Genomic DNA, 72,089 nt, shown 5'->3' on the forward strand with positions numbered 1-72,089 from the left:
GCATTTGTATGTAAAAATTGGTTTAGAAAGATTCAAGAGGATCATTGCTTGTATAGTCAAAAAATTAGTGATTTTTTATTACTCATTCTCACCTTACATGTAGATGAAATGGTAATTTCAGAAAAGTCCATAGAGGAGATTACAAAATTGAAGCATGTGTTGAGCAAAAACATTGCTATGAAGGATTTGGGAGAAGCAAATCATTTTCTTGGAATGTGTATCAAGAGAGCTGACAAAAAGGGTATTCTTGAGTTGTCTCTGGAATCTAATATCCACAAGGTCTTGTAGCATTTTAGTATGCAAGGAGGAAGGCAATGAGTACCCCACTATTCATCATATTGAAACTAAGCAAGGAAGATTCTTCCAAGTTTGATGTTGAGAGAGCCAAAATGGAAAGTACATACAGTCTCATGTATGCTATGGTAGCTATGAGACCAGACATCCCATTTGTAGTGGGAGTGGTTAGTCAGTATATGGTTGATCCTAGCAAGCAGCATTGGATAGCTATGAAACATATCCTCAGGGTTCAACGATGCATCCTTTGTTGGTTACACGAATGTGGATTATGAGGGTTGCAAAGATAACAAGATGTCTACATCTTCATTTTTCTTGAAGAGCCATTCTTGGAGTTCATCTCTCTAGGATTGTATGCATTCTTTCACTTCAAATTCTGAGTATGTTGTAGTGTCAGATGCTAGCAAGGAAGCTATGTGGTTGGCATGTATAGTGGGAGATGTAGACATTCAATAGGTTCTAGTTTTGCATTGTGGTAGTCAGAGTGCCATTTCTTTGGCAAGGAATCCCATGTTTCACTCCAAGTCAAAGTACATTGAGGTGAGGTATCATCTCATTTGGGATGCATTGATGGATAAGTGGTTGGAGCTTATCAAGGTCCATACTAATGACAAGCTAGCGGATATCATTATGAAGATCCTAGCTACATATAGGTCTTCAAATTGCATCAAGTTAATGGGTGTAGGATGGACACGATTGTATAAGGGTGAAGCTTCTTTTGTGCTTTTCACAATTGTTCCCTACACCACTAACACTAACATTAATTCGTTTAATCCCCTTCTCTTATCATGCAATAAGGCACCAAGCACACTCTCTCTTAGCTTTGATGCATTACTCAAAGAATGTGAATGTTCCATCCCTGAGCTCTTTGGCTCAATATCTTACCTAGGAGACTCAATTAGTCTCTCCAAACTAACACTCGCTCCTCCTCTCGTTGAGACTTTGTCTAGTCACTTTGGACTGACACTCCACTCCAACAAGGGGCATAGCTACTATGAAACAAGAGTAAAATCATGTACATCACATCATGTTTCAATGAAAGACGGGTCATGATCACCGGGTCATGATCACATAAACATCATATACACTCCAAGAAATCATTCTTTAAGATCATGAAACTCATCTTGTTGATGGATGTAGCATGTGACTCAACACATTCACCTTCACGTTGTATTTTCCATGCTAGTAATGAAGTTGAAGGTCAAACTCCTATAGGATCTCCACCCACTAAGCTTGTAGTGTCCAAAATAATTGTTAGACATTATCTTGGGACCATTTTGTTCCCTGTAAAAATATTTTTTTTCCATAGAGTTGATCAAACAACTCATCCATACAAGACTTAGGGTATTTGTTCTTGATTTTCACTTGGTCAATAGCCATATAATCCATGCACATCCGGATGGACCCGTCTTTCTTCTTTACCAAAAGAATGGATGCTACCCATGGCAAAGAACTGGATCATATACACATATACACTTCAAGTGATCATTCTTAAAGATAATGAAACTCAGTGTTGGGGTTAAGGCCTATGTGCCTTGACCGGTCGCCCAGGTCATGGGCGCCCGCCCACTGTTACCCTATACTTATAGTGAGTATATTGTATAGGGGGAGCTGCCACTTCACAGTCTCCCCACCCACATTGTGTGTGTGTCTCCTTCTCTCTCTCGCACTCTCCGTCTGTGGTGCTCCCCGATCCCCTTCAATTGGTATCAGAGCTATGGTGACCGCGGAGAGCACGACGGCTTTGAGAGCTTCGAGGCGATAGCTCGCTCGCTCTCGACGGTAGAGAGATTAAGAAAGCTTGGAAGCTTTGTGAGAATGCAATGGGAGCTTGTGAGCTCAGTTGAGAGTGATGTATGCTCTTGTGGAAGCTCAGAAAGGAGTGCGGAAGATTGTGTGTAAGTGAAGGTGCTGTCCTAAAACTGTGTGCGCAGCAGCACTGTTTTCAGATTCGTTTTTCTCCTTGTAGAATGCATATCTGATAATTTTGTCTTTCCCTCCCATTCGTTTCGACGTGGTCTACAACTTTGCAGAAGAAACTTTTTGCAAATTCCTCACCGTTTTGCTGATATTCAGCTCAGACTGATGTATACAGAAATTCCAGATTTTTTGTTGTCGCATTGTGTGCGAGTTTGATGCACTTTTGGAAGCACGGGAGATGCTTGAAGTTGAGTGCATAAATTCTGAGCTGAAGATGCAATTGCAGCTTGTGTTAAGCTTGTGGTTTGAGGGTTTTTTGGTAGACTTGGGCAACGAAGTACGGAGGCGTTTACACACCACCGAAGCGGTCTCTTGAGAGATGCAGGTTTTTGGAGCACACAGGTGGAGCTTCTTTCACTGGTTTTCACAAAATACTTTGGCAGTGATTTTGTGCTTGGATTCATGGTCTTTGCGGATGGTTTGCATATGGTTATGGCGCATGGTTGATGCCCATTATACATGCATTTTGGCGAGCACTTTCAAGTGCCGGTGAGCTCTCTTGAGAGCATTGTTTTCGCATTGATCAAGTTTTCGGATTGCAAATCTTTTGGCGCTTGCTTATGCACGGTCACTCCGTTGATGTACGTTGAGTGCGGATTGCCATTGTATGTGAAAATGTGGAGCCATTTTAGCATTTCTACTCATTGGCATTGAGTAGTGTTATGGTTTATGGTAGAGATTGTACTTGAGTTTTTGCTCACTTTTCAGGGGAAATTCTGTCCGATTTTTCCCAGATTCTCGCCATAGTTTGTGATCGAGTGTTTACTCTCACTTTGACAGGTTTTGTCAGTTTGGACACAGTTTTGTGTTTTTTGTATCCACTCTCGCAAGAGTGAGGAGTTGTGTATCTTTCTTTGCTTGAGACAGTGGTTTGCTCTCGGGTGGGAGAGTCTTGTGATCTCGAGCATTGTTTGCCATAGTTTTGCAGAGCTTATGCATGTATGTTGAGTGTAGTTTGATGCGCATTGATTGTTCATTGTATTGAGCTTGCAGGACAATGGTTATTTTGTGTTGATAGCCATTGTGCGTCAAAACTCTGGCGAAATTTTCCCAGGAGTTTTATGTGTATCATTTATGCGATCTAGGTAGAGATTGCAGGTTGCACTCAGCATTTGCGTGCGGTGTTCTCTGCAGGTGGGAGATTTGTGCGTGTGTATGCATCGATACCGCATAGTGTGGGCTTGGTGATTAGCTCACAGATTGCAATGTGATACTAGAGCATGCGAGGCTTGTATTGACATTGCGGGAGCTCTATTTTGGAGTGTGTCTCACAAGTTTTACATTGTGTTTCTGGCCATATTTGTAGACAATTTCCAGGTGTTGTTGGTGAGGTGGTTTTGCTTTCTAGTTTGCTACATTGTGCTTATGGCAGAGACAGGTGATCGGTCAGATTGTGACCTCTCATAGATGCGCGTGTTTGATGGGTTAGACTTTGCGGCATGAAGAGAGTGTATGCTTGATGCATTGACACAGCGAGGGTTGCATCGACCATTGAGTGGTGATGTAGGTAGACCTTCAAACATGTCTGACGATCAGTGGCAGGAGCTAGAGGAGATGGCACTATCTACGCTCTCTTTGCACCTTGTGGAATCTGTATATGCTCTTGTTATGTATGAGGCTACTTCGAGAGCACTTTGGCGCAGATTACATGATATGTATGATAGATCTGAGTCATCAAGGACTCCTGTGAGACATGTACATTCACGAGTATGCCGACAGGTGATATGTTGGTATTGTGGTCATTCTGGACACGTTAGACGGCGTTGTTTTCGTCGTATGCAACATCGTAGGAGACATGGCAGTCTCAGAGATGTATGTAGTGATGCCATGGACTCAGTTGCTTTGACAGTTGAGGCACATGTAGTGTCGGAGTATACTAGTGACGGGGATGTCACTTTTAGCTCGAGCTATGCACGAGATGCTATACATGTGGATAGTGCACTCCCTTCGCAGTGGTTGCTAGACGCAGATGCTATGTTTCATGTCACGCCGCATCGTGCATGGTTTTGTAGCTATTCTAGCGGGATGCTTGGCGGTGTACGTTTGACCGATGGATCGGTGCATGCGATAGCAGGTGCAGGAGATGTGAGACTGTCATTACCGAGTGGTGCATCTTACTTGTTAGGACATGTGCGCTATGTACCAGATTTGACAGTGAGTTTGATCTCGATTGGTCAGCTTAGAGATTGTGGATGTCAGATTTCGCTATGAGAGCGAGATTTTGTGATGCATTTGGGTTCGCTAGTGATTGCGAGAGGTGCCAGGAGTGGTACAGGTTACCCATTGCATGTGGATCACGCGAGAGACGGTGTTGTCTCTAAGATCATGCAACCAGGTAGAGAGCGAGAGAGCAGGCGAGTCTCTTTTGCTTGTGGGTTGCAAGATGCTTTGCATGGAGTGGAGAGCAGTGACCTTGTTGTGCAGGTTTCGTCTACGGATGCACAGGTAGAGCGGGATAGCTCTAGTGAGTCACAGCAGGATGAGTCATTAGAGGTGATGACAGAGATGACTCACATGGATGCTGAGATGTCGGCTATTGTGGAGTCATTTCTTGATATGCTTATGCCAGAGCTTGATGCAGATTCAGGATAGATGGATACTCTTGGTACACATGTGATATGTGGTGGGCACGAGGAGTCGCTCCAGAGCTCGGAGTCAGAGTGCCATGGTCTCTATGATAGGGGACAGGATTGCCATGAGTTGAGTTCTGAGTTGGAGGTGGCAGAGGTTGCCAGGGTTGCATCAACGTTCGGTGTCCTCATGTACGAGATGCTGATCTCGGAGATTTACAGGTATTGGACCGATACTTGCAGGAGTTCATGAGCTCTTGTAGACTATTTGCAGAGCTTGGAGCTAGCTCTGTGTGGCTTCCGCAGCGGGATGTTTGTCTATCAGTAGAGCCGGATGCACTAGCTCATCGAGAGTCAGTGGGCATAGGTTGAGAGAATATCTCACCTTCTATTAGTTGTACACTAGTAGATCTTGCTTAAAGGCACATTGGCCTTTAAGTGGGAGGTTGTTGGGGTTAAGGCCTATGTGCCTTGACCGGTTGCCCAGGTCATGGGCGCCCGCCCACTGTTACCCTATACTTATAGTGAGTATACTGTATAGGGGGAGCTGCCACTTCACAGTCTCCCCACCCACATTGTGTGTGTCTCCTTCTCTCTCTCTCACTCTCCGTCTGTGGTGCTCCCCAATCCCCTTCACTCAGCTTGTTGATGGTTGTAGCATGTGACTCAACACATCCACCTGCATGTTGTATTTTCCATGTAACAAAGTTGAAGGTCAAACTCCTATAGGATCTCCAACCACTAAGCTTGTAATGTCCAAAATACTTGTTAAACATTATCTTGGGACCATTTTGTTCCCTAATCTTGACTTGATGATACCCTGATCTCAAGTCAATTCTATAAAAAAATATTTCCATACAAGGCTTAGGGTTTTTTTTTTTTAATTGTCACTTGGTCAATATCCATATAATACATGCACATCTGCATGGACCCATCTTTCTTCTTTACCAAAAGAATGGAAGATGCCCATGGCAAAGGACTGGGTCGTATAAACCCTTTCTTCATAAAATTTTCCAATTGCAACTCCACTTCATGTGCTTGCTTATTGGTTTGGACCCTGGTAGCAGCTCAATGCTATGGTCCACCTCATGAGATTGGGGGAAACCATTTGGCAAATCATTGGAAAATACATCCAAAAATCCCTCAACAAGAGGTATTTTCATATTTCAACTTTTTATCCCTATCTCATCTTGGACTGTTTATTGTTAATTTGCATGCATACCAAATAGGGTTCTCAAACAATGGGTCTCATCCTAACCACTTTTTTAATTTACAAAAACACTATTCAAGCAAGTTTCATCTACAAGAACTAAATGGAAGATAAGGTAACAATCATATGCTTGATGAATGTTTCCTTTGTCAAACCCATAACACAACTCAATTGAGGAGATCAATGGGGTTGTAGGGACATTATGGCCTTCTTGTAGTTTAATGAATTTTCCTTCGTGTTCAAACTCTAGTGTACTGTGCAAAATAGCTATGAATCAAAGAGGGGCCTGAGCTAAACAACCATTCCCTACCCAAATGTACATCTACTCTAGCTAATATCACTAGGAGTCTTTGATAACTTCAACATTTTTACTAATGAGTAGTTTAGAAACATAAACATTGTGACTCTACAACCACAAATCCTGTCAAGCTCATGTGGTCCCACCATGGGAGGCTGCCACATAGACTATGCCACAATGTAGGTGTGTGAGCTATCCATGTGATCCACATTTACCTCCTTGAAATCTGAAGAGCAAAGAGACAACCCCTTGATAGTATGCATTTATAGAGAGCATTTTTCCTCCTACTTGGCCTCGCTAGGCCCACTACCTAGCACTACCTTTGAACACTTAAACTTTGTGTGCCCTACCTCATTGCAGTTAAAGCATCAATTTTCCTTTTGCACATTTTCATGTTATTATTGTTTTATGGTTTTATGATGGATTTTCTCTCTTGATAGGTGTGGTTTCTTTGACCACCTCCCACCTTGGCCTCTATCTACACTCATGTCTCTCCCATTCTAAAACTTTATCTTTTAAATCCATACCCTTTTTTGTTTTTCTTGTATGGTGTAAACCACTATGATGCTTGATGTCATCATACATTTGTTCATAGAACATAGCCTTAGCAAAATCCTTTCCTAGGAGCTCTACATACTCAAGGTAATCATTCATGAGGCATCTTTTAAAGCCTCTGAGAAATTGGAAATAATCTATTGTCTTTAACTTGAGTATAATCTTTTAGTAATCTAAGATATAATATGTCAGCGATTTGCCTACCATGAAGCAAGTATCCCATTGATGCCATGATATCTCTAGGTCATTGGCAGGTAAAAACTCCCATCAGAGCATCATTTCAAAGTGGGTCCAAGTGGTGGGATGAAAAATCAAACTCATCCACCACTTGTACGCTTTTCCTACCAAAGACAAGCTAGTCTCTACGGGCCTAACAACCTCTCAAAGATGCCGTAAAGCATGTAAGCCCGACCATTTGGCCAAAAAATTGTTGACCATAGATTTCTTTCTCTCCTTCTCCTCACCGCTATAAGTAGGTAGCTTTAAATTCTTATGGAAGTTGGAGCAGGTTACTACTTACTAGGCTGCAATCATTGCAGCCTACAGCTTGAGAATTGGAGATTCTACATTGCCTTGAGGCCAAACTGGCCTTGAACCTTGCAATCTCATGTCATGGGTAATGGCCACTCCTAAATCATCTAATCATGTAGAAATGTAACCTAGCAAGGTAGTAATGTCATTTTGCCTCCCCAACACCAAAAATACACTCATGAGCTATTTTAGAGATTCCTCAATCGCATATACCTTGTAGTCCCCTATGTCATCCTCGTTCTTGCCCATCTCGAAAACATCCTCGCATATACCTTGTAGCCTCATATGTGATCCTCGTTCTTGCCCATCTCGGAAACATTGGGTCCATGTTATCTTTACAGCCCATTCCCACATTCTTGAGCATTATGACTCAAGTCAAACAAGCTTAAGAAATAGTGATACCTACATACACGTATGTAGGATCTCCAAATGTTGATGGGGTCTTTCAAGCGACTCTAGGTGCCCGCCAATGATAGTCAAAGCCTGATGCATATGGCCGGCAAGTTTAGGAGGTGTGAGGCTAGCTATGGACGAGAATAGCCCAATTTAAGATTGATTAATTTTTATAAAAATTATCAAAAAGCATATGAGAATTTCACCCCACTCTCCTTATAGAGAGCATTTCCAGCATAATAGTTGATTTTGAATGTCGACATTGACTACCGGCAATATTTTTCTTCTATGGCGATATAAATTACCTTTGCATTGGTGACAATTTACTTGTATGTAAGAGCTTGTGCATGGATCTATGCCGACACAACCAAAGTGCATGGGAGCATACACTTGAAAACCCAAAGATTGTTTGTAATAATGTGAGCCCTTTGTGAGCAAAGAATACAAATTTTTCTCTTTGTTCAAAGCTCTAGAGCAACTTATTTTCTTCCTTGTGTGTGTGTGTGTGTGTGTGTGTGTGTGTGTGTGTGTGTGTGTGTGTGTTGTTGAAAATGTTGGAAGCAAAATGGAGATGGAGTAGACAGCGGATGAGCTGGGAGTAGTAGGAGCATTATGTGTGTATGCTCATATGGATAGATTATACAAAATGTGTGTACATAGTAGAGTCACTTGCGTATAAGTGACTAAGTAATCACCCACAAGACCAAGGGAAAGCACAACCAAGCCTTCTTCTCAAGCATTATAGGCAGTTATGTCTAGACAAGCCTTAAGTCAAGCCGACTAAAGTTTTTAGCTAGAAGTGAGTCCTAATTTAACAAAGGTAAACCAATATTGTGTGTGTATATGTGTGAAGGATGAAGAAATCATAGCCAAGTTTAAAGACCAAGTGTGTGTGTGTGTGTGTGTGTGTGTGTGTGTGTGTGTGTGTGTGTGTGTGTGTGTGTGTGTGTGTGTGTGTGTGTGTGTGTGTGTGTGTGTGTGTGTGTGTGTGCACGCGCGTGCATGCCCACCCTTACCCAGGCATCATACTCAATGTTAAGGCAATAGGCCCATCGAGTATGGGCCTACTGCCTCATCAAGTTGATGAGAGTAAAACAGTTAAGTGTGAAGTTTGAAAGAGATGTACCACATCAAAAGTCCATGAAGAAAGTGAAGCAAGTCTTATCAACACTATATTTAATAATGTCTTCAGAGAACATTGTATTCCATTAGGATTTTTTAGGCTTTATCAGCCAATAGAAATTAGTGTGGATGTCATTTGTAATCTTTAGTGGATGTTTTCCATGATTTTTGCATGTTTTTTAGGGTCATGGATAATCCTCATGTGAGAAATCCGTTTAAAGGTGATATGTTCCTGAAACACAAGAATTGACTTAATTAAGGATGGTTGAGTAAATTTGGATTGACTTGTAACCTAAAACTGGCATAGCCAAAAGACTACAATAGTCGTGAGCAGTAACCCAGTCTATAGTCAAAGAAAGATCACCTAACACCTGTCAACCTAAAAAGGAATCATAGGCAATGGGTCAATCAAAGCCTATACACAAAAAATAATCTAAAGCTAGCATCCCGGTTCACCCAGTTACCTGGGAGGGCCTTGTGTTTAGGACGTGTGTGTTGTTGTATTAAACTTAATACATATACACAAAAGAGCGTAATGTTCAAAAAACTCCCAGCATCAAATTAAAGAGGACAAATTCAAGTTCAACCAATGCATATCCATCTAGTAACTAGCAAGCTCATCAATCGGTTGTCAAATACCCAGTAAGAAAAAACTATCAAAATCTAGATGACATCCATATCCATAAAATTTGGGATGTAAAAGCAACATGCACATGGCTTTAAAGATCAGCCGAACCATCAATAGGCTAGTGCCATTCATGAAAACTCAATCCTCAAGGATCAGCAGAACCAGTAATATGCTAGTACCATCTAGTCAAACAATAAGAGGACATGAATCCAAGATAGTAGGGAAGTAGAGGATCCCCATCTTTTTTTGTGCCCAAGATTTCCTATCCCGGCTATCTATCATATCTTACTAGAGTCAAAACCACCAAACCTTTAATGCATTTCATGTTAGTTAGGCAAGGACCAACAACTATCATGCAAGGAGATACATGCAAGCCAGCTAATGAGGAAAACATGATAAACAATACCATGTCTATCAAGAACCAGCAACAACCAAAGTTAGAATAGCCATAGTATGATCACTAAAATGAAGCCAACAAAAAAGTTCCATTAATGCACAACAAAAAGTAATATCGCGGTATCCTGCTAGTAAAGGCACAAATAGAGCTAGCTGCCTTATACAAGCCATCCTAAATTATTTTTTTCTAAGTAGCATACTATAAGAACAACCAACCAACTGAAATGAGAGTTCAAATATCAGAACCAGACCAGCATGAAAATATCCAAATCCAGAATCAATTAGGTTCATCAACAGGTGAAACCCACGTTAATAATCATAGAAACCAAAATAAGCCTTGCCTTCTTGGTAATTTCTTTCCAAACTTACAAGTAATGAGATTAAGGTACTCAATTATTAAGATCAGTAATAAAGAGGAGAGGCACTCAAAATTATCAATTTGAAGATCGTACTTCACTGAACTAGAAAACATTGGACCACTTGTGGATAATGAGTAATTAGGTACAATGGCAACTGGCAACCATCTTTTTTTCCAAAATCAAGCAAAATAACTAGTTTTGGTTGAGAAATATGCGGGTTGACAAGGCATTGTCAACTGTTTTCATATTCACCAAATGAGGAGAACTACTTTAGAATTGCCACATGAATATTATCTACCATAGTTCTCCATAAGCTCAAGTCCTTTTCTGATTTTCCCAGTTAAGAAGTAGCCAAGAAGTACAGGGTTATAATGAGGTAGCAAAGCATCCCATGCCTAGATCAGTAACTTTTCCTCAATTGCATTGATAAGTGAGTTAAAAATATGCCTAGAATAATCCCAAATAAGTGCCCAAATAGATTGATCCAACAAAATGAGACATTTTTTTATAGGACCAAAGTTATAAAGAATCATTAACAAGAGACCAAAAAAGACTTGGGTTGAGGAAGTATTCTCAACAAGTTCCATCTTCATGGACAAATATTTTGAACTTTCACTTCGCAACATCAACACCATCCATATCAAGTTTGTGTGTTTTTAGTGGGAATCCATATATCAAAGTAGAGACTACTGCCAAAAAAAGGTACAAAATTTAATATGCAAGACACTTAAGAGGATAATCCTTTCATTAGTTCTATGATCCTTCCATTAGCCACATTAACCAACAAAACAGCAGTCATCAGAAGCTTGTCCAATCCTTTTTCTTGGCTTAGATGAACCAATCTATCCCTCCTTGTTTTTTTGTTTTTAACATTTTAGTAAATCATATGAGCCAAGTATTCCAAAAAAACAAATTTATAAGCTAACATGGAAAAATGAGACCAATACAATATTCAATCCTTCCTTTTTGTCAAGTGTAGGATATTTATGTCAAAGTGAGATAATAGAGAACTATGAAGCAACAACATTCTCAAGAAGTTGGGAAGTAGAATCATGCAGACCAATGCTCCTTTCTACACACACACTCTCTCTCTCTCTCAAGAAACCTATTAAAACCCCAATCTATGTGAGGGAAGAAGGATCCCTTACCTGTATTTATAAAGGTGGAAGGTAGGAGATTATAGGAGGCACGTCCACCACCATTGCACACCAATATCCATGCCAAGCTTTCATTATGCGTTGAGGAGATACATCAAACATCGGGACAAGGGAGGTCTATCAACGCATCAAAAGGGTAGGAGTCTTGGTCAGTAGTAGGACACCAATGGAGAAAAACAAGATTATACTGCTTCACAGAGGGGATATTGTCCGGCAAAGGGGAACAATAGGATGAGGAAGATTGTCGAGAGCGTGAGAGAAAGGGAGTGCAGACCCGCGATCTCAACAAGGAAGAGGGAGCCATAAGTTGAAAGCAGTAAACACCACCAACCCCATGTGAAGAAAATAGGGGAACTTGATCACACCTCCCCATCATTTAATAAAACATAAGCAAAATGATGCATTTAGTATAAGCTCCTTAAAGGAAATTTCATGGTATCAACTCATAGCAGTTAACCACAAGACAATAAAACCATCAATTGAGGACATTATAACCATCTAGGAAAGTGTAAGGTAAAGCTTTAAGTTGATCATCCTCAAGATAACATAAACATCAGCTGCATCAAGCAAAGCATAAGCTAGATTCTCCTATTGAGGAGAGTGCAAGGTAGATATACATGGTAATCACCCACAAGACTAAGGGAAAGCACAACCAAGCCTTCTTCTCAAGCATTATAGGCAATTATGTCCAGGCAAGCCTCAAGTCAAGCGGGGTAAAGATTTAGCCAGCAAGTGAGTCCTAGTTTAACAAAGGTAAACCAACATAGTGTGTGTATGTGTGTGAAGGATGAAGCAATCATAGCCAAGTATAGTGACCAAGCGTGTGTGTGTGTGTGTGTGTGTGTGTGTGTGTGTGTGTATAGCTGCTTTACTTATATAATAAAACATAAATGAACTTTTTAGTTTGAAAGACAGATGGCTTTAGACAAGTGACAATGACCAATACAAAAACAACTCAGTCTTAAAATTATTTTTGTACATTGCTATAAGAATGAGGTCTCATTCTAGTGTAGAAGTACAGTAGCTGATCTAAAATGTGTGTTCCAAGAAGTGATAAGAGCTTGGAATGTCAAGGACGACATTTTCTTTAAGCCAAAAAAAGCCCCAAGAAATGATAAGAGTCATCACCTGCATCCATTCAAACAAGAACATATATGTTAGCCTTGAATGTGTTTTACATGTGTCAATGGACTATGTCAATTGTTATCCATGTCCAACTTAGAACTTTGTTGACTTAAAACTAATGTCCAAAGTGCTCAAGTAATCCAAAGTTTTTTTTAATTCATTTTAATGTTTGTAAAAAAGCATTTTTTCCTTTAATTTATGGAAATAATTATATATATGGTTTCTATAGAGCCCCAATATTTATAAGTCCTTACATAGATATTGTCATACATATCATTTTGATCAGAGGGCCACCACTCCTTCTGATCCAAGTGTCTTAATACCCATATCGGTTCAAAATTCAGCCCTTCAATCACTTTGCCAAAAAATTGTCAAGCTCTTTCTTTACTCAGTCGAGCAACTCATCCAAACCTTTCAAGTGCAGTAAACCTTTTCTTGCTTTCATTCATAAAGTCATAAGGCAACTTAAAGAGACCTAATCTTCGGCATCAGATACTACCCATCAAAAATACCTTTGCTTGGTTTAGTCATCAAACTTAGCCTAAGTAAATCAAGCAAAAACTGAACTTTACAACCCCAATTGGGTAAGAGGTATCCCATCATACCTTAGATTGTATCAATACTTGTTATACCTAACGTGAAGAGATTTTACTTCATCCAGTCTACTCAGCCATAAAATTATAGTAAAAGGCCGACCTCTAGTAAGCCATATAATGCAAAAAAGTGGCATCTTTATTTTGCAAGCAGCTCAACAGTTAACTCAATAACAGATGCCATCCAAAATATGTAATTAATAGAACAACATATTCCCACAACCCCAAACCATACACCAGAGATCAAATGTATGACCCCCCTTGGGGCGAGGAGCATCAACACTTCTCATGCAATAGTGCATCGCAGTCCCTGCAAATGTCAAGGGTATACTATACCAACCCTCGACCCCACTCCCCTTTTCTTTATATATATAAAAATTTGTCAGTGCAATATTAATACAATATAGTATTCAAATCAATCTTGTAGTATTACAACAGAAGTTTGCTTAATAGAAAAAAACAAATCGATGCAAGCTTTACATGCACATCTACTGTTCATGGTAAAAAAACCATCAATCCAAAACCTGCCATCAATATTTTTTGTCATCAATCAGTATAACATACCCAGGAGTACTAAATAACAACTCACAAAACACTTAGTAGGTGCAAAATAATGTAAAAAATGCAGTAGAAGAACCCAATCTATCTTGGTTGAATATCAACCTATGAAGCCTCTTTAGGTTCAACCAACACCATAGCTACATACTAAGCAAATGTTCAAGCCCTCAACAAAACTCTCTTTCTCATATACACACAAACCGCAAGGGCCAAGGCTAAGCGAGGGGCATAGACCAACCCTCACCTGGTTTTAAATACCCATTCAATAAATGTTCCGAGGAGCCACAATCTTGGCGATTCTCCTTTGATCTGTTATCATCACGAGGTATACGCTATCCAACGGCAACCACCATGGTTAATCCAGTGGGGGAGGGGGGGTGGGTTTGGTGTGTGTTTTTTCGAAAAGAGATTACACACAGTCAGAGTGCAAAATGAATACAGCAACTGATTAAGGGGTAGAGAGTGAGGTATAGAGTGGGGAGTGATGCCAAAGTAAACACGGCATGCTTGTCATAATAATCCCAAGTAGGGGACTTATTGCCAAGAGTAAAAGAGTCATGCTTCCACATGGGGGGGAGTTCCTGTGTGGATTAAACCCCAAAGGCAGATGTCTATTGAAGGAGTGTATCCCATACGTAGGGTGGGAAAAACAAAAAATTGCCACTTGATGCCAAGGGGAGGCCTTGGAATATTTTGTCTAGTCTTATAGTTGTATCAATACACTTGTGTGTGTGTGTGTGTGTGTGTGTGTGTGTGTGTGTGTGTGTGTGTGTTGTTGTTGTTGTTGAGAATGTTGTAAGCAAGATGGAGATGGAGTAGACAATGGATGAGCTAGGAGCAAAAGAGAATGAACTTATGTGTGTATGCTCATATAGATAGATTATACAAAATGTGTGTACATAGTAGAGTCACTTGTGTATAAGTGACTAAGCAATTGAGAGGCTAAGAGGCTAACTGGTAGATCACTAGATGAGTAGGGACAAAAACTGATAGGGAAAAAGTGCCCCTACATTTGCTCATGGAACACCAGCACTAGGATAGTATGCCAAATGTTTGTTTCTTGCTACAATGCTCTCTTGCACATAATGATAGTGCACCTCTATATGCTTTGTCCGACCATGAAAAAGAGGTTTTGTGCCATCGCAATCGTTGCTTACTATCTGTGAAAACTCTAGTAGCACCATCCTGAGGCATCAAGAGATCGCCCAACAAGTTACGTGTCCAAACATAGCCCATAATTGTTGTGAAAGCTGCCCTATATTCAACCTCACATGTAGATGTCACCACAATGGATTGTTACTTGCTAAACAAGCATAGGGAGGTCAAAAATTCCAGTAAATAATCCCAAAGCTACCCCTACTTCTCTAGTATGCTAGAAAAACTAATCATTAGGTCATTACAACAGCCAATCAGGTGGGCGTGTTAAGAAGTAACAAAAGGCATTAGTATTATGCCCCATACCAAAAAGTGACACACCAAAAAGGATTAGAGAACTTAAATTCTTAGATTATGCCATAGCTAAAAGTAAATACGAATAAAACTCAGAGCAAGCAGCCCCAAGTTTATGTCCAAAAAGTACTATAGTAACCAACCATTTCAGGAAGAAATAGGCAGTTCTAAGTCAAGAGAGACCCCATAGCTTTACTCATACCCCAAAATTCAAAAGGAGAGACTAGAAAATCTTTCGTTTTAATTAAAAAAGGGCCAAAAAGAAAAACCGAAGGCAGCCCTATCTTCTCATAACAACCCAAGTTTTTTGGATCGGATGGCATTTCCCATAGTTTTTTGGCTATCAACAAAATCCCATGTCTATACTTTTCAAAAGAGAACCAAATCCCAAGTTTTCATAGTAAATCACAAAGTCTTGGTATGGTAAAGGATTTCAAGGGCATGGCATGAAGAAGAAGAATAGGGGAGGATGTTATACAAGTACCATCTCTCATGTCAATAGCCAGGGCTAGGGAATTAGATCAAAGTCCCACCATGTAATAGAGGTCAAGCATGTTAGAATTCATCAACATTGGAAGGACCATCATCAAGATAGTCATTTCATCCAAGCAACCAAACCCATTTTTTATCACATCTCCAATTCCTGAGATAATATAGGACCAAAAATGCTAACACCTTAGGTCAAAGTCCATCAATAATGAAGTCCTTCTCAAGTCTTTTAAAAAACTTGTACGCTAATCACAAGAAGTTTTAAAAAACTTCTCACAATATTTCCCACATTGTGACTTACCTCAACATCATTGGCTTCTGTGAGGGAGGCATTGCATACCTAGCTAGGTACGATTGGGGTCAGGGGACCGCCGGCCCCCCCACGGGGCCGGCGGTCCCCTGACCCCAATCGTACCTAGCTAGGTATGTGGTGCCTCTCGAGCAGAAGCTCATGATGTTATGTATTGTATGAAAAACATAGAAAAAGACTCAGTTTTCCTACATTAGAAAATGTTAAAATCTTCTTGTGAATCAAAGGGTTCATCATAAAAACAACACATCCATAAACCAAAAGAGTCCTTTATTAAGTGCACTAGCTTAGAGAATAGATCAAAAGAATCTTGACAAGCTTAGGAGATCCTAAAAAAAGCAACCCATTGTGCTCTGCCAAGGGGTCCAAATCCAAGTTAGACCTAGAATGTAGCTATCAATTCTAAGAAATCTAATCAATCCCATGTTTTTTTTGGCCTCTTCAGTAACATTTTTGTGGCCATGAAGTATTTATGACTATCATTTTTTATTTTAAAAAACATAAGAACCCTAAGATCAGGTTTAATATTTTACAAAAAAATGTGGTTTAAAGGAAGCTCACCGTCTTATATTAGTACAAAAATTATAACCAGATAATATGTCCTTCGAATTATTAAGTGCTTCTATCAATATTTCCAAAATCTTTGTTTTCCAATGAAAAGAACCGGCAAGAAAAGATCAAAGGTTAAGACCAAATTTAGCCAAACCTATTCCTATTACATTCTCAAAATAGAAGAAGGTTAACTTGGGAGGAAGCAACATCCTCATTAATATCCATTTTCCAATAAAATCAGCAAGGAACCAAATTTTCACAATCTCCCTCAAGTGCAAGTGAAACAACTAGACACACACTCTCTTTAAGTACACAAGTTCAAAAATAGTGAATCAGCAGATGCAAGAACCCAAGGTTGAATGAGGGAAACTCCCTCACCTTTGTTTATAGAGAGAGAGGGGGGTTGAAGACTATAGATTGGACATCCACCACCTCTCCATGTCGCGACCATCATGTCCAATACAATCCAACAAGACCTATGTGAGTAGTCCCATAGTATGACATGGTACAATAGCTCCATAATTCCCCTCATATGATAAGTAAAACACCAAGAGAGAAAAGTATCATATCTCAAGCAGTGTTAGAAAAAAACCGGGGTACAATGTATTTTAGCCCTATCGCATGTGGAATCTCATTTCAGCCAGCCATTTCTTTTCAAACAGTTACCGGCTAAAATCATAAAATCCCAGTTAGAGTTTGAGCTTACCTTGAAGAAAACTGGCAAATTTACACAAGTTTTAGTGTAAATACCAGCAAAAGCTTCAAATTTTGACCTAAAAACCGGTAGAATTTCAAGTTTGCCCTTATTTTCTTCGGTTAGGGAAAACGTATTTTTCTAGCCCTGATCTCAAGGGATGAGGGACAGGGTACTCGCCGGAGGGGAAAAGGAGGGTGGGTAGTTAATGCCCCTCCCAAAACTCCTATTCACTTAAACGATCATGCTTAGATATGGGTTGTTCCCACCAAAGCTCCCAAACCCACTAGGGGAAAGCAAAGTCAACATCCAAGGTACCATTCCCACAAGGGGAAGGTAATTCCATCAAGGTTCAACACCCTGCACAAGATCAAGGCAAGTAATATACATTCCATTAAGATCAAAGCGATCCATAAGGGAGGGTTCTCCCCAAAACATTAGAGGGATACGAAACTGCCAGGAAAGGCTTCCATCAAATTGGGTTTCCACGAGGACCAAATCAAGAGTAAATTTGAAGAGTAATCTTACCAAAGGAACTACACTAACAACGTGTGTGTGTGTGTGTGTGTGTGTGTGTGTGTGTGTGTGTGTGCACGTGTGTATAAGGGGTATGAGCCTCCCGAAGACCGGCCACGGGAGGGGACCCCCCACCTAGGCACGTTAGCCTCACTCCACGCACTCGCGCACCGTGGGGACTCGACGCAAGGTTCCCCGGGGCACGCTATGACCCGTCGGCGGTGCGGCGGAGCCTGAGGCTACGTGGGGCTAGGGACCCGAGACGCGAGACGCGCGAAGACCCGCGAAACACAAACGGCCGTCGACCCATGGAACGCAACCACGCCCGAGCCGGTCCCGTCCGAGCCGGGCCCCCGAGAACGCAACTTGACCCGAGCCGGTGCCGTCCGAGCCGGGCCCTCCTGAGCCGGTGCCGTCCGTGCCAGGACCCCTTGAAGCAACACCTTGGTCCCTTGGCTGCGCGCGGGTATAAATCCCCGCCGGGCCCTTGAAGGTAGAAGTCCCTCGGCCGCGTGCGGGTAAGAATCCCCGACGGGCCCCTTGAAGACAGTCCCCTCGGCCGCGTGCGGGTAAGAATCCCCGACGGGCCCCTTGAAGACAGAAGTCCCTCGGCCGCGTGCGGGTAAGAATCCCCGACGGGCCCCTTGAAGACAGTCCCCTCGGCCGCGTGCGGGTAAGAATCCCCGACGGGCCCCTTGAAGACAGAAGTCCCCTCGGCTGCGTGCGGGTAAGAATCCCCGCCGGGCCCCCTCCCCGACGCGCCCAGAAAGCTGGGGCGTCACAGTGTGTCTGTGCACGCGTGCATGTCGCTCTACTCATTTGCGCCTCGGGTTTTCTTTTGTAAGTCTTTTAAAGATAATGATAGTCTTTTTAGTGTGAGGGTGTCTATAGCCTTTTAAAATTCCATTGCCATGTTTATATAGCATTAGAGCTGTACTTTGTGTATTTTGATGTGTGTGTCTCTCTAGGCACAATCAACTTACAACCAACGAGAAATCTGTTCATAGCCAAACTCTCCTCCGTTGAAAATCACATAAAGACGTCTATATCGGCATTGCATCTTTGCATGAGACTGCATCCACATTATCATCTATAGGGACATGCCGCAGCTCTTTAGACCATGTTGCGGATCTCAAGTTTGTGGGGAGCAAGAGAAGACGCCAACGACGTGGCTTTCAATCTTGAAGATGGGTCTACAGAAGACGGCAACTTGAGACCGAGCTATAATCAATTTCTAAGGTTGATCAAAGTGACCCACCATCTGTGATGCACCATTTGAGACCATCTTAACAAAGAAGCAAAAATAACTGAAGATTTTTAATCCAATGTTGTCGTCACAAGGTCCAAAGTATGGATTCCAATCTTGTCAAGAAACGTACCATATTGATTTCCAAGGATCCAAGGTACGAGCTATGGAGGAGATTGTTAAGGGAGATTGTTAGGAAAATAAAGTATTATCCACCCTTAAAGCATGCATAACAGGAGCCATGCCTTTAACCGAAGCTCTATTGCATGAGGCATCCATGAGCAATAAGCTCTTATAAAACCATGTGAGAAGGACCTTTTATATTAGATACCTGTGTTTTAAGTAATGTCAATCTTTGGTGTTTTATCATTTGACTTTCTTGTGCTCTCTCACCCTCCTGTTCTCGTCAGCTTCATTGATTAGGCCTGCATGTCGTCACATAAACCAACAATAAGGAGATTATTTAACAATTCCCTTACAATGAACGGGTGGTTAAGGATAATGTCGAGGCAAAAACAATTCCTTCCACTGCTTCTATGGGCGTTTCCACTTCTTCTCAAAAAGATAAGGGGAAAGAAGAAGAAGAAGAAGATAAGTTTGACATCGTAGGAAGCTATCCCAAGAGACCTCAAAGATCTATCCGACGAGAAACAAGAATGACGAATTCCAAAGAAGGCTGTAATGCCTCGTCGACAATCTATCTTGTCAGAGAGAGTTCTATTAAGGTCCTGTGGAGGCCAGAGTCAATCCTAAAAGATACATTTTTTTGTCAAAATCCACTTTAGGTATCGAGCCAAAGATATAAATCCAGTCAACAGGCAAGATCAGTTTCCATCTAAAAAATGGATGGCAATTTCTATCATCAAACTTCTTGCAATCATGCCATAAGTTTCCAATCAAATGAATCAGAATTGAAGTCTGGTGCACAACCCATTCCAGGTTACAACCCCTAGTAAATATGTCGAGCACTGCACTGTCCATATTGCACAGTGTGTAACATCGTGTCTTTTTGCTTGAAAAGCCCAAAAAGAAACAAGGTGAAGGGTCATAATGGCCTAAAGAGGACGAGCATAGAGAGAAGAGAGAGAGAGAGAGAGAGAGAGAGAGAGAGAGCCCACTGCTCAACCATCAAAAGTTTGCCATGTGGCACTAGTCGACACATTTTATCCAACGGTTTACAGTCGCTCCCATGAGTTTCATGCTTTACTAACGCCTTATGTAGGCCAAAAAGTTGATACAATTAACAAATTCCCTGAGGCCATGATATGGCACTGTTATTTGAGAGAGGCTTTTTGCTCATGAAGTTGAACCTTCATTGGACCTTCATGACTGAAAGACTAACACCGCTAGTTTGGAGTGTCTATGAAAAGTGACAAAATCCCGGGATTATTGACCAGATTTTTAGGTGTTAAAAATCAGTTGGCAAAAAATGTAATCCCTCACTTGGGCTTCATTGTGACTACTAAGCTTTTCCCCTCAAATTTGGCACCAGAGACCTTTCCTCGCAAACTCGGTGGCAATTGTACCACACGCCTCTGGTCTCCCACCTCAATCAGTAAAGCTGAGCCTCCTCTCCACTGCAAAAGATAAACAGGAAGAATTTTGTTGTGATTGATTGGACCAAAATTGTGGTGCATGGAAAAAAATGCCAACCCCCAACCACAAAGTTCAAAAGAAAAACAATTAAGTGGGTGACAAAGAAGATTCTTAAGCATCCGATGACGGAAATGAGGCACAATAATGAGTAAATATGACATAAAGCAATTACACAGTAAAATCAACTTTGATTCTTTGTTTTTACGCCCTCGCTCTCTCTCTCTCTCTCTCTCTAAGTTCGGGGTGGATGCTTGACATCAAGAAATGGTTTGGAAGATGGGATGCATGTCACTTGGTCAAGGATGCGTCGATCGACTCCCAAGTTAATGAGGCCTTCTTACAACGCCAATGTATCATGGCTTGGGAGAAATCCGCAGGTTCTCGCTTCAGTCATTACACCACACACATTGCCCCAAACTACAAATTTCTCTTCTTCTCCGAGCGCGGTAACCGAACCCATCCCTACATCCTTGAGCCCATCCCATTGAGTGCAATCCGCACCATTGCCTCCATTCGTCTTAGCTCCCATTCTCTACGCTGCGAGACAGGACGTTGGGGCACTGGCGAGGAGTCTCATCGACTTTGCACGTTATGCCCTCGTCAAGTGCGAGAGAGTGAGTACCACACACTACTTGAGTGCTCAGCTTTTGACCACATTAGGTCCTCTTTTCCCCATATATTCAGCCATGAGCTCTCCCTACATACCTTCCTCTCCCAACCACGATGTGGACTCTCTATTGCGACGCTTATTTCAGCCATTTTTGAGCATCGAGAGTCACTTATGACCTCCACTCACACCACGTGACATGTTCATTTGGTCCCATAGGTCATATTTGACCTCCGAGGACGATAATAGAACTCTCTCTCTCTCTCTCTCTCTCTCTCTCTCTCTCTCTCTCTCTCTCTCTCTCTCTAAGCAACTACCGGACTATAATGATTGGGTCTCTTATGGCAAAGTTGTTTGGGTGCATAATGGAGATGAAATTGAGTGATTGGGCTGAAGAGAATGACAAGCGTGCAAAGGGACAAGCGGGTTTTCGTCGATGCCATAGCACCATTGATCATCTTGTCACTCTTCGTGTTCTCATGGAGGAAAGTCGGTTGAAAGGCAAGCGATTGTATTGTTGTTTTGTGGACTTTAAGAAAGCCTTTGATATGATTCCACGTAACAATTTGTGGAGAAGGATGGAAGAACTCCAAGTTCCAAGTGAGTTTATGCTTGCGGTTTCTCGAATCTATGAGAAGGTGATTTGTCAATTGCGCATGGGAAGAGAAATTTCAGAAATTTTTGTAAGCACTATTGGGGTTAAACAAGGATGTCCATTGTCACCAACTCTCTTTGGTCTATGCATCGATCAATTGGAACAAATGGTACTTGACTTTATGCAAGAAGAAGGCATTGAAGAGGTCACTATTTGCAATGCGGTAATCATGCTTTTGTTGTATGCGGATGATGTAGTGCTTCTAGCACACACTTTAGAAGATGCACAAAAGCTTATGGTTGTCCTTGAGAACTTTTGCTTGCATAGTGGGCTGATTGTAAATGAATCCAAAACAAAGGTTATGCTTGTGAAAACCAATCATAAGGAGAAGCCATGCATTGTGTACAACAACGAGACACTTGAAGTTGTTGAGAGCTTTAAGTACCTTGGCCTTGAGGTTCCATCCAATCACAAGTGGCATGAATGTGCTATGCGTCGTTTGGAAGCGGGAAAGAGAGCATATTATGCATTTGAGAACATGTGTAATGCGGGAAACATCAAGTGTTGGGTTCTCAAGAAGTATCTTTTTGATGCATTGGTGACACCGGTTCTTCTTTATGGAGTTGAAGTGTGGGGCGGGAGCATCTCAAAGTCTACTTGGAAAGAGTTTGAGAATGTCCAAAAGCGTTTTCTTACAAACTTTCTCCAAGTTAAGACACAAACACCATATATGCTCCTACTTCTTGAGTCGGGATCTCTTCCAATTGAGGTTATGGGCATGGAAAGGGTTGTGGAGTACATGATAAAGATGCGTCAAAACCCCTCACATCGACTTCCTACAATTGCATGGGAAGCAAGCAAAAAAGTTCAAAAGACGCATAAAAGCAAGATCTTGAGCACGGGATGGATGCAAGACATAAAGAAGTGGTTTGGGAGATGGGATGCATTACACTTGCTACATGATGCTTCAATTGACTCTCAAGTGAATGAAGCTTTCTACAACGCCAATGTATTACGGCTTGGGAGAAATCTGGTGGGTCACGCTTCATACATTACACCACCTATATTGCCCCCAACTACAAAACCATGTTCTTCGCTGAGAGAGGAAACCGTACTCACACTTACATGCTTGAGCCTATTCCCTTGTCCGCGATACGCACTATCGCAGCAATTCGGCTTAGCTCCCATTTGAACATTTCCTTCGATGCGAGATAGGGCGTTGGGGCAATGGAGAAGAGTCAAATCGATTGTGCACATTATGCTCACTGCAAGTTCGAGAGTCTGAGTACCACACACTACTAGAGTGCTCAGCTTTTGATCACATCCGAACTTGCTTCTCTCACATTTTCAGCCATAACTTAGACCTACACACTTTCCTCTCCCAGCCAAAGTGTGGGCTCTCCATTGCGACTCTCATCACTACAATTTTGGAGCATCGAGAGTCACTCATTAGCCATACACATACTACATCACATGTAACTTTGGTCCCATAGGTCATATTTGACCTCCGAGGACGATAATAAAATCTATCTATCTATCTCTCTCTCTCTGGATGGAGATGCATGGAGAGGCCTCTGGTCTCTATGATTGCTCGGATGATTCAGGCTAAGACATCAGTACTGCATGAGATTATCCGAGCCGAGCCCCCCCCCCCCCCCCCCCCGGTGGTGGAGGCATTGACTAGATCAATATAATTTATACATGGTTTATGGGATCTCCCCAGGGACAGATACACTCGGCTTGTCCTGGAGTCATCTCGACAACTAGCGCTACAAGGCGATGCAGCATGTTGGTATGGACAGATGACAGCGTGGTTTCAATCACATGGTTTCAACATGGATGGATTGTGGCTTGCCTCCGTTTCAATACTCCCTAGATGCACCCTCCTTGCCTCTCACACGGACAGAGATCACCAGACTCATATGCCAAGATCTGATTCAACTAGATACCAGGAGTACATGGATACAACCGACACAGGAGTTGGACACGAAGATGGACTTCTACAGAGAGCATCTTCTCCAACTCACGGAGGACGGTTTTGTGACTAGGCCTGCATACATGGATACGCACTTATCTCATGGGATACGATGCGCTATTGGGCAGATATGCACATCCTCACATCAGCTCCAGATCGAGACTGGCCAATTCCGAGGGGTGCCAGTAGGGGCCAGGATATGTCACCTATGTAACTTAGAGCCAGAGACAGAGCTGCACTACACATGTCATTGCCCGGCGTACTATGAGATACACGGCCGCTTCCACTGCCTGTTCAGAGAAGGTTTCGGATCAAAGATGTCTCGGATTTTTCCTGATAGAGCTGCGCAGACTTAGGGAGAGCTTGTTGAGGACATCAGGGGAAAGGCAATCTCAAAGACGAATCACAAATTTCTTTACACCAGCTAGGGGAGAGCTAGAGGAGCAGTTATTGCAGTAGATCTCAGAGCCCACCCACACTAGAGGTACGTTGCTTGACCGAGCCACTGAGCTAGGCAGATCCAGACGCCCGCGCCCTCGGGGGATCTCCCACCATCAACGAAGGCTGTAGCAACAGAAGATACAGATCACTTTAGCTCGACATGCAAGACGGCCAAGCAGAGTACTGACCATGGAGGAGGTTGATGAGATCGACAGCGAGACCGATGAGAGATTTCATTTGAACCTACCAACCTCCCCCCCCCCATATCTCGTCTCAATTCCGAATCAGCTTCAGATTCATTTCCTTTTTCCTTAGTGTTTTTTAGTGTTAGTTCTTTGTGATTTCCGTACTCAGACATGATATTAAATTCACCAATTGTAACTTTTTGGTCTCATAAGTCATTTTGGCCTTTCGAAGACGTTAATATAACATTTCATCTCTCTCTCTCTCTCTCTCTCTCTCTCTCTCTCTCTCTCTCTCTCTCTCTCTCTCTCTCTCTCTCTCTCTCTCTCTCTCTCTCTCTCACACACACACACACACACACACACACACATAGTATTTCATTTTGTCATCTTGTTACTCTAACTTTGTATCAAATCCACCACATTGTAACTTTCTGGTCTCATAGGTCACTTTGGCCTCTTGAAGACGTTAATATAACATTTCATTTCATTTCATCTCTCTCTCTCTCTCTCTCTCTCTCTCTCTCTCTCTCTCTCTCTCTCTCTCTCTCTCTCTCTCTCTCTCTCTCTCTCTCTCTCTCTCTCTCTCTCTCTCTCTCTCTCTCTCTCTCTCTCTCTCTCTCTCTCTCTCTCTCTCTCTCTCTACCACTCTCCAGAGTCATGCGGTACGAGGATCAGAGATGCTTGGGTCTGTTTTTGTTGGAGCTGCGCAGACACAGAGAGAGCCTGATGAGAGGAGAGGCCAGGCAGTCTCAGAGACAAATCACAGACTTCTTTAGAGCAGACACTGGACACCCGGAGGAGCTACTACCACAGGAGAGCTCGCCGCCTCACACCAGAGGCACACTGACCAATCGAGCGACCGAGCTAGGGAGATCCAGACGCCCACGACTGCGGAGGACTACATAGCATCAACGGAGGCTGCATCAGAGGATTCGGATCACTTTGGCCCGACATGCACAACGCCCGGTCAGGCTATTGACCATGGAGGAGATTGATGAGATCCGCCAGCGACAGATGCTGGATCTTTTGTGATCTGTGATTTAGCTATCCCACCTAGCTGCTTAGATCACACCTAGCTGTTTCGGTTTCCATAGCATTTTATTTTGTCATTTTTGTTACTCTGACAGTGTATCAGATCCACCACATTGTAACTTTCTGGTCTCATAGGTCATTCTGGCCTTCTAAAGACGTTAATATAACATTTCATTTCATTTCTCTCTCTCTTCTCGTTTTTCTCCAAGAAATTTTCTCTCCCCTATTTTTGGAAGCCAATCACTTTCTGTCACATGGCATAGCTCACCTTTCTTCATCGTCAAAATCAGTATTAGACAATCAAGGTAAAAACTGTTCCACATTTTTTTTTTAAATGATCAAGGAAGATGCTTTCATGTGAGGCTTGAGCTTGAGGTGGTTTCAAAAAACTAAAAACTTGCAAGGTGCCAAGGTGACAATGCATGGAAAAGAGAGAAGAAAAGAAGTTTAGCATCGTAGGAACAACCCCAAGAGACCTCATGGATCTATACGGCAAGTCTTGAATTCAAGACCTGTTAATCAAAAGGGGATTCTGAGAAAAAGCAAGGGGGGGAACAGACACTTAAATAAGGGGCAAACCTGTGATAATTTTATTTCTGATTTTTCGAAGCCCGGAAGGAAAAAGGTAACTGTCTGCCTTTTCACGTTGTACTCAACAGGTGTGGGTATGTCACCAAAATTGTCCTTCTGCAGAAGGGTTTTTACATTTGCACTCAAGTTGGAGATGGCTTGTGACCAATTGGTACCTTTGGTAAGAGGCACTGAGGGCAGGCTCGCAACAACAAGGGGAGCAAACACCTCTCTGTGTGCCTGCATCTGCTCGTTATGCATTCCGTCCTCTGCATAGAAGGCACCCGTCACACGTGCCCCAGCTTGCGTTGCACAGCCCCAATAACGCATTGCAGCATTGACCGATAACTCATTACTTGGATCCATCACTAGAAAGCAAGAAAACCTTTTGGAATCTGCAAATGCTTGAGAGATTCTCTGCACAAATTGAAGGTAGGAAATATTTAAAAGGAGGATAAAAGAAAAGTAAACCTTTTGGAATCTTCAAATGCTTGAGAGATTCTCTGCACAAAATTAACGCAAAGAGATAATCAAAAGGAGAATACACAACACAAGGACCCTTGAAAGCCAATTTCTCACCTCAAGGACTTTGTCAGCCCCATCCCACAACTCGGCAATACTTCTGCCAGGTGTCTCACTGCCACTATCTTGCATTGCAGATGTCTCCAAAAGGCGGAGAATCGATGGAGATGTAACCCTGCCTGTATCTGTTTTCTCAGCTAAATCTCGTGCACGCTGCAAATACCATCTACTCCCGAGTTTAAAATTTTCAAAACTTTACTTTCCAAGCAAAATGACATTCAGAGAACAGGAAGTGAGATTTCAAAGCTTTTATTAAATACCATGATTTCTCTACCATCTACCAAATTGAGAATCAGCATAAAGGAAATAAATGTTCAGAGCTCTGTTGAACACCTAGATTTCTCTGCTGCCCCTAATAGTCGTAGAGTTTCCTCACTGCTTAAGCCATCATACACGACCACATCATAAGTTTGATCAGCCTTTTGGCCTTTTAAAATATCTCCTGCAAATCCAATCAGCCTTTCCATAGCTCCAAGAGCCAGAACTGCATCCATACCGGGAAGAACGCTAAGCTCCTCCCCTACAACCTGCATTCCAGGAAACAATCACCAAAGCCAGACCTTGGATGTCCTTGAAAAGGAAATCTACGAAAACAGCTTTAAAAAAACATTCTGCTCCTCATTTTTCCATGGACACTTATTTTAACCTCATCTAATGCTCCTTGTGAAAAATTGAGTTTAGCATCAGCCTTCTTTAGCTGTACCAATGGGTCGAGCAGCAGCTGCAAAGAAAAACATTTTACAAGTCAACAAGAAGTAAACAACAAAAGGACATAAAGAAATGGAAAAGTGCAAAAACCTTTGTCGACTCCAATCGAACAACATCAAGGGCACCATCACAAAATGTCTTTGGAGAACTTGCAATTTTGCCACCCATTAAGTAATCCACAGTGGGCTCTTGCGACTGGACAACTAGACAAGTGCGAAGACCTGAAGTCGCATAGTGCTGCAAGTTTGCAGTTTTTCAGATATATCAAAACGTGATCACATAAACCCAAACTAATTGAAAAAAGCAGGGCCACAAAAAGCACAGCTATACAACCAAAACACGTGCACAAAATACACAGTGGAAATTTCAAACCAGCTGTGTCCTCCAGTTCATCCCTCTTTTCAAGTTATTAATTTGTTCTTGCAAACAGCTTGAATCTCATTTGTGCCTTCAACTTGCTCACGACTTGATCGAGGCCTAATCTAGGCGAATAACAAAGGACGACCGCCACAACATGAGGCGTATGCTACTTTTCTTTTTGGTCACTGATTCTTTACTTTACCAATGTAAAGAGAGAGGATCAACGATCATAACATAAGCTAGAATCATGTGTTACTACGAAAACGATGTCACTGTAAAGCTAATTGTGGGAGCCCATTACGCTCAAAGTACCTACATAAGCCAGCAACCATGTCTTATTAGCAATGTACTCATACTACTGATTATCCCCCTGTGAACTAGCCCTTGGTTGTGGTCGGGACTCTAGGCATGAGTGGATAATCCCTTCATTGTGAAAAAATGGGGGCTAACTAGCACCAAGGACAAAGTAGATGAGGAATTAGTGGATGAACCACCCAAGTTGGACAAACAAAACGTTGTGCTCACGCGTGTTAACGAGACAAAACGGATCAATACAGACAACACTTAGGTGGGGCTGTATAAATCCAATAATGGAGAACAAACACTCTATTAAAGATGTGATGAACCCCACATTGAGGAGCTGACACGCCACAAGAGACTATATGTTTTTACACACACAGAGGGGAGAAATATCCAAGTGGTCATGATGGATAAGCATGGTCGTAAATACTCTCCTATAGACCGTAAGGAGTTAGAACGGTATACATACTTTGATGGTACATGTGTGGTGGACAAAAGGTGCCACTGCATGGATGATAGCTACACTAAATTGCTAATTTTGTGGTGTTTTTGCACATTAACGTGGGTTTGCTCATAAAATGACCGACTCTCTTTTAAATCTTGAAAGAAAAAGGCCATTACATTGTTATTTGGTCATGGGTTTGCTAGAATTCATCAAGTGGGAAAGAGACGTTATATATGATTCGTAAAGTACGAAGTCATCTCTGATAATAACTCCAAACCCAACCCAAATCCATATAGAACTTGTTCTAATGTGTACTCAAATACAGATTTTTGTAAAGATTGCATATATGGAAAACATGTGAAGTCTCCTCATTATTCTGGTGTCGTTAAGGATGTCTACTATTCTTGATTTAGTACACTCTCATGTGTGCACTATGCCTGTCAATTCACATGGGGGTGCACAATACTTACTTAATTTTATTGATGATTTTAGTAGAAAGTCATAGGTGTATGTGTTAAAAAGCAAAGGGGAAGTGTTAAATGCTTTCAAACAATTTCATGCCTTTGTTACCACACAAAAAGGGCTTAAATTAAAAGCCATAAGGACAGATAATGGGAGGGAGTATGTCTCTAACGAGTTCAATAAGTTTTGTGAGATGCATGGCATTTCAGCTCCTTATAATCCTACATCAAATGGCATGGCTGAACATTATAATCGCACCAGCGTCACCATGAAACGCGTTTCGACATGTCAAGACAGGTGAAACATTTCGGGCCTTAAAACATTTCGCTCACCAAGTGAAACACAAGCCGTTTCACTAACAATAAGTTACCATAGTTTTAATTTCAGTGTCGCTAAACGCACGTTTTGGTCTCACCTTTCACTGTGCTCTCATTTTGGACTGAAACGTTTCGAGGTGAAACGCCGCGTTTCAAGGTGAAACGTTTCGGCCTTGAAAACGTTTCACGGTTACGCTGAATCGCACCCTTTGTGAAAGAGTCAGATGCATGCTGTCCACAGCTTATCTCCCACAGAAGTTTTGGGGAGAGGCTCTTAAATTGCAGTTCATGTGTGCAATCGCTCTTCAAATTGTGCATTGAAAAATGGCATTCCTGAAGAGGTTTGGTCCATTTGTGTGTCTTTGGTTGTGATGCCTTTGTGCATATACCTGTAGAACTGAGGATCAAACTCGATATGAAATCCATCAAGGGCATCTTCACGGGATATGGAGATGAGGGAGCGATGGGTTATAGAATTTGGTTGCCTCAAAACAGGAAAATAGTAATTAGCCGAGATGTGGTATTTAATGAGGTAAAGTTGCTGAACAATTGTAAGTGTGCGCGTGTGCGGAAGCGAGAGAGAGAGAGAGAGAGAGAGAGAGAGAGAGAGAGAGAGACCACAAACACAAGATATGGTGAAGAGGGGGCCATCAACCCCCCATGACTACCATGAGCACAAGACCCAATACACAATGACCAGATGATAGAAGTGGGTACCCCCCTGCCCCCATAAATAGGTGCCCAAGGGGAGGTAGGGCAATGCCAGATAAAATCCCACATGACCCAACAAGAAAAGAAATATATATGAGGGCGCCTGGACAAGGTGGACGGCCGGCTCGGAGTGGGTGGCCGGACAGTGCAGATGTCACGTGCACATCTAACCCTATATGTACGTGGATAAGCTACTTCATGACAAGGGTTCAGTTCAGTTCAGTTAGCTTAAGAAGTGTTCTAGCACTTTGTGAGTCTGTTCGCAGACCGTGCATGTCCAGGCACTTAGAGTAGATGCATATCCTCTGGTTGCACACAGCATGATCATCAGATTATCATCAAAACCCATCAGGAGTATTTTTACAGTGCATAGACCTATTTTCCCTGTTTTAGCCATTTTTCACTTATTATTATTAAGTGACTTTTGTTGGGAAACTGGGTAGGGCAATTTGGCCAAGGAACTATATAAGAACCCTAGCGCTAGCATTTTCTGGTTGAAGAGGCAGCAGACTACAGTGAAGTGCAACTTCTCAGCAAGGCCAGCCTGAAGACCTAGCGTTTTCAAGCTACCAAAGACAGCCAGCGTTTTTCATTTGCATTGCAAATCATCCAATGTTTTGCATTGCAGATCCAACCTGGCGACAGCAGGACAGTAGGAGCCCTAGCGTTTTTGCAGCAAGACACAGATTCAGCCCTAGCATTTTTGGACAGCATTTTCAGCCTAGCGTTTTTGCAGATTTCCGGCGTCATTAGCTTCTCTGCATCAGCGTTTTCAGTTTTCAGCGTGTAGACTCCGCACCGGAAGTCCCGAACCTCGCAGATCTCACCTTCCCGCAGCAGATCCTCGCCACACAGTCAGATCAGCCAGCGTTTGCAGATTCAGCATGGAAAAAGCAGATTTCAGCATCTGTGTTTTCAGCACGTCGTCGTCGCACCGTCGTCACCGACATAGAGTCAGAATTCAGCAGTTAAAGATTTGCAGTTTTCAGCCATTAGCGTTTTCAGATTTCAGCTCGTCTCGTCGTCGTCGACATCGTCGGCAAGTCCAAAGCATTGTAGAGATTTGTGCAATCAATAGCAATAGACCGCTCTCGCCATAGAGAGTGGGGCCTTCGGAGGAGGGTTTGACAACATTCTCGTGTCGTATTCTTCTCTCTCTCTCTCTCAGTCTCAGCACCTTCATTCACAGTGTTTACCACTTTGTTTGTGATCATTTGCACTCTCTCACTAAAGGAACAGAAGGCTCTCCTTTCCGTAAGTAAAAGGAATTCTTGAGCACAGTTCGGAGCACTCATCTTGAGCAAAGTTCAACATTCACTCCGCTGCACCTTACATTGGTATCAAAGCTTTGGCAGTGTTCTGTATCACTCAAGGAAAGAACCACAGAACTTTTTTTGTTTGTTGCGGTCGCACGTAACCCAAGTCCACTTGGGTATGTCGATTCCTAATCGTGTTTTTGAAGAGTGACAGGAAACCCAAGAAAGAAGGGCTTGCCCAGCCTCCCCTTGTTTCTCTTTTCGCTCATTGAGAGCGGACCGTGAACTTAGCGGCCGGCCTGAAACCGGCCTGTTCAATCCAAAAAGGGCGGTAGACTTTACTTTAAACCTTGATTTAGCTTTCACCCATTTAATTTGTCGTCCACTTTACCTGTACTTTCAAGACACAACAAAGGGGAGAGGGATACAGGCTGCTAGATTGCACCTGTATGAGTAGACCGACACCAGATTGGCCCCTAACTTAGGCGCCCCTTTCGGTATTTCTTTATTGTTCAAAAGAGGGAATAAACGTTGTGGTTCCCTACAAGCTGCCCCGCACAAACTCGGCTGAATTTCCACTGTTCCGGCCTGATTTCGGCAGCATAATTGCACTAGGACACTTCACAGTCAGTATTCCCACGCATTGACTGATTTTCCCGACGCATACGGGCACTTTGCAAAACCTGGCGAGAATCTGCAGCACGCTGAATTCTCTGTTTTCAGCCCCGAAAATGCGCCACATCACCTGTATAGCGGTCCCCTCGCGTCCCCGAACCTCCTGGGGGTATTAGGGTCCGTTTAGGGCCAAAACCCTAAACCTGCAAAAATACACAGTAGGCTGTAATTTACTGTTTCGGGCTCTGTTTCGTGTGCCGGTCGCATCCGTAGCAAGTCCTCGAGCTCCCGCACCTGTAGGGCTACTTGCCCTTTGAATCGGACGAGATTTCGAGCGTGAAACCTCTCCGAATCACCTGTACCTGCGGGGGATTAGCCGCTAGCTAATCCAGTACTTGTGCAAGAGGCTCTTGCCTCGGCAATCGCGCATGAACCCACACAACTGTACATTGGTCAAATGAAGAGCCCACTAGAGGGGCATAACATACTGCCATAGGGGAGAGAGAGGGCAGTGCGTAGCGTGCAGGGCATCACTCCTGGCACCGCACTGTACATAGGAGGGAAAGCAAGCACTCCATAGCTCTTAGCCTGTGACAAAGACTTGCAAAATGAGCCTCCCAGCTATAAATCACGTTTTTGCCTTCTCTATAAGTAGTAAACTGGCCTCAGAGTGCCAAGTGTCACTCATTTGTGCATTTTCCGCTTTAGACCCTCGGGTCTAAAAATATCTCACCTGCAGCCTCTGTTGACTTGGCCACAGAGTAACAAAATGATCCCCATGTCAAACTGCACGTAATGACGCGAAGACATTTTCACGTCCCAAAATAGCAGTTCCCTAAATTTTAGGAGATGCTGCCATTGTATCTTTCTAGGTCATCCGACCCTCTTTGTACACTGCGGCCACATCCAGAACTGAAATGTAGTCTCTGTAGCAAAGGATTCCACTTTGGCTAGTCAATGACCCCACTTCGGCTAACCATAGTCTTTGTCCAACCTTAGTGCTCTCTTGACCTCAGGCCTGGACTCCCTCTGGACAGTTCCACACTAGCTATGCAATGCAGGGCAATTAGATTTCCCGAGGGGTGTTTCCAAAAGTGAAAGTAAATAGATAATAAGAAAGAAATCAACAAAAAGAATAGATAATAGTCACACGCTGGTGACATACCCCCCTCTTGAAATCTCAAACGTCCTCGTTTGCATCTATGTAGTGCATGCTTACAGTCAACACTGATGCATTCAACACCTGTCGACACATGTACGACACATACATGCTCATTGTCAACCCTGGTGTATTCAACACCTTGTCGACTCATGTATTGCCTGCGTGTGAACCCTGTTCCAATGACATAGTGGTAGCTTCGCACTCTGCCATTGCTTTGAATCACTAACTTTCCAATGACAAAATGGTAGCTGCACATTTTGCCACTGTCTTATAGTACACGTTGGATCCCGTAACACTTTCAAGCATACCCAAATCGATAGTTTAAGAATGCAGTTACACTCTTTAATAGAAGCAATTACTGTATCCTTGACAAATTGACAAGAAATACTCACTTCTATAGCACTAACCAAACTTTTGGACATTCCATAAGAGCAATTGCCAAACTGACAATCTGTACAGCTCTAACATTCATGTAACAGGTATTTCATTTGAGCTCACTTTACCTTGAAGCCTTCGATTTGCAACCTACATTGACCCCTTGAGTTTCAGAGCTACATGGATTGTCAGTGTGACAATGGCTTTTGAAACAAATGATGTACATGGCCAATCGACGTGAGGTGGGAAAAAGCAACCTTGGTGTGAGCGCAAGGCCGCAAAGGGGTGCGCCCGCGGGAAAGAGAAGAGCTTGGGTAAGAGAAGATCCTTCTCTAACACAGATTGCAAGCGAAAGAAGAACCTCAAGAACCTCAAGACTCAAGAACCCAAGAACCCAAGACCCACAAGAACCCAAGTTCCTCGTGAACTTAAGAACCCAAGACTTCAGTTTATGGTCATTACCCGAAGCAGAATGGATACTTCGCATGAAGGTGGTGAGTATGGAAGTGGTGAAGAAGAATTTTCCCCACCAGGAGGTTTTTTCGACCCTCCCTCTTCCCCATCTACGCCAAGGATTGCACCAACTCCTATGGAGGCTTTCGACAAGATGATGATGGACAGGAAGTTAGAACGCGAAGCAAAAAAGAAAATTTGGCTCATGAACACGAAGAAAGAAAAGCACAAATGAATCGCGAGCACAAAGAAAGAAGAGCCGAAATGGATCGCGAGCACAAAGAAAGAAGAGCCGAATTGGATCGCGAGCGCGAAGAAAGACGGTTAGCCTTTGAGCGTGTGCGTGAGCAAGCGCGCTTGGCGGCCGAAGAAAGAATGGCAGCCCTAGAGCGTGAGCGCGAGCAAGCACGCTTGGCGGCCGAAGACAGAAGGGTAGCCTTGGAGCGCGAGCGTGAGCAAGCGTGCTTGGCAACCAAACAGAGACACCAACACATGCAAGAGTTGGTCCTACTTTTTTCTAATGTGCAAGCACAGATTGCAAAGAATCGGGAGAAGGAAACTCTCTCAGTCTTGTCTTCTCCAAAGCACGACACACATGATTTGCATGATAATGATAAGCATGATGATTTGCATGATCAAGATGAGATTATTCACGAGCATGATGATTTGCATGATAGTGATGTGATTGTTCACAAGGATGATGGTTCAATTGATACTTTGTCTAGTGAAGCTAACCTCATTGTAGATTCGATCAATTACGAAGAACCGATCTTGGCTCTCGAGTCGAGGTCCAAAGAACCCCCAGAGGAAGTATTTGTGTGTTCGAATAATTAGTCAGCACGCATTTTTCGAGTGTTTCATTCGTGATGCTTTCCTGTATTTTAGTCATCGTCTTTATGTGATCCCTTTTCATAGGCATGACATATTGTAAGATGAACACGATTCACTCATGAATGAGCACGGATGTATGCGGATTACACATGAAAAGATAAAATGTTTGCATTCAAAGAATTCACATTCCATGTCTCTTCCTTGGCATGACACAGTTTCTGAAAGAGCACAAGAAGGATTGAGCATCAAGCATGGGCATTTCCATTGTGATTTGACATAGTTGATTGAGTTAGATCAAAAAGACAAGTTTCGACTCCATTGTTTGCGTGTGTTTGATGAACGGTTTGACACTCCGTCTATATGTTTATCTGCATTGCATGCACAGTCTTTAAAGAAGACCAGAATTTTTCCAGTCACTTTACAATGTACATAGAATGGGTATGTTCATGTTTTTGTGTTGGAAGTGGTTTCAAGAATTTTCATCCTCGGAGATTCTTGACGAAGAAGGTAGACGCATGACTATAGACGAAGTTGAAGCATTGAAGGAGCCACAGATGACTTTGTCTCTTTTGGTGTGGCCCAAAGAAGCAAGTGTTGCAGACCTTTATGAAGTTCAAGTATCGCATGACCCACGCATTAGAGTGGGCCCGGCAAAGAGTCCTTTCCAGGATTCCAAACGCTGTTGGCGATCTCCGTCGACGCCATACAGTTCGGTACCAGTACCTCACTTTGAAAAGGAGGGGATGCCACGTGCACATCTAACCCTATGTGTACGTGGACAAGCTACTTCATGACAAAGGTTCAGTTCAGTTAGCTTAGGAAGTGTTCTGGCACTTTTGTGAGTCTGTTCGCAGACCATGCATGTCCAGGCACTTAGAGTAGATGCATATCCTCTGGTTGCACACAAAATGATCATCAGATTACTATCAGGAGCATTTTTACAGTGCATAGACCTATTTTCCCTATTTTAGCCATTTTTCACTTATTATTATTAAGTGACTTTTGTTGGGAAACTGGGTAGGGCAATTTGGCCAAGGAACTATATAAGAAACCTAGCGCTAGCACTTTCTGGCTGAAGAGGCAGCAGACTACAGTGAAGTGCAACTTCTCAGCAAGGCCAGCCTGAAGACCTAGCGTTTTCAAGCTACCAAGACAGCCAACGTTTTTCATTTGCATTGCAGATCATCCAGCGTTTTGCATTGAAGATCCAACCTGGCGAGAGCAGGACAGCAGGAGCCCTAGCGATTTTGCAGCAAGACACAGATTCAGCCCTAGTATTTTTGGACAGTATTTTCAGCCTAGCGTTTTTGCAGATTTCCGGCATCATCAGCTTCTCTGCATCAGAGTTTTCAGTTTTCAGCGTGTAGACTCCGCACCGCAAGTCTCGACCCTCGGAGATCTCACCTTCCCACAGCAGATCCTCGCCGCACGGTCAGATCAGCCAGCGTTTGCAGATTCAGCCTAGAAAACACAGATTTCAGTTTTCAGCGCGTCGTCGTCACACCATCGTCACCGACATAGAGTCAAAATTCAGCAAATAAAGATTTGCAGATTTCCTTGTCCTCATCGTTGTCGACATCGTCGGCAAGTCCAAAGCATTGTAGAGATTTGTGCAATCAATAGCAATAGACCGCTCTCGTAATAGAGAGTGGGGCCTTCGGAGGAGGGTTTGACAACATTCTGATGTCCTATTCTTCTTTCTCTCTCTCTCAGTCTCAACACCTTCATTCACAGTGTTTACCACTTTGTTTGTGATCATTTGCACTCTCTCACTAAAGGAACAGAAGGCTCTCCCTTCCGTAAGTAAAAGAAATCCTTGAGCACAGTTCGGAGCACTCGTCTTGAGCAAAGTTCAACATTCACTTCTGTTGCACCTTACAGTAGAGAAAATGCATATGCAAAACCATACATGTACGCCCTAGACCTGTGAAGCAGCAGAGTGGTGTAAGTCTAACATCCCCTCTCACCGAATGTTGAACAAACCGTATGAAGCCAAAGATGTGAGGCAAATGATGAAGATGTTTGCTGCAATGTCCATTGAAGGATACTCCATGAGTGTAGCAGCAGTCTGGGGTGTCCCGACCTCCGAGAGATCTCCATGGTAAATTGTCGTCACGAGCAGTGTAGCAAACTGTTGTACTCCATGGATACAAGGTGAAGATACTGCGTGAAGGTCTCAAACTCAATGTAAAAAACAACTCCTTGTCGTGAAAGAAGGGTCAATAGGCCTGCAAATGTCCTGCCCAATAGGATCTATGGTGTCTGTAGTCAAACTGTCTGGAGAAAATGGGGAAGCCCAGGAACCGTCAGGAGAATGATCGGAAGCCTGTCAATGCATGAACCTGTAACCCAGTGTGGCCAGGTGGCTAAGCTGTGTAAAACTCGAGGAAGGCCAGACGTAGCAATCTGCGTCGTAAACGTCCTTCGAATCAAGGAAAGGCAGACTAAGCAGTTTGCACTATAGAAGCTACCGTAAGCTGCAACAGTCACTCACTGATAGACCGCATGGACCACCATCGGATGGTGTCCTGTCAGTGGGTAGCCTAATCCAAGATAAGGGGAAAGCCAGACTCAACAGTCTGCGATGTGAAGGGCCTCTGAGAAGAGGTGTGGTCAGACCAAGCTGTCTGCACTGTCATCATCCTGTATGAAGAAGGAAAGCCAGACTAAGCAGTCTGCGCTGTGAAGATCCTCTGAGAGAGGAAAGGCCAAATCAATCTGTCTACACCGTCTTGCCTGTATCTCCTACCTCCAATCCTCCGGTGTCAACCAAAACACAATCGACGCCAACAACGCCACCAAACAGCGCTGTGAAGATCCTCTGAGAAGAGGAAAGGCCAGATCAATCTGTCTACGCCGTCTTGCCTGTATCTACTACCTCCAATCCTCCGGTGTCAACCAAAACACAATCGACGACAACAATGCCACCAAACCGCATCTCAGTGTGGCTCTCAATGTGTGAGCTGGAAGTGGCCTACTGCCCAAGTTGGGAGATAAGTCTGTTGTAAGGTTACCAAGGGTGAGTGTAAGCAACTCTGAAGGTAGCAATCCAAATGATCAGGAGTGTAGAACAGCAACTGCACTACCATCCAAGCCAAGCTCCGGGTGACTCCGGATGTAGTCGCGGGATGCCTGATCTTCCACATCGTGCGGGTAAACTCTCCAAGAGATTCCAAAGCACTGCAATCCCATTTCAATCTGTAGATCCAAGCAATGAACATGTCCAAGAAGAGATCCAAGATCCTCTCCCTAAGTCCATGTAGATGCTCCTGTGTAAGCAAGTGACTGACGGGTCGAGGTCAAGTGGTAAGTGCCCGTCCACCCAAGATGGTGGTGTCTTCTCTGGGAATGTCGGAATCACATATGCCATGAGCATCGCCATATCTCGTGTGAACTCCTCTGATGAGTGCTTAGGTGTGTCCATAACAAACCAAAAGTCACCACCCCCACTGGAGTGCGCAACCGCCGAATGATAGCTAGAATGAATGGATCTCCCAAGGATCGTACGCCCGTAGATGATCAAGCCAACGTCGAAGATACCGCGTACTACAACAGTCACTGAGAGACCGCATGGACCACCACCGGATGGTGTCCTGGTAGGAGGTAACTTCGTCCTCTGTGAAAAACACAAGCCTTGTGGCTGTTGTCCACCCAAAAATGCAACTGCGAGGTGATGAAAATGCTGCTGTCCAGCGATTTTAAGCGTGCTCGTACGCTCCCGACATGGTCCGGAGCGGTGTAGGGGGTCTGGAGATGGTTTATCTCTGTGTGCACAGCCGTCGGAGGGCTGAAAACAGAGAAAACAGCAGGTATGTATGGCTGAAATCTGTAGCAGGTGAAGAGGAATCTCACCGGCAATGCACCGGATGCAAAACCGGTTTCGAAAGGCAAGATCCAAGTGGGTGTGAAGCGCTCCCGCTCTTGTACCAAAAACGATTACCTGTTGTCCAGAAAACGCTGGCAATTCATCCCCAAAAACACAGGTGCTGCTGTCCAAAAAAAAACGCAGATCTGCTGGCTCAAAACGCAGGTAGAGGGAGGGGTGTTCCGGCGACGAAAAGTCCCAAAAAGATAGTGCTGGCAGCCAGGAGCAAAAACGCCAATGGATCTGCCCTGAAAACGCAGGTAGAGGGGGGTCCTCCGCGACGAAAAACGCATGTTTCTTCGCATGCCTGGTCATTGCAAAAAACGTTGTTAGATCTTGCAGAAAACGCTGCTGATGTGATCCCTTGGGAGGAGAACCTCTGCTGATTTACCGCCAGATCAATGGAGAGCCTGAAGCTCTGATACCATGTGTGAATGCGCGTGCCACAGAGAGAGAGAGAGAGAGAGAGAGAGAGAGAGAGAGAGAGAGAGAGAGTAGACCATAAACGCAAGATATGGTGGAGGGGGCGATCAGTCCCCCCATGACTACCATGAGCAAAAGACCCACTACACAATGACCAGATGATAGAAGTGGGTACCCCCCTGGCCCCATAAATACGTGCAAGGGGAGGTAGGGGATTGCCATATAAAATCCCCCAAAACCCAACAAGAAAAGAAATAAATATGAGGACGCCTGGACAAGGTGGGCGGCCGGACAGTGCAGAGAAAATGCATATGGAAAAGGTGGCCAGCCTGGAGGCACACTAGCCGTACATGTATGCCCTAGACCTGTGAAGCAGCAGAGTGGTGTAAGTCTAACAACAATGCCACACAGGGTGGCCTTGATTAAAAGAAGGTCAAATTTCAGCATGAACAGCCAGCCATACAACAGCCATTAACAGAAGATTTTGTTGCTATTGATGTTGAAATAGGACAGCAACCCATTGTGCTACAGCCAAAAGATAATAGACAGCAGGTAGATGGTCAAGATGGGATAGGATAGCAAGAAGAACGTGCTGAAAACAGATTACAGCACCAAGGAAATGCTGAAAATCAGCCACCTAATGATGGTGTGCACGTTCTGAGGATGTAGGCCCATTGCCTCAAAATATAGATCACTGGGTAAGAAGGTCTACAAGTGTCAAAAGGCAGCCACAGAGGCTCCAACCATCTTTAGATTGCATTTTTTTGACCGATGAAGGTAAGGCTCGGACATTTGAAGAGGCACAATCATGTGAAAACAAGAGAAAGTGGAAGCTTGCTATGCAAAATGATATGAATTCTTTGTATGCAAATAACACATGGGAGCTTGTACCTTTGCCAAAGTGTAGGAATGCTATCCCTAATAAATGGGTTTACAAAGTGAAATGTATTGATGAGAAGCCCAAGTATAAAGAACAGTTGGTTGTTGTCACAAACTCATGACGTGGCAGTACTACCTGGACCTTGCTGACACGGCAAAACAGTACAAATTTCCCTGATTTTGCGTTGACAATTGACGTGGTAGAACAATACACATTTCCGTGATTTGTGCTGACGGTGCTGATGTGGCAGCTTGTACGGAATTCCGCAAGTCACGTTGGCTACTTTTCTGACAGTTTTTGGAACAAGTTGCTTTTGGGACAGTTTGCTTTGAGTTTTTAAGCTTCTGGGGCTCTGCTTTTGGCATCCCTTGTAAGAATAAAAGGACCCAAGGGGCCTCACTCTCGAGGGCATCCAGACGCAGAGTCTGAGAGTAGAGGACCCCTACGGGAGTTGTACTTTGCTCAAGATTTAATGTAATAAAGAAATACCAAAGGGGCGCCAGGTTTTGGGGCCAATACCTCTGGGCATGGAACTACGCCGGGCCGTGTCGTCTCAAATTGAACTATGATTTAAAGTTGTGAAGTATTTTAAGTGAATCTCCATCTCATGTCTCAACAGATTCTAGACTTAGGGTGCCCAAGTTTGTTACAGTGGTATCAGAGCACGGCCAATTTCTCTTCTATCGGGAAATCCGATCCTCCTCGCTACACACATGGATTCAAGCAAGAATCAAACCACTCCTCCTGCCACCTCGGAAACGGGAGGCGGTACGGAAAATTCAAGTGGATTAGTAGAGAACGAGTACGGGCCACCTCAGCCTACGCAGTATCAACTCATAGGGATGCAACATCAACAACAGGTTGATGAGTGCGCAAAGCAGATGCTCTAGTTTACCAAGGACCCACAGTATGCCAAATTTTTGACCCGACACCCGATGGATGAAGTTCATACTCATTGGCAGAAAGCCATTGAGTCACCAATAAAACCGGCAATCAAGAAACCTCCTACTCCAAGGATGTTTACTGAAGATGAACTCGAGGACATTGTCAAAAAACAAGCCAACCAACTATTTGGGTCCAAGGAGAAGCAACTGAAGAAACATAACAAGGGAGTTGAGTTCCATGTTTACTTGGGCCGAAAATCTACTTTTGAGAAAGCAAGAAAATAGAAGAAGCGGATACGCTTCGAAGCATTGTCCAATTCGTCCTCATCTTCTTCTGACAGCTCAAATAGCTCATCCTTTTCTGACTCGAGTGATGAGGACAAAAAGGGCAAGAAACGAGCGGACTATATGTTTTATTCAACAAGGAAGCACTTTTATAGAGCCAACAGTATGATTTTCTCACGACAACAACAAAAAGGCCAAGGAATTCAAAGAGGGTGGACAATACTAAAGTTTGAAACCTTTTCAGGGTTTCAAGATGCTCCTAAGGCTTTAACCTTTATCCAACAGTTTGATATAGCATTTTCTGGAGGTCACTATACAGCGCACTCCAAGATTACACGGGCATCATCCTTTTTGAAAGGCAATGAAGGGACAGGGTGGTTCACTCTTTTGTTACGAAAAGAAGCACCGACAGAGTGGCCGAAATTTAAGAAACTCTTTATTTCTTCATGGCTCTCTCAAGAATACAACGAGATGTGAGAACCCATTAGAACCACCTTCGGATGACCAAGGGTGACACCTTGCAAGGTGGAAAGGTACGTAGTGTACAGTACGGTTTAGGTACATACGGAACGTACTTCCGTACTGAACCAACCTTTAGGTACGTGATAGGTATGTACCATTTGTAAAAAAAGAAAATTACACTAAATTTAAGTTCACAGACCTTTCAAAAGAGAGTCTTTTGTAATCCTGGCCGATTAAAAAAGCCTAAGGCTCTCTCCCCTTCACCCTATTATCCCAATCTGAAAGCACCCCTACGCGAGTGGTCCATGGAGAAAACGTCCCAAAAAAAAACCAAAAAAAACACACCAAAAAAAAATAAGCCGTACGGTACGTACTGTACCGTGCCGTATGGCTGTACCGTACGGAATCGTTAGGTACGTACGTACGGATTCCACCTTGACACCTTGGATGCTTACTGTGAAAGATTTTGGGATACTTTCCTTCCGACCTCTTCTTTCACGAAGATCAGTTTTAAGGAGCAAATTGAGAGGTTTTGTTGTGGACTCCCCCAAGAAATTCGAGACCTCTGCCCTGAGAAGAAGTCAGAGTCCATTCAACGATTGATAGGACATGCTAAGCGGGGATTCGTTATGCATTGGGATAGCTTGACTTACCCACCAGATGAACCTTCAATAATTCAGAATAGAAACAGACGACAGACAGATTCACGATCTCAATTGATAGAAGACCAAAGAGATGAATATTTCAAAGCAGGAAAGTGTTTTGAATGTGGAGAACAAGGACATATCGCTACACAGTGCCCCAACAAGGCACAAGAATAAGGATGACTGACAGATGGAAAATACAGCGGAACGAGGAGATACTCGTTTCCAGAATAGATTTTAGATAGAACATTATGGATGAATTAGCATTATGAAATAACACTTTCTGGAAAATGATTTTGTTTTCTTTTTTTTTTTATGAGACCAATGTTGTATGGAAGAACCAGTTATATCTGAGCATATAACACAATTAAGAATGAAATGATGATGATAACTTTGGAGCAGTGATAGCTCCCATGTAAGGTGCACCGGAATGAATGTTGAACTTTGCTCAAGATGAGTGCTTCGAACTGTGCTCAAGGTTCCTTTTACTTATGGAAGGGAGAGCCTTCCGTTCTTAATGAGAGTGCAATGGACACAAACAAAGTGAATGGACACAATGAATGGAAGTGCATGAGACTAAGAGATAGAGAAGAGAATACGACACCAGAGACATTGTAAAACCCTCCTCCGAAGGCCCCACTCTCTATGGCTAGAGCGGTCTACTATTGATTGCACAAATCTCTACAATGCTTTGGACTTGCCGACAATGTCGATGACGATGAGGACGACGAGACGGGCTGAAATCTGAAAACGCTAATGGCTGAAATCTGCAAATCTTTATCTGCTGAATTCTGACTCTATGTCGGGGATGATGTCGATGGCGACGATGCGACGACGACGTGCTGAAATCTGCATTTTCCGGGCTGAATCTGCAAACCTTGCGGGATCTGACCGTGCGGTAAGGGATCTGCTGCGGGAAGGTGAGATCTGCGAGGTTCGGGGGTTCTACTACGGGTACTGACTGCTGAAAACTGAAAACGCTGAGTCTAGGGCTGATTCTCTCGCGAAGATCTGCAAAAACGCTGAGGTTGATCTGCAAACCAAAAACGCTAGGGCTGAATTTCGTCTTTTGTTGCTGCCGGTTGTCTTGCAATGCAAAACGCTAGGCTGATCCGCTATGGTTCTGTCGCCAGGCTGATGCAGATGCAAAAACGCTGGCTGATCTAGGTTCTTGATCCAAAAACGCTAGCCCATCTGTTGTGGTGCAAAAACGCTAGAGAACTTGGGGTCCTGCTGAGAAGTTGCTTGTGAGCAATGCTCCTGCTGCCTCTTCTGCCAGAAAGTGATAGCGCTAGGTTTGCTTATATACAGACTTAGAAAAATTGCCCTACCTACTTTCCCACAAAAGTCACTTAAAAATAATAAGTGAAAAATGTCAAAAATAGGGAAAATAGGTCTATGCACTGTAAAAATGCTACTGATGGTTTTTGATTGGAATCTGATGGTCATGCTATGTGCAACCAGAGGTTATGCATCTAATCTAAGAGTCTGGACATGCACGGTCTGCGAACAGACTCACAAAGTGCCAGAACACTTCCTAAGCTACACTGACTTGACTGAACTGAACCCTGGTCATGCTGTAGCTTGTCCACGGGCACATAGGGTTGGATGTGTCACGTGACATCCCGAATGAACCTGAAGTGAAAGAGAGCGAGGAGATACTCGTTTCGGAACAGATATTGGCTTTCCAGGGAAGGAAAGAGAAAGGTAAAGTGAACGGTGGTTCTTAGTTAAGAACCATCCGGCATTAAATGCAAAATGGATGGATGAAGAGAACCTAGTAGATACTCCTCAGATTTGGAACTTTACCTCGACGCTTTTGGTCTAGCTGCGGCTATTCCAAGAGTTTCCACAAATCAGCAGGCTGAATCTGGTACATGCGGGACTGCACAAGAGGGGAGTTACTCCACTCCTTTGTCACAGATTACGAGCATAGAATAAAGTCATTGATTTCCCTTCGGACTTCAGGGATACTGAAGTGCTGACAGTATTCTGCTCGATAATTTTATAAGAGAAGTACTTCGACATGGGATCCCCACAAATGATTACTCGCACACGACAATGCTTGAGTGGAATGATTGACCAAATGACTGCAGCATTTCAGTCTCAGAATCCATGGACGTGATTGCGATATGGGATTATTTAAATCGACATCAATGAGGTTCAGTGCAGATATAGATGCAATTGCTAAATACATTGCCAAGAATCACGGTCCTAGATTCTATGGATGAGAATGTGATGTGATCTAAATGTAATCTGATTGTGATGTGATTGTCGTCTTTGTACAAGTGCTGGATGTGTGTTGTCTAGTGCGTTGGTACTTAGAATCAGTGTCTATTGGATTGGTTTATGGCCTCTGTCTGTTTTGCAGGCGTAATCGAGGGCGATTACAATTCTTTCAAGAGGGGGATATGTCACAAATTGATGATGTGGCGGTACTACCCGGACACGCAGCTTGCAAACGTGGCAGAACAGTACAGACTTCCCTAATTTTGTGCTCACTACTAACGTGGCAAAACAATACGGGTTTCCATGATTTGCACGGATAGTGCTGACGTGGCAGCTTGTACGGAATTCCGCAAATCACGCTAGCTGCTTTTCTGGCAGTTTTTTTGGAACAAGTTGCTTTTGGGACTATTTGCTTTTGAGTTTTTAAGCTTTCGGGGCTGTGCTTTTGGCATCCCTTGTAAGAATAAAAGACCCAAGGGGCCTCACTCTCAAGGGCATCTGGACGCGGAGTCTGAGAGCAGAGGACCCCTAAGGGAGTTGTACTTTGCTCAAGATTTAATATAATATAGAAAATACCGAAAGGGGCGCAAGGTTTTGGGGCCAATACCTCTAGGCATGGAACTACGCCAGGCCGTGTCGTCTCGAATTGAATTGTGATTTAAGGTTGTGAAGTATTTTAAGTGAATCTCTCGTCGCCACAGATTCTAGACTTGGGGTGCCCAAGTTTGTTACAATTGCCAAGGGTTATAGACAAAAGGAAGGCATAGACTTTTTTCACCGGTGGTGAAGATGACTACCCTTCGTGTATTGTTTGCTTTCACTGCACTCTTGGATTCAGAGTTAGATCAGATGGATGTGAATACTGCTTTTCTTCATGATGACTTGGATGAGGAGTTGTACATGGAACAACCAAAAGGTTTTGTTATTCTAAGAAAAGAGCATTTGGTATGCAAACTAAAACACAGCTTATATGGGCTCAAACAAACTCCAAGACAGTGGTACAACCTTCATGCTCAACCATGGATTGAAACGCGGTCATTGTGATCATTGCTTGTACACTAAAAAGGCTGATGATGGAAGACTTATTGTGCTAGTCCTATAAGTGGATGATATGCTGATTGCACAAAAGCATAAGAGTACTTTGAATGCTCTTAAAAGGCAATTGAGTTCAGCCTTCTCAATGAAAGATTTGGGGATGGTTGAACACATTTTGGGCATGCGGATTAAAAGAGATAGAGAGACGCACTTGTTGTTTCTCTCCCAATACAAGTGCATTAGCAAAGTACTTGACAGGTTTAATATGGCTGATGCTAAGCCTCTTGGTGTGACTTCACCGCCACAGACGAAGCTTAGGAAAGCTGATTGCCCAAAGAATGTAGCTGCAAATGCTACGAAGGGTATACCTTATGCATCAACAAGTGGATCTTTGATGTATGCCATGGTTGCACATTACCGCCACATACAAAGCTTAGCAAAGTTGATTGAATGACCCTCGGAAATTTTTTAGCTAACTTGAGTTGTTTTGCAGATATGCTATAATCGCGGACGAATACTTTCTTTCAAGAAGGGGGGATGTCACAAAATGCTGACGTGTCAAGCCACTGAAGAACGGAGCCAACCTGCAGATCCTCGACTAAGGGGCCTAAACCCTAGAAGAAGTAGAAGCAGCAGAAGAAGTTTCACCAGCAGGCAAAGTCTTGACAAGTGGCCTATTTTTAAAAAGGAGTTCCCACCAACTTATGGGACCCCGTTCGATGGGGCCCATGTGACCTAAAGAGATTAAATAAAGTAGGACCCACTTACACACACACACACACACACACACACAAATCACGTGGAACCTGTTGACATGGCAGCTGTATGGATGCACGTGTTTTGCATTGCAGTGCAACGTGGCAGACTGTACGGAATTCCGCGTTTCACGCTGGTGGGTGACAATGTGACATGAAATGTTTCGGGGTTTCATGCGTTTCTGAAACATTTCATTTTGAACCTCAAAAAGCGAAACACGGGTTTCGTTTTACATGTATGTACCTGTAATTATACAGTGAATATACATACAAATTCACTTGTCAAGACGTGTGAAGTACCAAAATTTAGATGTGAAACTTGAGTCACGAGTGAACAAGGTAAGTCAGAAGCCAACCGCAGCAACATAAAGGTAAAGACAAGGGGACCAAGCTGACGCGTAAGGTTCACACACACGCAGAGAAATTATTCGATGTGTGTGAGGCTCCAAAAATCTATTGATTTTTTGAGGTGGCCTCTCTACATGGCTTAGAAGATCCCTAAACGCGTGGTTTGAGGTCAACTAGTAAAAAGGGGGCAAAAAAAAATCAATTCGTTTTGCTCGTTTCGTCGAAATGTTTTGGGGTTTCGGGGTTTTGGAGGGCCGAAACGCGTTTTTATGTCAGTATGGTGGGTGATGACATGGCAGGCTATACGGAATTCCTGAAATTGTGCTAGAAGCTTTTGGACAAGTAACTGCTTTTCATGGCCAAGGGCCTTTAAATATGAGCCAAGGGCTCATTCTCTCACACTTCCGGGTGAAGGTGTAGGGATTGGAGTACCGGCGTAGTGAGCTCAAGCAATATAAAGAAATACCGAGAGGGGCGCCAAGGTTTGGGGCCAATGCTCTCTTGGAGTGGAACTCCGCCACTCCCCATCTCGTGTCGTGCATCTCTTTCAATTCAGTTGTTATTTGAAGTGCTTAAAGTTGTTCAATCTGTTCTTTTCCGTTGGCACGTGGTGCTCGTTCCTATGAGGCCGGTAGCTGCAGACTACTGGATATACCTCGGATTTGCTACCCTCAACTTTGTACCTTAGAAGAATGCCAACTTGAGCATCGATTGCCTTTTAGAAAACTTGAACTGTAGACCACAATATGTCCAAGAATCCCCATTTGTGAACAATGAACACATCACGTCCAAAATAGTCAAAGATAATGAACTATGGAACACATCATGTCCATAATCCGATCAACAACAATAGATTGGTGCGCACTCATCCATAGTGTTTTAGATACGTTTGATTGGTTACGGGTTCAAACACCGATAACTTGAACTCCAATACAAGGGTCCAAATTGATTATACACAGCACTGTTTGTCCCTCTCTACCACTCACAAGCCTCTCTCTGGCTGAAGCTAGTGGTGGCAACCACCTCTTGACTGGCAATCTGGTGTCGTAGCCATTGTGGTCGCCACCACATGTGCCATGCCGATCTCCTCTGTCAAATCTTTATCACCGTTATCTCTGTTCAGCTTGTCTTGGCCTTTGTCCTCCTTTGAATTCCTGCTTTTGTCTTTGGCTTCAAACTCTCAAGCCAAACAAAGCGTCACGTCACATTTATAACAATTGTTGTCGGACCTCGTGGGTACCGAGGCAGCTAACTGAGTACTGGTACTACCGTCCTTGTCAAGCTTGCCTTTACCAGTGTCCTCTAGCAAACTGGTCCATTTGCTTTTGGCTTCACAATCTCGAGCCAAACAATTTGCCGGTTTCCTTGAGAGCTGTGGTTGAGCATAGGCCACTAACTGGATGGTTGATCTACTGTCCATAGCCATTTGTTGGTTTTGGTCAATATTGCAGCGGGCGCTCAAGCAAAGGGGCCCATACTTAAGTTAAAAGATCTGGAAATCTTTGGGTTCCTTCTTGCACTCCAGGTGGTGGCTGCAACAATTTCACCAAGTTGCTTCGCCCTAAGCTGATCCACTTTCACACCTCTCCTTCCAAGCCGGTCCAAAAGCTGTAAGATTTGCACCAAAACCGCTCTCAACTCCTTTATTGCGTTTGCAAGCCGCTTTCCAAATTCCCTCCTTCCAAGCCAAGTTGAGTTTCTCCCTCTCTGTAGGAGTCAACCTTCTAATACAAAACCGCTTGCACCGTTTCAAAATGCTACAGTAGACCAAGGGAGGAGGTCGCGAGGGGAGAAGACAAAGGAGGCGTTTGAAACGCCGCTGGCAAGGTTGGAGGAAAGAGGAGACGGCGCCATCTAGTGCAAGGGCCGGTAGCGTTTAAAAACGCTCGTCGCGAGGGGTCCCTTGGGAAAATTCACCGACGCTACAAAGGAGCTGCAAGGCGTCGCATTTCACAACGCACAGGGGGAAGATCATTGGCATTGACTAGACCTCTGTCAACGGCATTTCAAAATGCTGCGACGGCAAGGCAAGGGGTTAGGCACCCGTCAATTGCTGGCAAGGCTAGTGTTTTAGAACGCAAGGGGTTGAGATAGTTCAACTCCAATAGGTAGAATTTCCAAAACGCAAGTTGCAGAGGGTGATGACAACGGCAAATGGGTGAGGGTTGGTGAGGGCTTTCCGCGGTTCTTTCTCTCGGGATTGTGTTCCACACAGATGAAGATAAAAAAACAATATGCATTACCAACGCCATGAATGTCATCTGGCATATCATTGACTATCCATACTTTGACAAAGCTCAAAGTAAAGGGAGTGCAAAGAGATCTTTCTTTTTAAAATAAGACTTCAACAACCTCTCTTGGTGTCAATGGCACAGCAAACTGAACATGTATGATAATCCGTGACTAATCAGAGAGGATAGTATCAGAATAACAATGATAGAGCACACCATGAAGAAGCAACCACATAAATCTTCCAAGTGTCAGAGCAAGTTGTCCTGACTTCCAAATGGTCATAACCCTCTCTCTCTCTCTCTCTCTCTCTCTCTCTCTCTCTCTCTCTCTCATACACACACAAAAAGACGACATACATGGGCTGCGAGAAGAGAAGCAATGGTCTTTCCAGAGCCTCCTTTTCCAAGGAAAGTGACGAGCTTTGTCGTGCCCTGTCGTTGCTGCTGCGCATTCGCGAAGACTAGACCTCCAGAAGGCCGAGCATTCTGCTTGCGAGAAGCAGCACCGGAAACAAGCCAGTAGGGCCATGCTTCGCTCATGCGCAGGGAGCTAGTATCAAGCTGATGTAGTCTCAGTCCTTCCATAGCGCAATGTGTGCGCGCTCGTGCGCGAGAGAGAGAGAGAGAGAGAGGGAGGAGAAGTTTTTTACCTTGACTAAAGGAGCAAGCTTAGCTATGCCATGTGGCGATATGTGATTGGTTAAATGAGGATGTAGAGAGACAGAGAGAGAACAAGGTAATAAAAGAGAGAAAGAGAGAAAAGCATGGGGTGCTTCTAAATGAGGATGTAGAGAGAGAGAGAGAGAGAGAAAGAGAGAAAAGCATGGCGCATTTAGAAAACAGAGCGGTCGAAGTGGCCAACCAACTTATATATAGTAGCCGTGCAACACTGTTTATTTCCTTCTAGCGCAGAGAGAGAGAGAGAGAGAGAGAGCAATTGACGTAGCACACCAATTGACGCACTGAAAACTGTAGAGCAACGGGTAAAGGGTAATTATTTCTTTCTTCTGCGCTGTTCACTAGCTCTTTACTTCTTTCTCATGTGTTGTTCCGTGCCAGTATTGCCTACCGCGCTAACGTTCTATGCACAATATGTCTCGCCTTTCTACAGAGATTAGCAGCCTCATAACTCAATAACCCAGAAGGTGGCGTGTTCGAAGCATAGATTCCTACTCCTGTAGTGAGGATCCCGTAAAATCAGTGCATTCCAAGAGACGCCATTCCGGAGAGAAAGAAAGAGAGATTGTGCGTGCTCCAGGCCGGAGAGAGAGAAAGAGAGACTTTTACGCTCCAGGCCACAGAGAGAGAGAGAGAGAGAGAGAGAGAGAGAGAGAGAGAGAGAGAGAGAGACTTTTGCGCTGCAGGCCAGAGAGAGAGAGAGAGAGAGAGAGAGAGAGAGAGAGAGAGAGAGAGAGAGAGAGAGAGAGAGAGAGACCTGCCACTAATGTTTAGAGGCTTATGTCCATGCTCCGGTTGTAAGGATCCCGCAATCACTGCATTCTAAGAGACACCATTCCGACAGCAAGTGAGGGCTCACTGCAGGCAGAAGAGAAAGAAAAAGAGATTGTGCATACTAGGCCAGAGAGAGAGAGAAAGACAGACTTTGCGATGCAGGCGAGAGAGAGAAAAAGAGAGAGAGAGAGAGAGAGCTCTTTCCTGGGCTTACTGCTGCAGGCCGAAGAGAAAGAAAGAGAGATTGTGCGTTGCAAATATGTTATGTGTGGGAGAGAGAGAAAGAGAGAGAGAGAGAGAGAGCTGCTAATTAGTAGACGTTTTCAAAAACGTAAAATTGACCTTCATAAGACCTAAATAATACAATCCTTGTCTTTAGTAAACGTCTTCAAAAGGTTAAATTGACCTATCATAATACTAACTAATACAATCCTTGTCTAAGCCATTGTGTCGGTTTTAAAAAAAAAAAGTAAAGTGAAGCACTAAACCAAAACACAAAAGGAAGCTAAGAAGAAGAAGAAGAAAGAGAGGGAGAATCCGCGATCAATAGAGCAGACAAAGGAGAATGAGAAGTGAGGGGGAGAATCCGCAATCGGCATTAGAGAAGGAGGCTGAGAAGTGAGAGGGAGAATCTGCGATCGGGAGCAGACAAGAAGCTTTGCGCAATTTATGGTCGCAGTCGTACACACACACACACACACACACACACACACACAGAGAGAGAATCCGCGATCGGTAGCAGATAAGAAGCTTTGCGCCATTTTCAGCAGGTGTAAAAGGGGTATAGAGAGAGAGAGAGAGAGAGAGAGAGAGAGAGAGAGAGAGAGAGAGAGAGAGAGAGCCTACAGGTCTATGTTGTGCAATTGTGTGGCGTTCTTAGGAGGTGGCTAATTAAGAGAAAGGGAGAGGGAGGGAGATTCATTAAACGGCATGAAAAGGCTTGTGAGACCTATGTTGCGCGGCGTTTTCAGCAAGTGGTTAAGTGAAAGAGAGAGGGAGGAGATTTAGTAAACATCTCGAAAAGGCTTGTGAGACCTAAGTAATATAACCCTTTGTGGATCTAATTTAATGTCGTCAAAGAGCTTCGCTAATGTTGAAACCCTACTTCAAACTTTGCTATGCTGCATATCAACTGCACTACATGCGTATTTGCTCCGTGTGTGAAGAATCTAAACATTGGACTCATGCCAACTGTTAGTGTTCCTTGAATCAGATGCAAGAGAAAGCAAAGTTAACAAACTGTCGTTATTTTTTCTATTTTACAAAAAGAAAAAAAACTAGCCCCTCTAGCACTAGAGGAAAAGCATAGGTCCTCCTTCAACACTGGAGGGGATAAAAGTGGCGAGGGAAGGGCACATTCCTTACGATATTATTGTTGGAATTAGGGTTGCAGAGAAACGCACACAGCTTGGAGAAGACGAAGGAAGCTCAAGGCACACAATAGAGAGTGTGTTTCTTAGTGTGTAATGGAAAGATAGATAGCCCTAGAGTGATGGGCGTATATACAATGCACGGGGGAAAAAACCTCCTAAAGAGGGAAAAAATGCCGCGGCGGTCCTAGTGTGTTCACACACATCACTACCACATGTATATGGTAACAATTATAACAATGTGGAGAATTGTGCCAACTCCACACTATACTTATGTATGGTTTTTTTTTCCGCAACACACCCGCATTCCATGCACAATATTTGCACAAAAAACACTAACATTTTGCACGTGCTTGTTGCTTGATTGCACGGTATACTGCAACAAATAATTCCATCTTCTCAATAAACGCATAATTTTAACATTGTCTTTTATTAACAAGACATATTTCCTTAAAACTCTGTTTAGTATTGTGAATTTGTCGTTGCAAAATTAGAGGTCGTTGTTGTGTACATGTCAATTAAGGGTATTAAGAAGAAAACTGTATTTTACTTCTGTTATTGAGTAGATGTGAAGGACTGTATCACTCTCCAAATACCTGATCGCTTCGACATCAATCGTCTTCTCGATTGCAAATGTCGTCATCTCCCATTCACACACTGTGGTGATCGTTTGATTTGTATACGCCCCATCTTTAACTGTGAATTTGAATTTATTTCTGTTGTAGCATAGATATAGAGACCTGTATGACACTCCAAAAGCCTAATCACTTTGACATCAATCGTCCTCTCGATTGCAAATGTCGTCATCTCCCATTCACACACAGTGGTCATTGTCTCATTTGTGTACGACCCCGTCTGAAACTGTGAATTTGAATTTATTTACGTCATAGAGTAGATATAGAGACCTGTATGACACACCAAAAGCATGACTACTTCGACACCAATCGTCCTCGCGATTGCAAATGTCATTGTCTCCCATTCAAACACATCGTGGTCATTGTCTCCTCTGTACACACCCCCATTTTAAACTATAAATTTGAACTTATTTATACAATTCCATGGTGTAACCTACCCACTGCAGAGATCACGTCATGTACCGCAACATTGGCTATGAATTTGGACCCCCATGTCGTTGTGCTTAACCGATCCACTTTCTGTTAGTCTCCATTGTAGGAGCATAATTCCCATTACTTGTTGCATTTAGCATGCCATCTGATGTGAAACAATTGCATTTCCTATTAGGTTGTATGTGGAGGGCCCCTATTAGGATACGAGCCTGGATCTTGACCAAACGTATTGCACTGCCTTATCAAATATTCGATGTCACTGAAAAAATTTAATCATAGGCACTAATTTGTTGATTTACATTCCCTCCTCCTTGTCAATAAAGTACTTGTCATTGCTGCAAAAAATCTAGCTTCCCTATATCGAACAAGCAGTGCAGTTGAAAAAGTGATTGCGCACACAATTAGTGCGGGTAGTGGATGCCCTCACATTGAACGAGATAACAACAACCTTGCGAGATGAGCGGCGCTTGCAAGCCTTGCTCTCTGAAGTGGTTCACTCAACAACCTCAAAGTTTGAGGGTGCAGATATTGGTGACGTGCAACACCTTCTCTTCAGTATTGTTGGAGACATGCCAAAATGTGTTGTCAACCTGCGAGGTGACTTACCAAAGGACATGGAGAAATTACAACATTGGTATAACTGTTGGAAGTACCCGTGCAAGGAATATTGACACAGAGAACACCTTCAGCAAGAAATTGCGGAAGGAGACCCTTCGAGATAGCAGAGGATCCATGTCCAGTTTGCATATTCAAAAAACTGTATTGAGCTCATTTTGCTCTGTCACCTTGGGCATTCCATTTGAGGCTATAAAATGAGGAAGGAAACTAGGATCTGTGTCATACGGAGACACTTATGAATGCAAAATGGAAGGGATTTCTTTCCTTCCATCCAGCAGCGTGTACTGCTGTAAGGAATTCAAAGGTCAAGCAAAACAACAATTCAAATAATTCGCAAACGAAAGCAGTGTTGAACTCAACCACCGAGGTATTGTGCGTGCTTTTGCACATACTTGTCACCATTGGGTGCTTATATTTCCTTATTTCAATGGACCTTGCCTTGGTGATTTGATGGAGCGTGTGCCTCCACCTTTTGGAAGCATCAGTGAAATTGTACTTGCCATTGGTGATGAAAAACACAAAAAACCTTTTGAATTGGAGTTGCAACAATGCAGGCTCATCATCAATCATGCTTCGTCTTTGATTCATGCACCGATAAAAGCTTTGGAATTTGCACATGACAATGTTGTTATTCACAATGACCTTCACCCTTGGAACATTATGCTTGACTTCACTAGAGAGAGAATACCAAGAGTAGGCATTATAGATTGGGGTCTTGTCCGTAGACCATCATATGAGAGAAGACCAGCAAATATTCGCAAGTCAAAAGAGCATGCCATAAGGCCTTGGCGAGCATATGAACTCCTGAATACCAGATCTACATGCCCTTGGAGCAAATCAATTGATGTGTATGCACTTGCATGGGTCATCAATCAGCTCGGTATTTTTTGCAACTGATTCTATGTCTATTACAAACTTGACTTGATGCAAACAAGGACTGCTATCGAGGTTCAAGCCATACAGAATATAATCAACAATGCCTACCTTCTGTAGAATCCCTCTGAAAGAAAGACACTCGCTGATTTAGATCAAGGACTGGAACATCTACATATGCACCCCAAACAATGCTTGCATCCCATCTCTGAAATGTGTATTTCTTTCTTTCAGTATGCCTAGAAAATTCATCGCAACTACCAAGATCTTTTTATTTATAGAGATTCTCTCCTTTTCTTCCAACTTGTCAACAACATTGGCATGCCCTTCTTCAGTATTAGCTAAAGGTTCCACTATGGTTTGCAATAGTTTTTGAACATTGATTTGTCGCCTACTTCCATTATATTAATCCCTTCTAATTTTTTTGTCGTCCAATTTCATTATATTAGTCCTTTATAATTTCAATCGGACTAATTTATATCTGCTGTATTCACAGTTGCATTTAAGTGTAGGCCTTCTCAATGGCAATTGCACTGCGCTACGTGCTAACCGCAAAAGACGTTGGGAATACGCCACTTTTCAAACTATGAATAGACAGAAAGTACTAGTCTATCTTGTTGCTTCTTCATGGTGTGCAACATATTTATGAGGCTTGGATTTCCATCTACGGAAGTTGTGGTGTTTACAATCTATCAAAAAAAGCTACCCATAACAATGGTCTTAACACCACCCGGACGAAGCTAGCAAACACAACCTTATTGCAAACAACTGCAATGCATAATCTCAAAGTGAATTGGACTTGCTGTCCTGCCTGCCTAAAAAGTTCAAGAACAAGTAGCGTTGTCATCTTGCAGCACGACTACATACAAGCCATCCTAAACAATTATCAACTAATTGTGCAGCTCCTTAGCGTCATCGATGTCACAATCAACATCACAAAAATAGCAACTGCAGTTACAAAAGGCCTACTTGATATAAGGTTGTTACTCGACAATCCACTAATCTGTTGGTCGACGAAGCAAAACATGTGTCAGCCAACTTCGCTACTTGCAAACACACCACTAGCAGCAGTGCTAGCATACAACATAAAGAATAATCCAATTCTCAGGAGGTACCGGTGCATCGTTGAGCAGCCAAAAAAAAGAACATCTATTTGTATTCTATCAGCATCAGTTGTACAGAATATTGTAAGGGACCACTCAGAGAACGATCCATTTGAACTTATGCAGGGAGCAGAAGCACAATGTGAAATTAACATATTGCAAAATTTGTTCAGCACAACAAAGAGAACTGCATTTACTGCTAAAGACAAACACAAGTTTGGTTCCATACAAATACGCGATACCGCTTATTTAAGCGAGTGGATAGTCATCTTTCAATACAATGGTCTTCCGGCCCATGAATCTGAAGTGCAGGATATCACATTAGAATCAGGGAAATTCCCTTTCCTCTTTCCCACAAGAAAAGGCAACCACCAAGGAAAGTTTTACTTTAGTGAATACATTAGAATGAGAATCGAAACTTTCTTCTCTGTGTACACATTGTACAAGCCATATTTGCTCATGATGTACCAATTGAAACAAGCTATCATGATTGCAAACTCCACAAATAGTACATTTTTGTTGTTATAATAATCAATATCTAATTCTCCTAAATGATTATCTCATGTTAAACTGATCATTTAATATGGGGAAGTGCCAGGGGAGAAAAAACTAGAATATTGGCAACAATAGGGATCCAAAACGGGGGCCATCTGCAAAAGAGCAATGTGCACTAATGGGCTTAAAAGACCCTAAGGTTCAGCCCATTAAGACTTCCAAAATGCTAAGGTTCCAAAATTCAAAGGTTATGTCCAAAGGTCAAAAGCCTAGGGAAATTGGATGCTTTGTGTGTGTCCCAAAAGTCTCCAACCATCCCTACATAGGAGGGGGCGAGCCCTAGAAGTAGGAGATGAGAGAGAAACTCACACACACACACACACACACAGAAGCTCCCTTTACACAAAGGGAATGAGGGACACATGTCAGCTCCCTAGCCCAGATGCCCACAAGGTGTACTCAGTTCCTTTTGGATGGCCTTGGAGATGGACCAATGAGAATTAAGCTAGAGTAAATCTAGTTTAATTAATTTAAAAACACTTAATAAAAGAACCAATAAAAATTAAACTCTCTACAAGACTATTGGACAGTCTCCTAAGGGGTCCAATGAGCATTCAATAGCCCAATGGATTGCCTGATTCCTATTGACCAAGAGGCAAAGGGGTCCAATGAAAGTTTAGATGAATTAAGTAATAACCTAAAGCTCTTACAAAAGGGGAAAGGGGGACACATGTTAGAAGACTATCAGTTATGCTGCTATGAGGTGTGAGGATGAGAAAATAGCAAGAGAGGTCGACCAAGAGAGAGAGGGGCCTGATTTTTGGAAGGCATTATCACACACACACTCACACAATCTCATGTGTGAAGCAAATAAGACTCTCTCTCTCTCTCTCTCTCTCTCTCTCTCTCTCTCTCTCTCCCCTTCTCAAGCTTTAATGGAAATCTTACCACCTACTCCAAGCTTGTAAGAAGGGAGGCCTACACCAACAATTCTTGGCTTTTTGATGCAAATCCAACCAAGAGCCAAGCTTCAATGGATGCTCATCTCCTCTACCATGCTACTTACTAAGCTAAGATATGCTAATATTAGTGATTATGTGAGGAGATGTACATCTTTCTCGTAAGAATACTCCTTCTTCCTCCAATCTACTCTCATACCCCGCTAGCTCTCACCATCTTCGAAGGTGTGTGAGGTCTTGGGTCTGAGACCGTGAGGGAATTGATGTTGTGTTTGATAAGTGTCTTGCTTAGTACATGAAGTTTCCATCTTCATTGCACTAGCTAGTATTGAAGGAACACAAAGAATTGTATTGTAAAATGTCTCTCTTGATGGGAGAAACCATAATACAAAGCCTTTTGGAGGGGGGACCTGCTCCATGCAAATCCGGTCCTCAACTGTTGTCAATTGCTTAATTTCTCTCTCATTTGAAGTATTGTTCATGCTATCTAACTAGGTGTTATACTTTTTGTTGCTCTCTCCACCCAAGCACTCTTGTTATTCTCATTAGGAAGCTATTTTAATGAAATGCTTACTATGTTCATACTATTTTCCGCTACACACAAGTTACTAGACTATTAAATGTTACATTGAAATCAGAGCACAAGGTTTCTCTTTTCTTGCTCAAGAAGGGAGGTCCTCAAGCTAGCTATAAATGGTTGGTACTATTAATTGCATGTGAGTAAGTAGAATAGGGATTTTTCAGCCTTGCAGTGCGCCTGCCCTTGTGCAGTTAACGGGGCATCACCATCGAGATCTATGGTCTTAATAGTAGAGTCCTACGGGGCTTGCCTACGGCTTAACCACTATTGAGCTATTAGAAGCTTGACAGGAGCCGATGCTGTTTTGGTGTTGAACGACCCTCTCTTCTATTCCTTGCAATTAATGGTATTCGAGCCACGAGTACAGTAGCTTGAGTGCTTTTTCTAAAGGGGTAAAGAGGAGTAGCAAGTAGGGCTTGAAGTGCCAAAGTACACCTAAAAAGTTTACACCCAAAGGTTGTTAGAATGGTTGACAATAGTAAAGAGAGTGAAACTAATGTTGATAACTTTGATTTTGCTAATGAGCAAGCTACTAATGATGCCATGATGCTTGTTAACTATCTTGTTTCTAGGCTTCAACAAGCCATGGGCAATCCATCCCTCCAAAGTGAAGTGCAACGGCAGCTTCGTGCTCATGGGATTCTCCAAGCTCCCCACCATGACGAGAGAGCACCTAGGAAGCCTCCTTGCGAGACTTCCAAAAGAGGCCTTTCTCTGATTCGGGAAGAAGAAGAGGATCCATACGAAGGGCTCAAAAATTTTCTCCTTGATAACACATCTCCTTCTTAATGGAGAATTCAAGAGCCTCCACTGAAGGAATGAGAAAGAAGCGAGTCTCGTGCCACCTCGGTGGAGATAGCTCCACGAAGACGGCAGGCTAAACGCTCTCCATCACCTCCAAAACGGAGAAGACCATCGTATACTTCTCCACACCATACTTCAAAGAGGGATGACAAAAAGCAAGAGAAGAAAAAGGCGAGAAAGAGGACACCCTCTTCTCCATCTTCTTCAATTGTTCTTCTTATGAAAGTGACGGTGAAGACAAAGAAGATCAAGGAAAGAAAAAGGCGAGAAAGAGGTCACCCTCTTCTCCATCTTCTGAAGAAAGTGATGGTGCAATCTTTAAACCATCAAAAAGAAGAGGCCATAGGAAATCCTATGCCGCATGGAAGAGGTCGTCCAAGCTCAAGAAGTTCAAAGAGGGAGGGAAGAGCATCTCTTTCCTTACCTATGATGGCACCTGTGGTGCTACTGACAAAGTCTTGGCATTTATCCAACAATTCAATGCGGAGTCTGGAGATGAGGGTTTCACGGAGTCCTCTAAGCTACACCATGTAGCTATGCACTTTCAAAAGTTTGCTAGACAATGGTGGTCTAGCCTACGGGCCAACGGTGAAGCTCCACAAACATGGAAAGCTTTAAGAGCTTCCATTATGAAGCAGTTTTTGGCCATTGAGGCCAAAGACAAAGTACTCTCCGAATGGCGAAGCTTGAAGCTCTCTCCCTATGAATCCATTCTTCAACTCAAAGCCACTGTCTTCAAGAAGTTGGATTTTGGAGAGCAAAAGCAACAATTTTGTGCGGGCTTAACTGAAGAAATGGTGGAGTATGTCAACTCCCAAAGGCCACGCACCATATTGGCGGTTATACACCATACTATGGTGGCATCTCGAATCAATTTCCAAACGGGGGCTAAAAGAAATTCTAAGCCCACGGAAAACAAGGGTTCCAATGAGCCTAAGAGGAAGGACAATGTCCAAAAGTCTCCTAAGGGCAACTCCAACAAAGCTAAAGAGAAGGGAGTTTATAAAGGCAAAAATAAACTCTCTCCTGAAGAGCTTGAGCGTTATCGCAAGGATAACCGCTGTTTCAAGTGCGATGATCAAGGGCATGCGTACCGCGCTTGTCCCCAAAATAACACCCGCCATGAACCTCCTAGAGCTACCTTGGTCGAAATCCAAGAGGAGGAAATTCACCACAAAGGATCTCCTCTATGCCATGCTTGGGGAAAGGTAAGAGAACATGATGCTTTTATTCTCTTTGACCTTGGTTCTACTCACAATTTTGTATCTATAGAGTTGGCCACCAAGCTATGCATACAAGCCTACAAGATGGGAGATGCCCTACCCACGCAAACGGTGCTTTCAAGGGGCAAGAAGCTTCATTCACTCCCTTAATGGGGAAATTGAGGCTCCATACCCAAAGCTATGTGGACAAAGAGGACTTCTTATCTCTCCTCTCAAGCATGAGGATGTAATCCTAGGGGCACCATGGTTTGATCGCATGGCTACCAATGTTAAATTCCGGGAAAGAAGAATCTCCTTTAAGTTTAGGGAAAAAGATATGTATATAGATGCTAAGGAAATGGGTAACACTATACCCATTGTACATACACAAGCTTTCAACAAGTCAATAAAGAGCTCTATTTTCGTGTACATGATTTTTGTTAAAGATTCTCAAAATGAACCTAATGTTTTAGCAAAAGAAAATATACACAATCAAAAGGAATTAGAGTTATCCAACTTTCTCAAGGGGTTTCAAGATGTTTTTATTGACGACATCCCTTGTGAGCTAGCTCTTAAACGAGGCTATGATGACCATGCAATTGAATTTCTTCCAGGAAGTTCACCACCTAACAAACCTCCTTATAGAGTTTCTCAAGCTCAACAAGAGGAGATTATGCGACAAGTGCATGAGTTAGTTGAGAAGGGCATGGTTAGGCCTAGCTCATCTCCATTTTGTTCTCCTGTGCTACTAGTGCAAAAGAAAGACGGCACATATCGTATGTGTGTCGACTATAGAGCACTAAATAAGATCACTATCAAGAATAGGTATCCCGTTCCATGGGTAGAAGACCTATTTGATAAGCTACAAGGATCCACCTACTTCAGTAGGATTGACCTAAAAAGTGGCTATCATTAAATAAGGATAGTTGATCAAGACATTGTAAAGACCGCATTTTGCACTACATTTGGTCTTTACAAATACATTGTCATGCCTTTTGGCTTGACCAATGCACCAACCACATTCAACCGCTTGATAGAGAAGCTATTCAGGCCTCACCGAACCTTTACTTGTCAGGACAAGGGTCCTACGGGGCAAGGCCCAACCTAGGGGGTCAGGGACCTAGGCCAAGGGCTTGGACTGGACCAGTGCGAACTGGGGATCCTCTTAGGGCAAGATCTAGGAGCTAGGCCTATATAAGGGGCGGTAGGGAGGAGGATCCTATGTTCAGTTACCCTAGGTCTTACATTGGTATCAAAGCTCGATGGAGGAGGGGGCTATGGAAGAAGGGGGGAATTTGGCATGCCTTTGCAAGGCTTTGCATGTTCTCTCTCTCTCTCTCTCTCTCTCTCTCTCTCTCTCTCTCTCTCTCTCTCTCTCTCTCTCTCTCTCTCTCTCTCTCTCTCTCTCTCTCTCTCTCTCTCGTTAGGGAGGGCGTGGTCCTCAAGATGGGGGAGATTTTGCATGTCTTGCATGGGGAGAGGAGGAAGCCACAACAGAATTGCGTGGGCATGGCCGCTTAGCAAACGACGTGGAGCTCGAAGTTTTTGGTCCGTGTGCAAGGCCGCCTGCAGCGAGGGGGGGAAGGAATTCATCCTTGCATAAACTGCCACAAAAGCGTGCTTGGCAGGTGTGCGCCGCCATGCCAAATCATTCCCGTCACAGGCCCGTAGCTTGGTGAGCACCACACGGTGGTTTTCCCCTTCGCTGCAGACTGCGTAGTTTCCCGCTGAGGCCGCCATCGCTACAAGCATTTGTGTGTTTTTTTTTTTCCACTTGGGGGCCGCCCATGGTCACAAGTTGGCCACTTTGTTAAAGTTCCAACGGTGCATGCCCACCCTAGGCACACACCCTGCAGCCGCATCGTTCGCATCGCACACACCCTGCAGCCGCAACGTTCGCATCGCCTGGCATGTGCACAATTACGGATGTAGAAAAGATTTCAGACGCCACAGCCATAACCGGCTTAGTCACATACATGGCATGACACCACAAAGTATTCGAATAATTTCCAAGGGAAAATTGACCACTACCTTGTTATCAGGATGCTCCACGGGAGCAAGGTTTCGGGAAGAGAACCATAATTGAGGCTGAGCAACAGTACATGATAATTGAGACTGAGCAACAACACAGGTCGTGGTGGCAATGAATGTTGATACATCGCAGGTAGACTCTACGTTGATTATTGATACGCTTTTCGTTATGCATGGCATGCGGATGGTCCTATGAAGCGATGCTTCTCTTTCTCTCATTCACCATTCCCAAGGGGAGCAAGGCTCCATACACTTACTTGGTCATTGATTTTGATTAACAAGTATCTATTTGTTTTATCCACTTCCTACTATCAAGCAGAGGAGGGAAGCAGGCTTTGAGTTGCTAGAGCATGACTCCAAGGCATGTTGTCTATCATTAATGCAATCAGATAACAACATGATCTACCCATTGTCGGCAACTGTGATCCGACAATTTCTAAGACATCACGGGAGCAAGTTACAAATCTTTAAGCAAAGTAGGTATGAGGTATATCTCTTGCAAGTATTTTTTTTGTTTTTCAATATAGTATACAATTCGACAGGATCAATTATTTATGAGTGTTCGACACGGTCAACTTTCTTTTGCTACGACTTCTGTCTATTAGCACGAGCATCTCTTAGCTATGAGCACTTAGGTTGCATTCTTGTCTCATCTTTTTGATGAGATTATGTAACAAAACGTTTCTATTTGTGTATCTTGTATTGAGACTCTCCACATTCGACATATGCTATGAGCATACAAACGCAGGAAGGATTTGGCAATATGTTTGCAGATTGTTCCATAATGTGACAGACAGGCGTATATGATACAAGGGACATCCGTGACAGCCACCATTCGTGCAGCACATATGGCTATGGGCCATCTTTGAGCAGGTTTTCTTCCACAGAATTTCGGGAGATCTAGTTACAACAACGACCAGGTTAGCCAATTTTAAGTTCTTCTTATTTTTCCTTGCTTACACCTTTGCTTGGAAACTAATGTTTTTGTGCAAAGCAAAGGACTTCGACAATTTTTTACACGAAGCAAGGCTTCTCCCTTTTGCCAAGGTATTGCCCATTGACTTCAATCAAGTGCATTGGGAAACTAGTAAAATATGGATATCTGCTCCAATTTTATGTGTGGCACCATCAAGTTAGGATGTCTCTCTAACACTACAGGCAAATGTGCAAGGCACTTTTGGTTTTGGCTCTCACGTTTGTTATTCACACACAACCACACTAAACAAAAACCTAAATCTAGGACTTATTTCATGGGCAAAGTGCCAATGCTAAGTCGTCCTCATATAATCACGACCCCTGTAAACGAGGTGGATTGGAATGAGTTTTCTGTTACCTCTCTCATCGAGAGAGTCATATCGGAAAACTGGAGAATGCTTATATGCTAAGCTGCAAGTCAGGCATACAATGCGTACGAGCACATAGCTTAGGCACACACTCTAAAATCTTAAGGAAAGTTCCTCAGCCCAGCATGCTCTTCTTTCCGTTCTTCATCTCTTTCTCTAAGGAACAAAATGAAAATCTTCTACGAAGTTTTTGTTACATGTTGCACTAGTGAGTCCCACTGAGCCAAGATGCTCTAAACTCTCAGCTAGAAATTGGACAAGGTGCCATCCACATTAGTCTTCATCGGTTCGACGATTGAACACTAATTGCCATGAGGGCTATGAACCACGCACGCTTGCTAAGAGCCATTGCTAAATCTAGGGTAAGATCCACTTGTTGGTATTCCTTGGATGATTGTTCTCAAGATCGAACAGATCTACCAAGTGGAGTACACATTTGACGTTAATTGACAAGAAAGCGTCTTGTCATTACAGATGTTTAGGGTGTCATTTTTGCACTACATGTTTTTAGTGCGACGCTCAAGTGAGTCTTTGATAATCTTAAACTCACACTAGCTGATCTCTACCACGGAGTATAGACGCAGCAATCAGTTGTGACAGCATGGTTGTCCATAAGAGATCAGTAGTTCACTTGTGTGGATCCATCAAGTACAAGATGTACTTGTGTGGGTCTCCTGCTTTCTCTATAGCACTATGAAGTGTCTATGGACAGACTGTTTTGGGGTAAGACCCGGCGGGTGATTGCTACATCACCCCATAGGCATTAAGGATCACAGTTTGATCTGCATTGAGGATCACATTTGATCTCTCCCAGTTATACTTTCAAGGAAAGAATTCCGCAATTTACCACGCGGTAGCAGACAAACACACATTTCAAGTTGATTCCACTCAATCTTTACATGGTTAACTATGTTGGTTACCATTATCTGCTAGTTGAGCAGTTCCTACAAAGAGTCTTATCAAGGGGTTTGACTATGTAGATTCTAATCCAAGGGCTCGGATTGCAAAGGCAACACCCAGGGTCCCAGTGCAATGTTGTTTTTTTTTTCCAGGTAGGGGACGTGCTCCTCTCCATTTGAATACAGGTAGTGTACATTACGTTCAAATCTCCATGTACGCATCTATTGATTTGGTGTTATTCAATTTTTAGTATGCTTTGCTTGGTTTTTCAAGACGTCTAAGTACGCTTGAATGTTACAGAGCCATGCCAAGGGCTTGTCGGCACAAAGTATTTTGGGCCAAGTGTCCAATCTATCTTTCTGTCTTATGCTGTTCCGAACCTACTTGTAGGGTTCACTTTGGCACATGTTGTCACATGGGATACAACATGGTGTAGGAACTCAAGAAGTTCCGTTTAGCCAGTGTGGAGCAAGATAATGAGGGTCCCTCTCACTCTTGTCGTGGAGTGTTTGCAGTTTCTCCACACACAAGTACATCTTGTACTTGATGGATGTCGCTTTTTCGACCATCCTTATTTGAGACATATTCCACATGTGGTGAATATGAGTCTCTGGGACTGACACTGGTGCCTAATTCTTAATGATGTGTGGCGACGAAGTCCCTACATGCTGGTCGCATCCGTTTATTAGACCATTTGGAGCACACCGTATCAGGAACAATTTCAGTGGCCAGAAATTGTTGGGTACTCAGTACAGATTTGTTGCGATGACAAGTGCTGTAAAACCCCCTTAACGGAGGGTCGTTTCTACATATAGCCACATATGCTAAGTTACTGAGAATGTCTCATGGTTGGTACCTAGGTGTGACTGATCTTTCACATTCTGTTATGGTCCAGCTCTTGTTGAAAGGCTTTCACTTACGTACCGTGGAAAGTCTCGTCATGGAATTGCGGTTTGGATAAATTTGTGTTAAATGCATGCACACTAGGTGTTATGGACCCTAGTGTTTAACACTGATTTATTTGGAGCGGCATGCCAATTCATGGACTTTTTTTCTCTCTGCACCTTTTTGCACTGCATGTGCAATCTCTCCTGCAGATTTATTATGAGTTTACACCATGCCATACAAGGCACTGGCTCAGGATGGATGTCTATGGTTGGATGGTCTAAACTCTAGGAGCTTACTCCAGTCCACCCGTTTTCAACCTAGTTGGTTGTCGTCACTCCATATAAAAAATATGGCTGGATATTCAATGCTTGAGTCCTAGTTTCTCGACAGTCAGCGAAGACTATCTATAAGTGGTTGGGGAACAACACCTCACTCTTACTGCTGCTATTCATCTCATGTTGGATGGGCAACTTACAAATATTTCTTCTGCTAAAGGATCTGCTAAGAGCATACGTTAGCACAACGCATTTCTGAATAGATGATTTTCTCCCTATTCTAGAATTTTCTTAAGTATGGTTTTCGACTTTGAACACCTGTTGTGGTGGGGTTGGAGATTGTTTCAATAGTTTCATACGTCAAGGACTTACCAAGTGTGCTGACAAAGTATGTTGGCAAGTAACCTTCATTAGGAATGAACATGTAGTTCTTTGTGTTCCAAACTATTCAGAATTCTAACAAGAGGACACTCCCTATCTATGAACTTTTCAAGATACTCACGTGAGTAGGAAATCTGGCTCACAAGTGCATGGAAAATTACGCCAAGGTTTCCTTGCATTATTCCAGTACATTCAGAAGATCTGAAAATTGGTTATGCCTTTGAACAACTCTTAGTGGTGGTTACTCCTTTACAGTACTCAAGTGAGTTATAGATGGAGTTACCATTTAGACCCAAGTGACTCTTAGTTGTGGTTACTCCTTTACAGTACTCAAGTGAGTTATAAATGGAGTTACCATTGATAGCCGTTTTTCGGCTCTCTGTAATTGCCATAGTGAGTTATCTCACCCTATCAAATCACTCAAACACTGTGGTTACCCTCACCCTTTCACTGTATATAGGCGCGTGTGAGTTAGGGGACTTTTCCCATATCTCCTTACTGAAATAAAAAACCCTAAATTAGCTAGTCATTGGGCTAGTTGAGCCAAAAAAAAAAAAAAAAAAAAAGTATATTATGGCCCATGCGTATGTAAATATTTCTTTGTATATAGGGCCTAAATAAAAGATTTTTTCATAATTATTTTGGTATTTATTTAAATATTTCTACCTAGGTGTGTGTTATTTATGCTCTGTACATTGCCTCACCATTACCACAATTTTTCTTACCATTTTTCATACTCTTTATTCCATATAGAAATATTTTTATGTAAGCTTCTCTTATATTTGGTGTAACTCCACCCCAACAAAAATCCAAAAAAACTAGTTTTATTTATGTGTATATTTTTTCACTATTGTGATTTCTCCCTTCCTACATCTATTTTGTTTTTTTTTTCTAAAAAATTAGAACACCAAAAATATTCATCTTTTTATGGTAGCCTCATAATGAGAGAGATTTCTTTTGACCCCTTTATATTTTTTCCACTTATATTATTTATATTTGACATGTACATATTTTTTAGACCCCTCAATATTTGATTTTCTTAGTTGTACTATTCACTTATATCATGATCTCAACAATATCTTCAATTATAAACCTACCAAATAAGGTCAAGGGTAGGTGGCATGCAGACATGCACTATGGAGGGCTCACTCTTGGAGGTATTCAAAAGAATCATCCAAAGAAGGACCCCACAAGGACTTTGTGCAGTGGAAAAAAACAGTCGGTTTTGCTGAATTTTTAAAGTTCACTTGCTCTCCGAATTTGAAAAGGTGATACAAACAAAAGTTGTAGCTCGTGGGCTGAACTTTTGCCTCAAATTTTTTCATATTTTTTTGAGCTACGAGCTGTGAGCTATGATTTTATTAGTGGACCCCAATTTTTCCATGCTATGCAGCTACACTCTCTCTTCCACTTTATCATTTTCCTCTTTCACACACACTTCTCCACTCATCATCCCCACCTCTCTCACCACTCCTCTCTGCACCCTACTCACCTTCTCCTCAACCTTGAAGAATAAGAGAAACCATGGTGAACTCATACCTCCCACACACAATTCCATTCCAAAATTGACCACCTAGTCTCATTTTTCCTCCTCCAAATTACCCATATCTATCAAAAAACCACAAAATTCAGCCTCTTCTCTTAAAAGACAGCATCATGGTGGTTGATTACTCAGCTTCAATTACCTTGTCTCTCAAGGAAGGTCAAGAGTGGAGAAAAAATGTACCGTCAAAGCTAGTGGACCGTCAACAAGCGTCAAAATTGGCCCTACTCAAGACACTTGGAGCATCAACCTTGTAAGAAATCCACCTTTTCTTACCTCTTAAGAGTTTTTCTTCCTTATTTGTATCCTACATGGATACTCCCATTGTAAATATCCAATTCCATTTGTAAATTAATACTAACTCTACTAACACTAACCCACTATGAAAAGTCCTATCACCTCCATTTCTCCCCTCTCTCTTTCCCCACCAACTTCTTGATAATTCCAAGCAAAAGAAATTAGGTAAATTGCTGAAAATCTAACCCAACCATGGTTAGAGGAGTAACCCTAGCCTTCAAAATTGCTATAAAAGGAGGGTGTAGCTAGCACAAAAAAGGGGAGAAGAAAGAGCACTATGCTATAGCTTGAGAAGCCAAGCTCAACCTCTTGAGAAGGAGCTCTTGAGTGGAATCTCATTGGCATTAGGCATATGTATGTGTTGTATTAGGGGTGATTAGCAAGGGAACTCTATGCCATTGTAAGAGAGAGGGATCATTAAATTGAGGGTAGGAAATCTATCATTTCTCCTACTAGTGTAAGCCCAACATTTGCTGAATCAAGGAGGGTGAATTTGGACTAAGCATGGATACCTTGTCTCCCTTCCAACGTGAAGTCATGGACAATAATGATGTGTAAGTGTCTTGGTGTTTTATTTAAGTTCTTGATAGCTTGTCTCCGGGTATTGTTATCAATTTAGCCATAAATCCCACATGCTGTAAGAGGGCGACAGGGTGGAGAGGACTCCCCTGGCCTTAAGACAGTGATTGGGGTGGCTTTTTTCTTGTGATGTGTTGTGGTGTAATGTACTCAGGCTATGTTGAACAAATACTAATCTCACTTTGATTGGTCATGACAGATTTGTAAGAAGGCATTAGTGCAACAAGCACCCCCTTCCCCCTTCTCTCTCTTTCCTACATATATATATTTATGTTTGCTTGATCATTAATGATACACTTCAAAGCAGCCCGAGCACCATCTTTCTCTCTCTCTCTCTCTCTCTCTCTCTCTCTCTCTCTCGTGTTTTAGTGTGTGAGAGTGTTCCATTGGTGTTAGGGTTAGTGTAAATTCCTTGCTTGTTTGTGGGTTGCTCTAATGATTCTCCTCTTTTGCGTCCTAGTTCGCTCTTAAACTAGGTGGTGCCCCTTGTGTAGTTGGGATTTGGCTGGGGGTTTGTTGTTTTGGTTTGTGTTGTGTTGTGCCCCAGCCCCATTGAGCAGCATGGGAGCCTTGAAGGGTGTCTAGAGGTTGCTCTTCTTGTTGCCCGCCCCGGACCGCTTCAAATTGGTGCCCCCACTAAGGAAAACAACTTGTGTATGTTTTTGTGTAGGATCAACTTTTAGCATAGTCAAGTAGTTTGCATGAATCACGAGAGTTTGTATGATCCTTTCATTCCCATTGCAAGGCAAAAGATACACATAATTGTTAGTACTAAGTTGCAATTTCAACGGGTAATTCGTAGGATTTTAGGTCCTCTTAGGTTAGCCGAGATAAACACTTCGGTAAATCCTTTTATTTTGCCTCTCATTAGGTACGATATTAGCTTGGACGTCTATATTTTTGTGTTATTTTAAGCATTAGGACATGCATAGGCCATGGATAATGGCCCAGGAATAGAGGTTTTTCCCTTTCATTTTACTCCACACATTAGAATAAACGTTGCAATTAGTAGAAAGATCCATTTTCAACAACGAATGGTGTTCATGTTTGGTGCCCAAAGAGTAGGAGAAATTCTTGCATCATCAAACCCTGTCATTCTACCTCTCATCAACTACCACACTTCTTTTGATGTACATGTGTTCATTTTATTTTAAAATGAAGTGCAGCCCGACAAAATAGTGTGTATGTTTGTTTTTTCTTTGTCCAAGTTGTTACAAGAAACAAAAAACGATCATTTGTTCTAACAGGGAATGTGTGTGCAGTGAAAGTTCAATCCTTAGAGATCTAGCTCTATTACCAATTGAGTTGCAGGAGCAAGTAGTAAGGCGTCTCCCTCATAACAAGAGGGTGGTGAAGTTAAGACGAAAGGTCCTACGCGTGGATTCCATTTTCCTCTTGTTGTTGGGCACTAAGGAAGACCGCGCATTCATCCAAGTAGTGTGTGCCCTAAGATTGGTAAATAGAGTGAAATTTGGCGTTTGGCGAGTGCATTTCACCATTGAGGAAGACTCTTCAGGAAACTTGCGGCCAGAGTTCATGCTTCATAGACTCACATTTGGTGAATTTTTCCCTCATTTGCGTCTTATTAATAGTCTTCCTTTCGCTTTCAACAAAGGAGATAGGGAGCTATTCAGAGCTTGTCTTAATAAAGAGAGCATAGAGAAGATTGCAAATTTGTATAAATTCTCATCCTTCTCTACTTTCTATGACACTTTGTTCATAGAGACATTGTAAATCTCTTTATGCTTTTGAATGATTTAACCATAATCCTGAGGAGTTTTTGTCCAGGAATTTTGTAGCACAAGTGGAGTCTTTAAATCTTGCAAACTTGATTGGACTTGATGAGGATGTTCTTTATGAAATTGTGAGAAGGTTGCCTCACTCCGACTGTGTGGAAAGAAAGGAGCTCCTAGTCAATTGCTACTTTCTCACGGCCTTCGACGAGCATGAAGATCTAGTTTTTATACAAACCGCTTGTGCGTTGGGAATTGTAGAGCAAGTGCAATTTATCACTTGGGACGTGGTTGCTCTTTTGGATCTAGAAAATGAAGTTCTAGAGATTTTTGTCTATCGCCTTAGCTTTGAAGAATTTCAACCCTTCTTAGAGCTCATCAATAGTCTACCTTTTTGTTTTGATCAAACAAATCGAGACCTCATTGAAGCTTGGATAGCTGAAGAAGAAAACCTAGAGTGGTATTTTTTTACTTCTTCATTTGCAGGCGAGTGGTTCTAAATCTCTATTGTATCCCTTATTGTAACTCGTGTTGTAATCTTTCATAATAATGGAGAGCCAACGCCAAATGTCTGGATATCCTCTTTTCTTTGGAGAGCCTGGAGAGGATGCAGAATTATTTTTAGCAAATTTCAAGATGTCTTGCCGTATCAAGAGGATAGTAACCAATCAAGAACGTGTAGAAATGTTTGAGGTGGTCCTTAGGAAAGATGCTAGTACTTGGTTTGACTCTTTGCCTGAGGAAGTTAAGGGGAATTACACAGAAGTTTTGAATCGTTTTAAGAGATACTTCTTTGATCCCCAAAACACTCAAAAACTATGGCAAGACATTGTTTCTCATAAGCAAAAAGACTTAGATGAGTACTACTTGTACAAGCAAGAGTTTCTACGTCTTTGGGCTCTATGGATACGAAATGTTGCTAACCCTGGTGATGGTGCAGAATTTTTAAAGAAGGAGAGGTTCATAGCCGGACTCTTTCCTGACCTTAAGGTAAAAGTTGAGGCGGGTGCACCTGCTACTTTTGATGCAGCTGAAACTAGGGCTGCTGAGAAGTATAGGAAACTCAAGTGCTTAAGGGGAGAGGTTCCAATAGAAGGTCTTAGACCCAAAGGTAAGTCACAAGCATCAACATCTAGGGAGCTTCCTGAGGTAACGGCTGAAGTGATTGAGAAGTTAAATGAATCTTTAAGCAGCCTGTCAATTCACCTTGCACAAGCTGTAGGTCCAAAGGGACAAGCAAAGAAGTCAGAAGAGAGAGAGCCACGAACTAGGAGAGTCTTGCCATGTTGGAATTGCGGAGAGTCTGGACATGGGATGTATAATTGTCCTTGGCCCCATGGAGAGCCAGGGAGACCTAACTTGAATTACCCAGTGATGAATGCAGGAGAAGGAGCTGGTCAACAACCAAGGCTTCTACAAAGGCCCAATGGACCAAGACCACCTCCACAAGGGGTAGAAGGAGTTCCATCTTTGCCAGATCCAAATGTGCATGTGGTAGAGGTGACAAATTCAAATGAGGTTGACATGGAAGCCAATGGCATTAAGAGTGGCCGAGGAAAAGGTAAAGAGAAAGAAGGAGTCACATCACAGAGTGACCATGGACAAGGCAAGAAGACAAAGGAAACCAAGAGGACTCGACGTCGTATCAACCTCCAAGACTTCCCTCTTGGACATGGTGTGGCTCCGTACACCTTGTTGGAAGACATGAGAGGTAAGGGTCCTGATATTTCATGGCCTCAATTTCTTGCATTATGTCCACAAGTTAGGAGGGATTTAACAAGGGCAGTTAGCACTAGGAGAAAGGTAAAAGAGAGTGTGCCTGTTGTAAAAATTGCACAAGCTGAAATGAATGAGGACATTACACCGGTGCTAGACTGTTACATCAAAGGAACATTGGTTAGGAAAGGTCTAGTGGATGGGGGTGCACAAATTTGCATCATGACAGAGGGACTCATGCAAAGACTAGGCATGCACATCCATGAGACACCTGAAATCAAAGTCAAGATGGCAAACAATAGGAAGGCTAGGTGTGTAGGCATTTGTAAAAATGTCTTTGTAGAGGCCTTTGGCATTAAGAAAGCGGTGGATTTTTATGTTATGTCGACCAAGGGAAGTGGTTATCCATTTATCCTAGGAAGACCATGGCTAATGAAAATGCGAGCTTTGCAGGATTGGGAGAGTGGGAAATTAATTTGCAGGAATGACAATCATAAGAAGGTTGTCTTTGACATGAAGGAGCAACGCCAAGAGGAGCTCCATGAAGAATCATCTCAAAGTGAGATGGAAGAAGGTTGGACCGATAGCACTTCAGAAGAAGAAAGTAGCGGCAACATTACTGAAGAGGAGTCTTCCATCAAAGTCATGGGGGTAAGGTTTAAGCCAAGCAACCAAGAGACCTCTTGTCAAGGCTTGGAGGAGGTAGGTCCTCAAGAGAACGAAGGTGTTCAAGATGAAGGGATGCTGGAAGGTATGCTATCAACAACACTTACAAAGGATGAAAGAGAGGAGTTCAAATGTGTGCTAAGGAAGTTTCCTAGGCTTTTTGCTAAAGACTACACCGACGTGTGTGGGGTAGATGTTGTTCAACACAAGATTGAGTTAAAGAGTGAGGCCACACCTAAAGCTCAGAAGCTACGAAGGCTAGGAGTTATAAAGGAGCAGGCTCTACTCAAGGAGGTAAGAAAGCTTATAGCAGCAGGTTTCATTTATCCAGTGGAGAATTCAGAGTGGGTCTCTCCTGTTGTTGTCGCTCCTAAGAAAAATGGCAAGTGGAGGGTGTGTGTGGATTACCGTCCCCTCAATGAGGCAACAAAAAGAGATCACTTTCCCCTCCCATTCCAGGATGAGATACTAAATGAGGTAGCTGGTCATGAGAAGTACACTGTGTGCGATGGTTACTCAGGTTACTTTCAAATATGGATTGCATTGGAGGATCAATTGAAAACAACCTTT

General features: G+C 43.0%; 1 protein-coding gene across 2 annotated transcripts; it reads right to left on the minus strand.

Moving 5' to 3' along the window:
* Window positions 1-20,143: 20,143 nt before the first annotated feature.
* Window positions 20,144-49,282, minus strand: LOC147435883 (P-loop containing nucleoside triphosphate hydrolases superfamily protein). Of its 2 annotated transcripts, none has more exons than XM_086488800.1 (7): window positions 49,002-49,280; window positions 27,407-27,553; window positions 27,255-27,329; window positions 26,942-27,135; window positions 26,606-26,774; window positions 26,036-26,443; window positions 20,144-20,602 (listed from the first exon to the last, which is right to left on the minus strand). In XM_086488800.1, exons 1-7 carry the CDS (start codon window positions 49,227-49,229, stop codon window positions 20,465-20,467), a joined length of 1,359 nt encoding a protein of 452 aa, XP_086344926.1. In that variant the 5' UTR covers window positions 49,230-49,280; the 3' UTR covers window positions 20,144-20,464. The 2 variants fall into 2 exon arrangements, with proteins under 2 accessions (XP_086344926.1, XP_086344927.1); XM_086488801.1 differs by lacking the exon at window positions 20,144-20,602 and adding an exon at window positions 26,498-26,529 and having other exon boundaries at window positions 26,238-26,394; window positions 49,002-49,282.
* Between the last annotated feature and the right edge of the window lie 22,807 nt (window positions 49,283-72,089).

The sequence above is a fragment of the Adiantum capillus-veneris genome, chromosome 18 (genome assembly GCF_014529385.1).
Source record: "Adiantum capillus-veneris isolate H3 chromosome 18, ASM1452938v2, whole genome shotgun sequence".
Classification (NCBI taxonomy): domain Eukaryota; kingdom Viridiplantae; phylum Streptophyta; class Polypodiopsida; order Polypodiales; family Pteridaceae; genus Adiantum; species Adiantum capillus-veneris.

Coding starts and splice junctions, on each gene's coding strand:
- LOC147435883 (XM_086488800.1), bottom strand. CDS start 49,229: ATGGAAGGACTGAGACTACATCAGCTTGATACTAGCTCCCTGCGCATG. Junction 27,554..49,001: donor CTTCTCTTCTCGCAGCCCAT/GTATGTCGTCTT, acceptor GCAAACTTGCAG/CACTATGCGACTTCAGGTCT. Junction 27,136..27,254: donor CACAAGGAGCATTAGATGAG/GTTAAAATAAGT, acceptor CCTGGAATGCAG/GTTGTAGGGGAGGAGCTTAG.